Source organism: Amblyraja radiata, chromosome 1, assembly GCF_010909765.2.
Source record: "Amblyraja radiata isolate CabotCenter1 chromosome 1, sAmbRad1.1.pri, whole genome shotgun sequence".
NCBI lineage: Eukaryota > Metazoa > Chordata > Chondrichthyes > Rajiformes > Rajidae > Amblyraja > Amblyraja radiata.
This window is the reverse complement of record NC_045956.1, coordinates 77054457-77115404: the sequence shown is the minus strand read 5'-3', so window position 1 is coordinate 77115404 and position 60948 is coordinate 77054457. Positions and strand designations below refer to the sequence as shown.

General features: G+C 42.4%; 1 protein-coding gene and 1 long non-coding RNA gene across 2 annotated transcripts; both read left to right on the top strand.

The window, feature by feature from the left end:
* The first annotated feature begins 3585 nt into the window (after window positions 1-3585).
* On the top strand, window positions 3586-57278 carry cops4 (COP9 signalosome subunit 4). The gene is made up of 10 exons (XM_033024947.1): window positions 3586-3743; window positions 10781-10860; window positions 20430-20581; window positions 22343-22446; window positions 23749-23902; window positions 24869-25019; window positions 27506-27709; window positions 31057-31172; window positions 52151-52235; window positions 56557-57278. The coding sequence occupies exons 1-10, from the start codon at window positions 3664-3666 to the stop codon at window positions 56688-56690; spliced, it is 1260 nt and encodes a 419-aa protein (XP_032880838.1). The 5' UTR covers window positions 3586-3663; the 3' UTR covers window positions 56691-57278.
* LOC116975629 lies at window positions 33569-44711 on the top strand. Its single transcript, XR_004412684.1, has 3 exons — window positions 33569-33684; window positions 39698-39705; window positions 44695-44711. It is a non-coding gene; the product is annotated as an uncharacterized LOC116975629 (long non-coding RNA).
* Window positions 57279-60948: the final 3670 nt, after the last annotated feature.

Sequence of the window (60948 nt, the reverse complement as noted above, 5' to 3'; positions counted from 1 at the left end):
GCTATATTTAAGAGGGAGTTAGATGTGGCCCTTGTGGCTAAGGGGATCAGAGGGTATGGAGAGAAGGCAGGTACGGGATACTGAGTTGGATGATCAGCCATGATCATATTGAATGGCGGTGCAGGCTCGAAGGGCCGAATGGCCTACTCCTGCACCTAATTTCTATGTTTCTATGCTCTTGGAACCGCTGGGTTGCTCCAGCATCTTGTCAAGTCAAGTCAACTTTATTTGTCACATACACATACAAGATGTGCAGTGAAATGAAAGTGGCAATGCCTGCGGATTGTGCAAAAACAACAGAACAGAATAGAACAGAATCAGTATTTACATGTTAGAAAAAAACAACAATTTTAAAAAGATACAACACAACAGTAAATTAGTTCCTGGTGAGGTAAAGTAAAGTAAAGTATCCTTTATTGTCATTCAGACTTTTCAGTCTGAACGAAATGTCATGCCTTGCAGTCATAACATAGAATAAAATAACAAAACACACAATAAACACAAATTTAATATCCACCACAGTGAGTCTACCAGGCCCTCCTCACTGTGATGGAAGGCAAAAGTCTTCAAGTCCTTGTCTCTTCCCTCCTTGTTCACCCTCTGCGTTGAGGCGATCCAGGCTTCCGATGTTGCGACCCCGCCGGGTGATGGTAAGTCCCGCGGCTGAATCCGAGCTCCGCGAACGGACCGGTTCAAACTCCGCAGTCCGGAGCGGTCGAACCTGCCGCCCTCCAGTCCAGCGGACGAAGCTGTTGTTGCGGGAGCTCCAGGAAACAGGTCACCAACCTGGGACCTGCGAGCTCCCGACGTTGTCATCCACTGGGTCTGCGGCCGAGTCCACTGGGCCCGCGTCCGAGGCTCCGAAGTCGGGTCACCGCTGCCGCAGCGCCACCACAACCCCGAAGTTGGCCAGCCTCGCGTTGGTAAGTCCTGGCTCTGCCTCCGGAGCCTCAAGGGCGGTCCCAGTTGGAGGCCGCCAGCTCCGCCATTAGGCCTCAGCGCAGACGGAGACGGGGGATACGACAAGAAAAGGTAGCATCCCCCCCCGAAGAAAGAGGCCAAAAACATGTTTCTTGCCACACGCATATACAACTAAAATAAACTGAAACAGGATAAAACACAGTTTACTGGCCTATCTCTCTTCACATCCAGAAATCAAAAGAATTATGTTGTCAATGCAGTTAATGATTGGGCCTCTAAAGTACCTTGGACAGAGAATTCCAAAGATATACCATTCTTTAGGTCTCTAGTGAAATTGGAAATATACTTATGCCATCAATGTAGATTACTAATAATGGGGTACAAGCACTGGTCTTTGTCACTTGTCACGGGTTGCAAACCTGAGAAGGACCCTTTTATTCCTACTTTTTCTTTTCTAGCAGTTAACCAACGGTCAATCCTCGCTGGTACCGTTGCTTTTCATACACATTAGTTCGCAAATCCCTTATTGAAAGCCCTTAGAAAATCCAGATGTACCTCCACCACTTTCCTACATCTCTCCAAGGTATATCCTCAAAGAACTCTGATAAGTCAGTCAAACATGACTTCTCTTTCATAAATCCATTCACACTTTTCAATCATATTAATTTCCAATGGACTTAATATCACATTCTTCATAACAGGTTCCAGAGGTTTACCTGTCTCAGGCTGACAGATTGATAGTTCCCTCTTCCATCTCCTCTCTTAAATAATGCAATCACATTTACTGCTTGACAAGCATGACAAACTTGCAGGACAAATTCAAGAATCAAGAATTTGTTTGGAAGTTGACAACCAAAGTATCTCTATAGTGACTTCATTCAAATCATCCGGTTGTTGGGATTTATCACTTTTGAGGTCGATGAACTTCTCTAATAGTTTTTTATTAAACAAAACCTACTTGTTTTATTTCTTCATTTGCGCTGAACATATGGTTCGCCAATACTTCTGGGATTTCTGTTTGTCTGATTCTATGAAGGCAGATATAAAATCTCTATTTAATTTCTCTACCTTTTCAATATTGTTATGTATTTCTGGAAGTTTTTATGGTCTTTTAATGTGTCTCCAAAGACTGCTCACGTTACATTTCCCATTCTTTACTGAGCCTCCTTTGCATAATTCCCAAATGTTCTCAATCTCAGACTTACTGCTTTTTCATGTTATTCAGCAGAATTAGGCCATTTGGCCCATCAAGTCTACTTCGCCATTCAATCATGGCTGATCTATCTTTCCCTCTCAACCCCATTTTCTTGCCTTCTCCCCATACCTCCTGACATCCTTATAAACCAAGAATCTGTCCATCTGCACCTTAAAAATACCCAATGACTTGGCTTCCACAGTCGTCTGTTTTCACAGCATCTTCACAAGTCTCTTACTTAGATTTATCTTTATGGGTTGGACCACTTTTTCTGTTGTATTTTTGTGCCTTAAAAGTATGGACATTTGATGGAGATCATATATATATAGTTATGTTAAATGCTCGTCATTGCTTGTCCACTGTTGTATCCTTTAAGGGGTATGCTCAGAATAGTGGGATGGGCATTACTTGAGATTGGAGAATTCAATGTTCATGTTGAGTTGTGGGCTACCCAAGCAGAATATGAGGTGCTGCTCTTCCAATTTGCGTGTACCCTTAGCCTCACTCTGGCAGTGGAGGACAGACAAGTCAGTATAGGAATAGGAACTGAGGTGGTTAACAGTAATTATAGGGAGGTTTCACGGCAGTCGGGTCACGACCCATGACCCGTACTGTTGCTACGCTACTCCAAATGGAGTACATGGGATGTTTCCAGCGTAGCGGGCCCGTTAAACCCGCCAAAATGGTCAATTTTTGCGCTGTAAAAATTATGGAAATCGGGATAAGCGTGAGAGACATTTAGCCTACTTCAAAATTCCAAAAGTGAAGAGAAATGACGGTAGATAGAAGCGAGAGCTGAAGGGACCACAACAGCCAGAGTGCTTGGCGAACATTGACCGTTTGCTCACTGCATTTCATCAACTAAGGCATTATTTGTGTTTTTTCTTGATTCCTTTGGCATCTAAAAAGTTTCAGAAGTGATAAATCTGGCTGTAAAATTTTAAAATCGCCCATGGTTCTCGTGGGTTTTTACATACCAAAAGAAAACGCCTCTGAAGCAAAATTTACAGCCAGATTTATCACTTCTGAGACTTTTAAGATACCAAAGGAATCAAGAAAAAACACAAATAATGCCTTACTGTTGATGAAATGCAGTGAGCAAACGCGATAATCCCCAATATTTTAAATTCTGACATCTGCACGGCCAATGTTCGCCAAGCACTTTAGCTGTTGTTGTCCCTTCAGCTCTCGCTTCTCTATACCTTCATTTCGCTTCACTTTTGGAATTCTGAAGTTGGGTACATGTCTCTCACACTTACCCCGATTTTTTTCAGCGCAAAAATCCAACATTTTGGCGGTTATTAACAGGTAGGAAAGTACGCGTTTCTTGCATTAATAACATATACCGGATGTTACGGATGCCCTCCAGATCAAAGATCTTTGCTCCGCTCTATGATCTTTGGTTCCAACTGTGGTCTCTCGGAGCTGCAATGCTGGCCTCCAGATAGCAGGTGGCGCTGTTGTTGGATGTTGGCCGGGGGGTGGGGGAGAGGACGACGCTCTTGGCGCCCTCGCCGCTCCTTGTCGTGGCTGTGTCGGGGGGGAACATGGCGGCGGCGGCGGCGATGAGGCAGGAGCTGGTGGTGCTGATGAACTCCAGCGGCTCGCACAAGGACCTGGCCGGAAAGTGAGTTCGGGAAGGGGACGCACAAGGTTGGGGGCGAGAGAGAGGGAGGGCGGTCACAGGGGCACTGACGGAGCTGTGGCCTGAGTGAGAGCGGCCCGCGGACATGTCGGTCCTCAGCCCCGTCCCCCGGGCCGGCAGCCCTGCAGCGGCACCCGGGCCCCACCGGACGCCCTGTACGTGCTCGCACACGGCAAGTAGCTGTTCCTTAAAATCATTTAAAGTAGGGATTTCACCTCCACACTCAAGATGTGCCCCTTCCCTCTTCCCCGGAACCGTGGAGGGACCATCATCATTGATTCAGTCTCCAGCCTCATCCAGCGGGACATTGTTCACGCCCCCTTGAATTAATTGACAAGAATAGTATCGTTGACACTATTTGCAGCCAGTGGGGGAAGAGGGATGATAGATTTTACCCATGTTATAATATCCTCGACAGACAAATGTGCAACTGCTCATTTCCACGTGTCATGGCTGAAAAAAGAACCGACCCATGGTTGTCCACTGTAAATGATCACACCCAGTTCTACTACATATGAGCATGATACTAGGTGTGTTAATTATGAATGAATGGAACATTTTTGAATTGTAAACTCAAGGATGTTGACGTGGGGAAGAAAGCATAAGTGGAGTTAAAGAAAAGGAGAAAATGGATTATCTCACTAGAAGAAGGTGCTGATTTAGTAGGACATGAATATCGGGGGTGGGGGGGGGGTGTTAAAAAGGACACTTCTAAAAAGGAAACTTTATCAATTAAAATTAAGTTAATAATACCGTTGCACAAATTCTGGATAGAATTCTATCAAGGCAGAGATAGATTGACTCTTGATTAGTATGGGTGTCAGAGGTTATGGGGAAGAGGCAGGAGAATGGGGTTTGAGAGGGAAAGATAGATCAGCCATGATTGATGGGCTGAATGGCCGAATTCTCCTCTTATCACATATGATCCTATGATCATTTGAATCTGCCATATGTTCCAACACCAGTTATTATTACACTAAAGCTAAAATTACTTTAAAACATTTTCTTATGGAAGGTGTGGTAATTAATTTAATAATTTTCACTGGAACGTCATTAAAATATAAGAATGCATGGCATAGTTCTCCAAATTTGGAGAAACAAAGTTTATGCCCATTTGTGGCTTACTGTTGGGGGGGGGGGGGGGGTGGCAGCAGTGTTAAGGCTCTTGAGATTAGTACACCATGTAAATAGATCATGGCTGATTTGACTGTAACTTCAACCACCCATTCTATTTTACATCATTTTTCAAGAATCAATCTGCCTTAAAAATATTTGAAGATTCTTCTTTACTTCTTTGAGGAAGATTTCCAAAGAAATCTATAAGGCCATGATGAGATGGTGTAATATATTCAATGTCCCAGTTAGAACATTTCTCCCAGGATAGAAATGTTAAAGATTAGAGGGAATAGCTTGAAGGTCAGAAGGATAAAGTTCAAAAGAGATGACCACTTGCTGTTTAGGTAGTGATTCCATGTTCTTCCTACGATCACGTGTGGTTTCTCCAGTTGCACTGATTACCTTTTGCGTATTAAAGACAGCCAGTTGATGATATGGACACTAAGTCGCACCAACTGTGAGTGGCAGAATTTGGAGGAGTCGATGGGAATGTGGGAAGAATAAAATGGGATTAATATGATACAATAGAATTTTATTTATCCCAGGAGGGAAATTGGTCTGCCAACAGTCATAAAACGCACCAAGATATATGAAATTAAAGTGATGAGTGGGATGTCCAGGATTGGGGATGTGCAAAGATGAGGGGGGGGAGTCAGTTAGTCTACCCCAACCCATGACAGGGGGAGGAGTTGTACTTTGATAGCCACAGGTAAAAAGGATCTCTTGTGACGTTCTGTGCTACATCCTGTTGGAACCAGTCTGTTGCTGAAGGTGCTCCTCAGGTTGACCAGTGTGTCATGGAGAGGGTGAGTTGTATTGTTCTAGATGCTCCACAGTTTGATGAGCATCATCTCCAACAATCAATTCAGCTCCACTCCCAGGACGGAGCCAACCTTCCTGATGCGATTGTTGATTCTGTTGCCGTCCGCGGCCTTCGCCCTGCTACCCCAGCACACGGCAGTGCAGACGATGGCACTGCCCACCACCAATTGATAGAACATCTGCAGCATCTTACTGTAGAAGTTAAATGTGCGGAGCCTCCTCAGAAAGTACAGGCAGCTCCGTCCCTTCTTATACAGGGCCTAGGCGTTCCTGGACCAGTCCACTGTGCTGTCCAGGTAAATTCCAAGGTACTTGTAGTCCTTGGTACACTGCACATCCACACGCTTGATGGGGACAGGGGTGTTCCTTTCCTCCTAAAGTCCACCATTAACTGCTTAGTCTTGTTGGTGTTGAGCTGCAGGTGATTCAACAAAGTCGTTGACTACACCTCCGTGTTCAGCTTCCCTCCCCTCACTGATGAAGCCCACAATTGCAGAGTCATCTGAAAACTTATGCAGGTGGCAGGAGTCCAAGTTGTATCTGAAGTCCGAGGTGTAGATGGTGAACAGGAAGGGGGAGAGGACCGTCCCCTGTGGGGCCCCTGTGTTGCTCACTACCATGTCCAAGACACAGTTCTTCAGCCTGACATACTGTGGCTGTCCAGTCAGGTAGTTGGTGATCCAGGACACCAATGGAGCATCCATCTGCATCTTCGTCAATTTGCTCCCTAGCAGTGCAGGCTGGGTGGTGGCGAAAGCACTGGAGGTCAAAAAACAGACTCTCACAGTATGAAGGATTTATAAAAAATGGTCAGCAAGATGGTAGAGTTGGTAGTTGGCCTCAGGAAGCAAGGGGGTGAACACAACCCTGTCCTCATCATCGGAGCTGCTGTGGAGATGATCAACAGCTTCAAGTTCCTCGCATTCATATCATCAGTAACCCAGCATGGTCCCTGTACACTGATGTGGTCAAGAAAGCACAGCAGCGTATTTATTTTCTTGGACGATGGGAAGATTCGGCATGTCCATGAGGATTCTCTCGCAACTTGCACCGATACACAATGGAAAGTAATTTGATGCGATGCATCTCAGCGGGCATGGCAACAGCTCTACTCTTCACTTTGACTGGTGACCATACAGAGAGTGGTGAACACAGCCCAGTTCATCACAACCTCATCACGAAGGCTGGAAGTATGGTCAAGGATGCCTGTCACCCCGGCCATGCCCTTTTCTTTCCTCCACCTTACGGGAGAAGATATAGAAGCTTGAATGCTCTGATATTTATACTTCAGAACAGTTTCTCTGTTGCAGTTAGACACCTTTCTCACAGTTTGAAAAAGGGTCCTGACTCGAAACGTCACGTATCCATGTTCTCCAGGGATGCTTCCTGAACCGATGAGTTACTCAAGCACTTTGTCACCTTTTTCAGATCCCATTCTCAGACGTGCTGCCACGTTCTCTTACTATTAACTCTACCTCCTTCGGTTATTCCATTGTTTTACTTCAAAAATGTTGCACTACCTCAGCTTGCACGACAATCTTGTATCATTCTTTTCTGCACTCATATTTATTGTTCTATTTGTCACGACTGTTTGTTTACTATACTTTGTGAGCTTCATGTGAACAAGGAATGTCATTGCCCCCTGGTGTGTATGACAATACACTAAACTGAATCAAAATGAGTTGGCACAGACTTTGTGGATTGAAGGGTCTGTTTCAGTGCTGTATGACTAACTCCATGAATAATCTTTGTGCAATAAAAGATATAGGCCATGTGACCCTTCTGGCCATTTGATCATTTAGTAAGATCATGGCTGATACTTTACTCAGTGCCTTTTTGCTGCACTTTCTTCACGTCCTTTGATTTCCTTCAGGTCAAAAACCTATTGATATTAAATTAAATATACGAGACAACTGATCCTCCTCTGCCTTCTTGGCCAGTGAATTTTGAAGATTCAGCACTCACTGGGTAAGGAACTTTCCTCTCATCTGTCCTGAATGGCTGGTCCCTTATTTTGCGATTTTGTTTTATATTTAAATCTAGAAGAATATAAGGATGATAGCTGAACATGGAGAATGAAATGATGCTGTGATGGCCACATCAATTATAACAGTGTGTGTTGAATAGGGATTTAAACAAATATTTTTTTCAAGCCTACAACCAAGTTCCAATGAGAACAACCTTGGCCCTTCAAAGATGCTAAAGCAATGTAACTGTTTCTTTCCTTCTAATGAGAAGTAATAGACAGTTGTAGATTCATAATAAAGGATTTAATGAATGGCGCAATCTGAAGGTCCCCAGGCCATGACAAATTGATCTTAGGGCACTAATGCTTCCTGCGGAGCTGCGGACTACTCACCATCGTGGGGCTGGCCGGCCTCGGAGCGTGGGGAGCGGTGGTGACTCGCTGCTGCGACTCGACTCCTGGGGCTCGGAGGCTCCAGCAACGCAGCCGCAGGTCCGGTGGACTGGGACATCGGGAGCTCACAGGTCCGGGGGGAGAGAGAGACCGCTTCCCGGAGCTCCCGCAACGCGACACTCCAGCCCTTGTCGCGGGGTTGGAACGACCCGGACCGTACATCACCCGGCACGGCTTCATGGCCGTGGGACTCACCATCGCCCGTGGGGGTTCCAACCTTGTACTTCAGACCGGGAGCGGGGCCGTAAATCGCCCCGCGCGGCCTAAAATGTCCGTGGGAGTTATCATCACCCGCCTGGGGCTTGGACATCGGGAGAGACATGGCGAGCAGGGGAGAGAAAAGACTTTGCCTTCCATCACAGTGGTTCACTGTGATGGATGTTTGTGTGAATTTAATTGTGTGTATGTCTGTAGGACATTGTCTTTGTTTGTATGGCTGTGTAAACGAAATTTCGTTTGAGTCTCACTGAGGCTCAAATGACAATAAATTTGTATTGTAATGTATATTGTATTGTATTGTAATGCGTTTGGCTAAGGTAAGGGTGGCTTCATTGACGAGTGATTTAAAAAAAAAAAATTTTTGCTCAAAATGTTCAGTTTGTCTTGTCTGTTTCAACAACAAAGTCTCAAATCAAAATTTCATGGATTAAGAGAGAAACTCAGAGATATCCGTTCCATATTTCTGAATGCATGTTGAGCATTACCCATTCCTCGTTAGTCTGACCAGGGAGGTTCCACAGGGATCTTTGCTGGGACCTTTGCTGTTTCTGATATATATAAATGACTGATGTAAATGTGGATGGGTTGGTTAGTAAGTTTGCAGATGACACCAAGTTTGCTGGGGTTGCACATTGAGGAAGGCTGTCAAAGTATACAGCGGGATATAGATCAACTACTGAAATGGGCAGGAAATGGCAGATGGAGTTACTTGAAGTGTGAGGTGTTGCAATTTGGGAGGTCAAATGTAAGGGAAAAATATACAATTCATTATTAACAGCATTCATGTACAGGGGAATATTGGGGTCCAAGTCCATAAATCGCTGAAAGTGGCAACACATGCAAGATCGAGTGATAAAGAAAGCATATGGTATGCTTGCTTTTATAGGTTGGGGCATATAAGAATCAGGACGTTATGGTACAGCTGCATAGGACTTTGCATAGGTTGCTTTTGGAATATTGCATGCAAATCGTCACGTTATAGGAAGGGGCAGAGAAGATTTGCCTAGATTGCTTAGATACAGGGAGAGGTTGGACAGACTTGGATTGTTTTCTCTGGGTAGACCTGATAGAAGTATGTAAAATTATGAGAGGCATAGATAGGATAGACAGTCCAGAAGGCATAGCTTTAAGGTTGTAGGAACAATGTTTAAAGGAGTGTGCGGGGCAAGATTTTTCACAGAGTGGTGAGTGCCTGGAACTCACTGACGGTGTTAGTAGTTGAGGCAGAAACAATAGTGGTATTTAAGAACTTGGATAGGCATATGGATATTCAGGGAATTAAAGAATATGGATTATATTCAAGCAGATAAGTTGGTCTGGGCATCATGTTCCACACAGACATTGTGGGCTGAGGGACCTGTTCTTGTGCCGTTACTGTTCTATGTTCCAGTTCTATCAGTTTCAGAAACTGAGGCATAGAAGATACCAAGCCACTTGGAATAGATGCTGTGCTAGTGATCATATATGGAGGTAATCAAATAGGGCAATATTAAATGGGCTGAAGAGCTATTTTCACATGTGATTAATCTTCACCTAGTGGTTACTTGGTGCCATGTTGCTTTCCTTAAAAACATCACTCCACATGATTGGATGATTAAGATGTTTTATGGGCATCCAGGTTAATAATTATCACACCAAGGGAAACAGTTTGTATGAGGTGCACAGCGTACAATCTGAGAATTTATTTTGAATGAAACCCCAGAAATAAATTTCAGTAGATTTCTAAATAAAGTAGATTTGTAATGTTGCTTTACAAATGTAATGGATATAGTTGACTGATGGAGCATTTTTCAATCCATATTTTCTATTTGTATAACTTGAAGAAGTAGTTCTGTGAAACTTGTTAACCGATTGATTGCATGAAAAGGATTAATAGTGGAATGTATAAATTAAAACCAGTTTTAATGCCTTTCTATGCCTCTCACATTTGGCTTCATTTGTCCTCATTTAACACAACCATGTTTTCGTAGATTTATTGCTGAATATCTCCAATATTACTTGTATTTCATTGTTTAATTGAAACAAAATGAATTCAATGACAAATCACAAATTGGAGTAAAAAACATTCTCATTCTTTAAATGTAGAAACCAATTCATATAGCAATGCCTATGTGAATTGTCAGAAATGAAAACATAAGGACAAAACTGAGTATATTAATCCACTACCGAATAGATTTAGCATTCAATTATTTTCACAGAATATGTGATTTACACTGTTTAGATTTGATTTCACTGTAAGTCTATAATGTAACTTGAGATCCTCTGGTTTATCGGGCTTAGAACTCAATCACATGAAATTTAGATAGCATTGATATATTACCAGTTAAATGTTAATGATAACATTTATTTTAGTAAGATTTAGAAAATGCTTATAAATGCTTGAAATACAATTTGTTTTAAGAATCAAACCCAAAATCTGTCATCCATTTGTGCTCTTTAACAGGTACCGTCAGATCCTGGAAAAGGCTTTGCAGCTCACAGGAGCTGAACAGTTGGAGGCTTTGAAGGCCTTTGTTGAGGCTAGTGAGTATTGTTCTGAAAGTGCATTGTGCTCTACAACAAGAAAAGATTGTCCTTTGCATGATGTTTCTCTCTAATCTAAAATGAACTCTCCTTGCTTCCTTTCCCTTCCCAATCTGAGAAAGCATTTGTCCCTTCCTTCTCCCACTTTAGTTCAAATCAGCAGTCTTCTGCTCTTTATAATTTTTGAAATGTTTTTTTTTTCATTTAAAGCCAACATTCACTTTATTATCCCCTTCATTTTCACAACTTGCCTGAAACTAATTATTTTCACAGTGGTACTCTTAATTTGTCTCATTGCATCCCATCCAGCTTCATTCATTAGCAAGAAGAGAAGTGCTACATACATTTCTCGCATCCCAATTATTGATATATATTGCGAACACCTGCTGCTTTCACACTCATCCTTGTGACAACGCTGGTCATTGTATGCCACCCCCAAAAAAGACCCATTTAATCTTCCTCCATTTCCTCTCATAACTTTCATGACAGTATATTACCCCCAATTTCATGCGCTTTAATTTTTCACACAAACCTTTTACATGAGAGCCTCTGAAAAATCCAAATACACCGTATGCATTGGTTCTCCCTTATCTTACCATTTACATCCTCAAAAAGCTCTGAAACTATTTTTATTTCATATATCAAGGTTGATTTTGTATATTTAAATTAATAATTTCTTGGTGTCTTGCTTTCACATACTTTATAATAAATGTTAGTTTTTTCCTTATTGCTGTTGTTAGACTAACTGATCGGTTGTTTCCTGTTTACCCTTTTTTTGTGTCTTTATATTTGCCTCACTCTTATCTGTTGCAACCATTGCATTAATGGTGCAAAATTTGAAGTGTTTTCTCTACCATTGCTCTGGGATGCAGATTATCATCTGATGATTTATCAACTTTCAGGTTCAATAATTTATCCAGTACTTGTTTTTACTAACACTAATTTGCTTATTCCTCCTCTCCGTTAGATTTTTAGTTTCCTTGTATTTCTTGGAAGTTAGTTTTATTCTCTTCTAAAAATATATAATCACAGTACTTGTTGAATTGTTCTGCCAATCCTTATTTTCCTCATATAAATGGCTCGTTTCTGACTGCATGGTACCTATCTTTTATCTGTTAGAGCCGTGTCTATGTGTCTGTGATGCTGCTGCAAGCAAATCTTCCATTGTATCTGCACCTCATCGTACTTGTGTGCATGACAATAAATTCAACTTGATTTGACAGTCTCTGCTAATTTGCTTGCTGGTGGGAACTCTCAATATCAAGAGGAGTGCTGGCAGACCCTCGGAAAATTGGGGTAGGGGAAAATGAGTCTGGGGTAGTGGAAGGAAGCATCGTTTTCATCTGACGTAAGCAGTAAATTCTGTCTATTTTGAATTTGTCTTGGTGGGAGTGGTTTTTAAGTACCATATCATTTTTTTTGACCCGGTACCATGTCAGTCATTATTGTCTTAGCATGATAGGAAGTAGTGGGTTGTAGAGTGTTTTGTTCTACAAGTTTCAGGAGGTGAAATGTTTCTTCCTTGGGAGCGAAATGTTGTTTATGGCATTTGGATTCTTTCATTAGCAGAAAGGAGCATTGATATATGTTGAGTAAATGGGGAAGTGACACCAATTCTGTTAACTTTAAGAAAGTAATGGAAAAGGATAGGACTGGTCCACAAGTTCAAGCCCTAAGTTCAAGAGTGAAGAGTGTTTCATTGAGATGTGTATGAAATGGAACATTAAATTCTTACTTGCAGAAATTGGGAAAGCTAAATTCGATGGCATCAAATACAAACTCTTGAAAATAAATTGGAGAAGGCTGTATGCAAGAAACGTGTGGTCTAGCAAGTAGAAGACTTTTAAAAGTGTGATAGGGAGAGTTTGGGATTAGCATGTTCCAGATAGAGTGAGAGACAAGGCTGGCAAGATTAAGAAATCTTGGTTGAAGAGGGTTATTGAGTCTGGTCAGAAAAAACGGAGGCACATATCAGGAATAGGCAACTAGGATCAACAAAGTCTCTTAGGGAATATGTCTCCCAGTTTTTTGAAAAGCTATAAGGACTGTTGGAGTAGTGTACTTCAGGGTGAACATGGGCCAAAAGATAAGATAAAGGAGAATGCTAATAGATTCTATAAGTCCATTGAGAACAAAAGGGTGGCTTGGGAGAGTGTAGATTCCTTTAAGGTGCATCGAGGAGATAGGAAAAAGGCAAGATCTTAAATGAAAACTTCTCTGCCTTTACTATGGAAGCTAATGAGTTCAGAGGAGGGTTCAGTGACATCATGGATCATATGAACATTACGTTGGAAGAGGTGTTCAAGATATTGAAAGACCCTGTCACCTGACCTGGGATATTCCAGGATGTTATGGGATCCCGGGGCAGAGATTTTCATATCTTTATACAGGAAGGAACCACAGATGCTGGTTTCAGGTCGAGACCCTTCTTCAGACTGATGTCAGGGGAGGGAGGTACGTAGATAAGAAAGTGTAAGGTGTGAAAACAGGATAAAAGGAATTAATATCGAGGAAAATGTAGAATAGATCATTGTTAGCTGGGAGAAGGTAACAACAAAGCAAACAGATAAAATATAGGTGGAGACAGTAAGACTGGTCAGAGAACTGGGAAGGAGGAGGGATGGAGAGAGAGGGGAAGCAAGGGTTACTTGAAGTTAGAGAAGTCAATTTTCATACTGCTGGGGTGTAAGCTGCCCAAGCGAAATACAAAATTTGAGTATCTTTGTTAGCTACAGGTGAGGTATTGGGAGGATAGCTAATATTGTGCCTTTATTTAAGAAGAGTAGCAGGGATAGGCTGATAGGTCTTCCTTAGTGGTGGGAAAGGTATTGGAAATAATTCTGAGGTGCATTTGGAAAGGCAAAAACTATTTAGGGATAATCAGCATAACTTTGTGCAAGAGAAATCATGATTTTGTTTTGAAGCGATGACCAAGCCAATTGCTGAGGTTAGGACAGTGGATGTTGTCTAAATGGACTTTACCAAGGCTTTTGACAAGATCTCATATTCTATGCAATTATGGAAAATTAGAACACATGGGATCCAGGATATGCATGTCAATTAGATGTAAAATTGGCTTTGTAGTAAGAGATATTGTTTTTTGGATTGGTGTGCCGCAGTGATCGGCACTGAACTGTTGTGTTTGTCATAATGGATAAGGATATACGTGGAGTGATTAGTCAATGTGAGGATGACCCCAGAATTAGTGGCACAATGGATAGTATGGAAAGTTGTTTAAAGTTACACCAGGATCTGGTGAAAGTGGGAAAGAGATTGACAGATAGAATTTAACTTGGACAAATGCCAAGTCTGGGAGCAAACAATGAATGGCCAGGCTCAGGAGAGTTTTGTTGAATAGAGATCTGGGAGTACGAATACATAGTTTTCCGAAAAGGGGAACACAGGTGGACAGAGCGCTGAGGAAGGTGTATGGTATGCTTACCTTCATCAGCCAAGACATTTGAGTATGAAAGTTTGGGACATATTACAATTATATAAAACATTGGTTAGGCTGTACGAGGGCTACAGTGCTGCTCACCACACCAAGGAAATGATGTGAATAAGCTAGAGAGGAAGCCGAAAAGTCATTCGCATCTTGCAGTGTAGCTTCTGTATTTCTGCTCATGAAGTCATCTGCGGAAAGTGGTCATTGACAAATCCACACATGACTCCTAAAGAGTATTTCTGATCTGTCAGACAGGTGTTTTGGGATTTTTCTTTATTATAGAGAGAATTCTTCTATCATCTGCTGTGGAGGTCTTCCTTGGCCTGTCTGTCCCTTTGCGATTAGCGAGCTCACCAGTGCTCTCTTTCTTCTTATATTTTAATGATTTTTAAAAATTATTAGGGGGATATAAATCAGCTACAGAAATGGGCAGAGAAGTGGAAAATGGAGCTTTGGGAGATTGAATGTAAGGAGAGAGTATACAGTTAATGGCAAGATCCTTAACAACAATGTTATTAATCTCAAATTGTGGAGTACAGAGGCAAATTAAAAAATGATGGGTCTTTGTCCCAAACATTATGGAGGGCGCTGTCAATGAGAAAAGCATAGAGGGATATGGATAAATGTAGGCAAGTAGGAATAGTGTGGATACGCATGTAGGTCGCGTAGATTGAAGAGCCTGTTTTCATGATGTGCAACTCTATAATTCTACATTCGAATTTCTTGAGATCCTTAATTATCACCGTGATCTCCATGATGTTCCTTGAATACTTCGGCCTCACGCCTTGAATTATAGAGTCGGAGTATAATAATAATAATAATAAATTTTATTTATGGGCGCCTTTCAAGAGTCTCAAGGACACCTTACAAAAATTTAGCAGGTAGAACAAAAACATGTAAGGGGAATGAAATAAATAGTAGAGACATGACTAGTACACAAAGTAAAGACAGAATTCAATACAAAACACAATATGAGGCAATTAATGCACAGATGAAAAGGGAGGGGGACGTGGGGCTAAGGATAGGCAGAGGTGAAGAGATGGGTCTTGAGGCGGGACTGGAAGATGGTGAGGGACACGGAATTGCGGATCAGTTGGGGGAGGGAGTTCCAGAGCCTGGGAGCTGCCCTGGAGAAGGCTCTGTCCCCAAAACTGCGGAGGTTGGACTTGTGGATGGAGAGGAGACCGGCTGATGTGGATCTGAGGGACCATGAGGGTTGGTAGGGGGAGAGGAGGTCAGTGAGATATGGGGGGGCCAGATGGTGGAGGGCTTTGTAGGTGAGGATCAGGATTTTGTAGTTGATCCGGTGGGAGATGGGAAGCCAGTTAAATTGTTTGAGGACTGGAGTGATGTGATGCCAGGATTTGGTGTGGGTGATGAGTCGGGCGGCTGCGTTCTGGACCAGTTGGAGTCGGTTGATGTAGGTGGAGATGATGCCAAGGAGAAGTAAGTTGCAGTAGTCCAGTCGGGAGGAGATGAAGGCATGGATGAGTCTTTCAGCAGCGGGAGGTGTGAGAGAGGGTCTGAGTTTGGCGATGTTGCGGAGATGAAAGAAGGAGGTTTTAATGACATGGCGGATGTGAGGCTCAAGGGAGAGGGTGGAATCAAAGATCACGCCAAGGTTGCGGGCCTGGGGAGATGGGGAGACAGTGGTGCCGTCGATGGTGAGAGTGGGGTTATTGATTTTGCTGAGTGTGGCTTTGGAGCCTATGAGGAGGAATTCTGTCTTATCGCTGTTGAGTTTGAGGAAATTATGTTGCATCCAGGTTTTTATAGCTGACAAACAGGAGTTGATATGGGAGAGGGGGGGGGTTGTGGGGGGGATTTGGTGCCGAGGTAGATCTGGGTGTCATCAGCGTAACAGTGGAAGTCCAGGTTGAAGTGGCGGAGTATCTGACCAAGGGGGAGGATGTAGATGATGAAGAGGAGGGGGCCGAGTACGGAGCCTTGGGGAACGCCTTGAGTGACTGTGGCTGTAGCAGAGGTGTGGTTGTGGAGAGAGATGAAGTGGGATCTGTTGGAAAGGTAGGAACGGAGCCAACTGAGTGCAGAGCCTTCAATGCCGAGGTCTTTGAGTCTGGTGAGCAGGATGTTATGGTTCACTGTATCGAAGGCTGCGCTCAGGTCGAGGAGGATGAGGATGTTGAGGGAACCAGTGTCAGCAGAGGTGAGGAGGTCGTTGAGGACTTTGAGGAGAGCAGTTTCTGTGCTATGGAGGGGGCGAAAGCCAGATTGGAGGGGTTCAAGTAGGTTATACGCAAGGAGGTGGGAATGAAGTTGCGACGCAACGATACGCTCCAGGGTTTTTGAAAGAAAGGGGAGGTTTGAGATTGGGCGGTAGTTAATGAGAGAGGAGGGATCAAGACCAGGTTTCTTTAAGATTGGTGTAACAGCAGCAGTTTTGAAAGCGGAGGGGACAATTCCTTGGGACAATGAGGAGTTGAAGAGATTAGTGAGGTAGGGGCAGAGAACGGGGAGGCAGGACTTCAGCAGGGGAATGGGGAGAGGGTCGAGGGAGCAGGTAGTGGGTTTGGAAGAGCTGATGAGTTTGGAGATTTCAATAGGGGGACCAGGTCAAACTGGGAGAGGAAGCAGTGTGGAGGAGGGGTAAGGAGGTCAGTGGAGATGTTGAAAGGAGGGGCCTTGGTAGGTGGTGGAGTAGATGCTGGGGAGTCGGGTACAGGGGATAAAGATTGATAGATGGTGCTGATTTTATCAGGGAAAAAGTGTAGGAATGAGTTGCAGAGAGCCGGAGTAGAGGTAGGGAGAGTGTTGGCTCGAGGCTTGAGGAGGTTGCCCACTGTGGAGAAAAGGGTTCTGTGGTTTAGGCAGGGATCGGTGAATATGGAGGAGAGGTAGGCAGATTTTGCAGCAATGAGGGCATCTTTGTAGTCAGTGAGGTGGAGTTTGTAAGCTTCAAGGTGGACTGTGAGAGATGATTTATTTGTGAGTCGTTCAAGTCGGCGACCAGTCTGTTTCAGTTTACGAAGTGCAGGTGTGTACCAGGGTGAAGATGTGTTGAAAGTTACGGTTTTTGTTTTGAGGGGGGCCATAGTGTTAAGGGAGGTAGACAAAGTGGAGTTGAGATGGTTTGTGAGATCATCAGGTGAGATGGGGGTTGAGTCCAGGGGGAGAGTGGTGGAGAGCAGGTCAGAGAGATGGTGGGGATCAATGGATTTTAGATTACGGAAGGTATAGAGTTAGAGTTAGAGTTAGCTAATGTGCATGCACAGCTGCTGATGGGATTTATTTTTCAACAAATGGTAATTTACATTCTAATAATGTTTTTACTGGCAGGGATGTATCTTCGATAATTTAAGTTACATAATTCTACATGGTGAAACCAAAATATATAAAAATGGCCTTTATTAAAATCTGACAATGTGCACTATAACCACATGTGATTTTTTTTTCTATTACAAATCTCAAATTGTACAGAGGCAAATAAATAAATGATGGGTCTTTGTCCCAAACATTATGGAGGGCACTGTATGTTTTGTAAATAGTTTAACAATTTTGTGCAGCATGGGTCCAAAGACAAGAATTTTTCCCAAAGATTTCCCAAATGCCAAATAATTACTTGTTTACAGAGCCATTTATTTACAAAGTTGGGCTCTAAAGTAGCTTGACACGTGTAGTTCTGCTATAAGTTGGTCATTGCATTCTTAAGAAATCTCTTTATGGTATAGAACTGCATATTTATGGTATAGAACTCTATATTTATGGAAAGAACTGCAGACGCTGGTTTACATCGAAGGTAGACACAAAATCCTGGAGTAACTCAGCGGGACAGGCAGCATCTCTGAAGCAATAGAATTAATAGGGAAAAATGGCTTAGGGGCTAGAGAGATTCAGACTCTTTGTACAGGTGCACAACCTTTTATCCGGAGTTCCGGAAACCGAAAAACTCCGAAAACCGGCCATTTTTTCCAGGATGTCGTCTGCACACCAAAGCTCGCGTTTGGCGCCAAACTTGACCCGAAACGACCCACGGTCAACCCAGGTCTGTACTACTGTAGCGGCTGCCTCCTCCCCGGAGACCGGGGAGACACTTAAACATCTGTAAATCATTGCTTAAATGTTAGTCAGTTAGTTTGGAGAGCTTTTATGTGAAGGGGGAAACTTTAATTCTTAGTCCCATACCTGGTCGGAGAGGCGGGGAGTGGTCAATGCCTTACCGGGTCGCCGTGCAGTAAGCTCCGGAGCGCTGTGGCCGCCGACTCCCAGCTGGGGCTGCGGGCGTCCTTCCGCGGGCGGCGCCGGTTGTAGCTCCCCCCGGCAACTCTACCCCTGGCTGCGCGGCGCTCCAAATCCAGCGCGGCCCGCGGCCGGACGCCCGCAGCCCCAGCACCGCTGTGGCCGCTGACATGTTGTGTGCCGGCGGCCACAGTGCTCCGGTGCTTACCGCACGGCGACCTGGTAAGGCATTGCCCGCTCCCCGCTGGTATCCCAGCGCTGCGACGCCGCCGACTCCCAACATCGCGGCGCTGGGGCTGCGGGCATCCGGCCGCGGGCCGCGCTGGATTTGGAGCGCCGCGCAGCCAGGGGTAGAGTTGCCGGGGTCGGAGCTCCAACCGCGGCCGGACGCCCGCAGCCCCCAGCTCCGCGATGTTGGGAGTCGGCAGCCACAGCGCTCCGGAGCTTACTGCACGGCGACACGGTAAGGCATTGCCCGCTCCCCGCCTCTCCGACCAGGTAGGGGACTAAGAATTAAAGTTTCCCGTTCACCCCCCCCACCACATAAAATCCCTCCAAACTAACTGACTAACATTTATGCAACGATTCCCCGGTCTCCGGGGAGGAGGCAGCCGCTCCAGACTTTTCAAGCCGCCCGCGCTACCTACCTAATCTACGCTAAACATCTTCCATTCGGAAATCCGAAAAATTCCGAAATCCGACAAGTGTCTGGTCCCAAGGCTTTCGGATAAAAGGTTGTGCACCTGTAATTTGCAACATTTATGGATATTTTCTCTCCTACTCATTATTATTTTGGCTATTTTAAACCATTAAGTCCAACTCGTTCACAGTGTCTACAATTACCTTGAAGTCTTGGTAGGCTTTCAATGTCATTGTTCCGTTGCTGGTACAGAGAACAATTAAACACTCTTGATAACATACTTGGGACAATGAACAGTGCGCTTTGCATACCAATGTATATTTTGCAGGGAATTGACATGGTTTTACAAGAATGCTCTCCTGACTCCAGCAGCAGAAAAGCATCTGCTAGCAGATTATATTAAACCTCAAATGTTTAACCTCAAAAGTCAAATCTCAGACAGCTGAATAACATGGATATTGATACACTTACAATACAAAGACTCGTGTCCAAGTGATAAACAAATAAAAGAGTTAACCATTTATAAATAACTAATTCGGGCTTATTTTATAAACTTTTCAGCCGGATTTTTCAATGGTGGTTCTCAACGTAAATTATATTTCTATTCAGCCCAATGAACAGGTCTATTTACTTATAAAGTGAAGTTATTCTGTCTCTAGTCTCACACCTCGCACACAAATTAAAAAATAATTGTTATATTTAATTGAAAAAATTACGTTGATGAAATTTCGATACCAAAATATTTGCATCAGATTCAGGATTTTTTTCCTACAAAGAAGGAAAGCAGTTCAAATAACTAAGTGGGTTAGATTGTATTTATGGAGGGAAATGGACAGTCAACGCTTCAGATCGAGACCCTTTATATAGACTGAAAATGTCGACTGTCCATTTCCTTCCACGGATGCTGCCTGACCTGCTGAGTTCCTCCAGCTGCTTGCCATTTTTTGCTACAGATTCCAACATCTGCTATCCCTTGTGCTCCCATGGGTTTTTCTGTCGCTGATCTTGAGGATCTAAAGGGACAGGCACCAAAAAAATCTGAACAACAGAACGCTGACAAGAATGTAGTATTTTTTGTAATTTCTAATAACCACCAACCTTTATTTTCAACAGACTAATGAGAAGTATAGAGGTTATAAATTTACCCAGTGATCAGAAATATTTGCATTGGTAATCATGAATTATGTTTTGTGAAGAAATGAACGCATCTGCTTGTGGCAGTAAATTACTAACATCATCTACTTATTGAAGGTATGTGATTCATTGTCCATGTCTGTTTTCATACAGTGGTTAATGAAAATGTCAGTCTCGTGATTTCCCGGCAATTGCTGACTGACTTTTGCTCCCATCTACCAAATCTTCCTGATGGTACAGCCAAAGAAATTTATCACTTCACTTTGGAAAAGATCCAGCCTAGAGTTATTTCATTTGAAGAACAGGTATGCCAGACAGTGAGAATAAAACAAAATTGTTTTTTTTAAAAAACCTCTTAATTGTGAAAGTATTTAGTTGATGTCCTTTCATTCATTAATAAAGTAAATAAAATATGTGGATATTCAATGTTGGTATAAGCACATTATATCAGAGGGATGCAGAGTCCACGAGTAGATCTCTATGCTCTATATCAACCAAGGGAAAATGTGGAAACAGGAATATGTATCAGCGGTTTATTCAAGACGCATTTATAAATTCAAAATTTATTATATTGTTATATTATATTATATTATATTGTTTCTGTTTAATAGTAAAAACTGTAGGTTAGGTATACTTCAGACAAAGTAGAATGTCAATACCTCACTCATTCCGATGCAGTTTAAGTCATCTAGAAATTACACCGTATAATGTCTTTAGGGCCTCAAGATGATCAATCTTAAAAATTGTGTTCAAACCAAATCTATTTTTGGAGCAGCATGAGACCATTTGGCCCACCATTCAATCATGCTGATCTATTTTTCCCTCTCAGTCCCTTTCTCTTGCCTTCTCCCCATATCCTTTGACATTCTTGCTAATCAAGAACCTATCAATCTCCGCTTTCATGATACTCAATGACTTTGCCTCCACTGCTGTCTGTGGCAACGAATTCCACAGATTTGCCATCCTCTGGCTAAAGAAATTTCACCTCATCTCCATTCTAAAGGTTTGCCCTTTTATTCTGAGGCTTTGGCCTCTGGTCCTAGACCCTCCCATTACTGGAAACATCCTTTCTGCATCCACTCTATGTAGGCCTTTCAATATTCGGTAGGCTTCAGGGAAATCCCCCTCATCCTTCAGAGCTCCAGCGAGTACAAACCCAGAGTCATCAACTGCTCCTCGTACATTAACCCAATCATCCCCATATGATTTATAGTCCATTGTGTATTGAATTGTTCCAAAAGAGGATGAAAAAATTCTCAATACATTATCTAAATGAAGTGCAAATCAAACTCATATTTGATTGCCCTAAAGTCAGTTTAAAACATTTTATTGGTCCTTTGGATTTAATCTGTTTATTTTTGTTCATCATTTTCACGTCATAATTTGCTTCATTAAGACTAATAAGTCATTGTTCCAGGTTTGGCTAGTACGTTAGGTGGAGCAGGAAAACTGCCTTTATGCTTACCAGTGCAGAGACAAAATAAGCATCATTGCAGGTTGGTTTCCGAGGATATTGTGCTGCAGAGTGGAATGTTGCAGAACATACCCACATATTTACCTTCAAAGAGCACAATGTAGTTCCCAAAGGCAATAAGTACTTGTAAATAAGTGGTTAACTAAGTACTTACTTAGTTAGGTAACTTGGTTAACTAAGTACTTACTTACTTAGTTAAGCACTTGTAAGTAAGTGGGTTTTGTTTTGAGGATTATAAATCATCTTGACCAGGACTTGACTATCATGATTAGTAGGGGTGTAGGAGATTATGGGTAGAAGGCAAGAGAATGGGTTTAAGAGGGAAAGATAGATCAGCCATGATTGAATGGTGGAGTAGAACTGATGGGCCAAATTACCTAATTCTGCTCATATAACTTATGAACTAGCATTTATACAGCCTGTTGGGTAGATTCTCTGCTGTTTGTTTTACTTTTAAATGTTGCTTTGAAAAGAGATTATCCACCATATGATGATATGAGTTATTCTGGGCATGCAGGGGGTGGGGTGGGTTGGGGCGCAGGAAAGTATAAATATCTTCAGTGTGTCATCATGACTTGCTTTTATTTTGCAGGTGGCTTCTATAAGACAGCATCTAGCCACCATCTATGAAAAGGAAGAAGACTGGAGAAATGCCGCTCAAGTTTTGGTGGGAATTCCATTGGAAACCGGACAGAAGTGCGTAATTGGATGCGACTTGGTTCATTTTGCAGTGTAGCGTGCAGCTTGTAACTATTTTGAACAAGGTGGTTCCTTTCAAAATTAATAAATTCATATCTACAAATCATTACACAGATAAATTGTCCATTTCTTTAAAAGTGAGATTGTAAATGATCACCATTGCTTTACCTGATATTTTATGGACACCTTTAATGATTCAAGTGATACCCAGGGCATAGTAAGAATGTCATCAGTGATACAAATGAATCATTGACCTAGGATTCTATTTTAGAAGTTGCTGCTTTCCCAGTTTTTACAACGTGCTTTTGTAGAATATTTTGCTCTCTTGTCTGTCTTCTTCCATCAGTAATCAGGATTTTATATCTTCTGGGAAGAGTGAGTGGATGAATGACCTGGTCGAAGCCATCTGTCAGTGAATATATTGATTGGAAATTGTGTGAAATTGGTTTGGTAAAACGTCTTAACTTTCTCTCCTACCTATCTGGCAATGTATTGGCCTCATCTGGGTCTCTTTCCCTGGCAAGGAGATTCAGTGGAAAGGGGAAGGAGACCTTCATCCATAATATTGTAACATATTAGTCTCTTTAGGGCACATGTGCCTGATTTACAATGAGGTTTTTGTAATAAGAGCAGGGCACAATATTAACAATTAACCAGAATATTTACATTTAATATATTAAGAAATGCATTTTCAGTTCACGAGATTTCACACAATGCACTGTTTTCCTGGAATATAACCCATTTTATGAACTGCCTTTATCTGAAGGTATTTACCCTTTAGACGCACAGAGTCTCTTGCCCAGAGTAGGTGAATTGAGGACCAGGGGACACAGGTTTAAGGTGAAAGGGAAAAGATTTAATAAGAATCTGAGCTGTAACTTTTTCACACAGAGGGTGGTGGGTGTATGGAACAAGCTGCCAGAGGAGGTAGTTGAGTCTGGGACTATCCCAACGTTTAAGAATCAGTTTGACAGGTACATGGAAAGGACACGTTTGGAAGGATATTGGCCAAATGCGGGCAGGTCGGACTCGTGCAGCTGGGACATATTGGCTGGTGTGGGCAAGTTGGGCTGAAGGGCCTGTTACCACGCTGTGTCACTCTGTGGAAGCAATTGAAACTATGTTGTGTTAATCAAACCCTTTTAAAATACGGCATAACATTTGCTGATTCTACTGAAAAAGAAAATCTTTTTCTATCTTTAAATCCTTCACTTACATTCATGCTCTGAAACGTTTCAGGTCAAATGCAACTTTGGAAAAATCCTTAAGCGTTAACATTTGACCTTTTTAATTTTGCAGGCAGTATAATGTGGACTATAAATTGGACACCTATCTGAAAATTGCTCGTTTGTATTTGGAAGATGATGATCCTGTTCAAGCAGAAGCTTACATTAACCGAGCATCTCTGCTTCAGAATGAATCAACCAATGAACAGCTGCAGATACATTATAAGGTAGAATTCTGCATCTAGAAAGATGCTTTTCATTACTAAAAACCGGGGACCAATGAGAATATTTAGACATTTTGAAGAGTTAAGCAATCCTAACTTGTCTAGGTGCTTTAGGTGAACTCTAGCACCTTATCAAATAATTGAGTTTAAAGTTTGTGCCAGGAGCTTAAATTTGCATGGGTGAGGAAGGAAGAAATTAATTCCCATTTCTCGTGATTCAAATATATTTCTTGAATGGTTCATTCCACTAGATTTTTCTTATGTGTATCAAACTATTGAGTAATCCAAATGCAGTTGCTGATTAAGGTTATAAATAGTATTGGATGAAGTACTGTTCCAGAACCACTACCCAGTTTATTCAATGTATTTAGGACCTGAATGTGGGGAAATCCTGGGAAAAAGAACAAGAACAAAATGATCAACTGGTGACAAAACACACCTAATTTTACTTGATTAAACAACGCACTCTGCAGAGAGATTGTGTTGGTAGTGGAGCGATCTAATGTCATGTAATAAATTACAATTTTCCATTGTATAATTACTTAGCATTAAACTAATTGGCAACTTATAATCAAAATCTGGCGAGAATTTGATGACGTCATCTATAAATGTTCCTCCAAGTCACACACCATCCCAATTTAATATATTGCCATTCCTTGTCATTGCATCGTCTCAATTCCAGAAAACCTCACCTACTGACCGTGTGAGAATAGCTTTCTCAGTGTTTGCAGACAGTTTTATGCTCCACAAGCTTTTAAAGACAGTTAGTGTACATAATAAATGCCAGCCTTGTGTAATTCTTCACACCTTGCAAGTGAATGGAGAATTACACAACTTGGATATATGTAAACCAGAAGAACAATTTCTATAGACAAGCAAATTCACGTCCTAAATTTGTCACTTGGCATGCAAAATGTAAATTATTAGTATTTCAATGAAGTACAACTTTCTTCTATGGTTTGTCTTCAGGTGTGCTATGCTCGTGTCCTGGATTACAGAAGGAAATTTATAGAAGCTGCCCAGCGATATAATGAGCTTTCGTATAAGTCTATAGTTCATGAAACCGAGCGCCTCGAGGCTTTAAAGCATGCGCTACACTGCACTATTCTTGCATCAGCAGGTACTATATTGTTGCCAATACTCCTTGGGATGTGGGCAATTCTAGCATAATTGTGCATGATAAGAACCTAGTTGAGTTGTCTTAGTTTGCAGTTCAATGTTTTAATCACCATGCCTGCAGTTATGTTGTTAGATCAGAATCTTATTAGCTTCCATCAAAAAATAAGTGCACCAGAAGTTGAAGTTGATTTTAGAGTATTTCAAACATAAAGTTATACATTTTTAGTATCACTTTACTTTCAATAAGATCCCTGTCTGAAGTTTCTGCTTTCCTCCATTCTCTGTCTTGTGTATCTGTTGTGTGTTCACAAGATTTTTTTAAAAATGATTATAATGTGGCTGGTAATGCCAGCATTATTTAAAAAAAACAATTGGCAGCCTTTGAGAGCAAATCTTAAAATATTATACGATGACTGCATTGCATTATCATGCTGTGAACTCAGAAACGAACAAAATGATAGCTTTGCTGATTAATTTAGTATGGTTAGATACATTTTTCATATTTAAGCAATTTGTTTTGAAATTAAATGGTTGTTATCAACCGTGGTTGTTTTTCCACCATACTCTCTCAATGTCATCGTGGAAAATATACTAGTCATTTTATTCATTACGAAGAACTATATAGCATTGTTGAAGCAGAGAGTATAGGTGCATTTGAGTGGAGATTGGACAAGTAAGTGAGGAAGAAGTGAATTCAGATTCAGATTCAGAAAAACTTTATTGTCTGTCGTAACAGAAAATCTTCTTTGACGTGGCTCAACATACAAACAGGACAATGTACTGATAAGCAGTCATACAACACAGATTTCTGCGAGCACACACAGTGTGTATAGATATTAAAAGCAAGTATAAAGATTAAAAACTAAAAATAGACAAGATAAAAGTAAAGTGACAGTACGTCAGGGTTAATTTGTCCCTTGTTCATTTTTTATTTAAGTTGTTTATGGCAATGGGTATGAATGAGTTTTTGTGGATGTTTTTCTTGGATAGGTGGACTTTATATCGGCGGCCTGTTGGAAGGACTTGTGCAGGGGGTGGGTGGGATCCTGTGTAATGAGGTTGGCTTTCCTTTTAACTGCCTGGGTGTGGAGTACTGATAATTGAGGTTAACACTAATAGATTTATCTAAGAAAAGGTGGAAGGAAGCTTGTGGAGCATAAAAATTGGCATGTATCAGGTAAGCCAGTAATTAGGGTTTGGACTTAGGATTCTTTCACTCTTTTTGGCTTGTCTCTGTTGACAACCATTTATTTTGGATACATCTGAATTAATCCAAACCAAAGGCCAGAATAGTTTGAGGAATTATGTTTGCAAAGGATAAATTTTGTTATGAGAACAATCTACGATAGTCCCTATCTCCCAATCTACCTCAATGTGCCCCTTGCGCTTTTAAAAAATCTGTACATTCTCTGTAGCTGTGACATTATATTCTGCTTTCTGTTTACTTTTCTCTTTGCGCTACCTGTTGCATTTGTGTACGGCTTGATTATAGTTGTGTGACAACTAAAGAACTGTTTCATTTGAAAAACGAAAGCATTCAAGAGTCTGTATGTCATAGACACTACAATGTTACCTAAAATGTAGTAATCAATAATTATACCGTATTATACAGTATATAATTTATACTTATTTTTAAAAATCTCATATTCATTGACAAAGTAGTTCAAGCTTTAAAGTATAGGATAAAATCTTAACTGAATACATAACTTCATAAATTGCATTCATATTTCTACAAATATGATATATGTATTATATTAAAACATGGCAATACAGTTTTATTAGCCATGAGAGGCTATGGCAAAAATATTGTGAAACAATTTCAGGTTTATATTTGCACAAGAATTCAGTGCGCACACACGTTTGTAACAGCATAAAAAATTGCACAACATAAGATTTCTGCGCACACGAACTACTAAAAATTAGAGGGAACATTGGTTGGTTCTAGTATGATTTGACTGAATAGCACGCGAAACAAAGTTTTTCACTTAGTCCTGTTGCACGTGACAATAAAAATAAAAACAAATACCGAAACCAAATTCCATTCAAATAAAACATAACTTAAGGCACTTGCTTACATAAGTAAACACGATTGATGAGATTGCATTTTTTCCCCACAAATATACTGGAGATATAGTATATATACTACATACTATAGATATAGTAGGAAGCAAATTGTGAGTAGAATCAGGGCATTGAAAAATTAATTTGGAAATGCAACACAGTAAATGAATTCATGTAAACCAGGTGAAAGATTTGGCAAGCAGCTTTTCTATTGTTCTGTTTAATTTTAGTTTTATCATTTGAAATGCCAGGTGTTATTATAACACTAAATATATCATCAAAATGGTGTGTTTAAAAGAAAGAAAAGTTTCCATGCAAGAAAAACACAATTTGCTGATTGGAAGCATTATTATGAAGAAATTCTGCAATGCAACCATGTTGAGCATTAAATTTCACAGTGATTCCTTTGGTGTGCTTGCCCTGCAGGACAGCAGCGTTCCCGTATGCTGGCAACCCTGTTTAAGGATGAACGATGCCAGCAACTTGCAGCTTATGGCATTCTAGAGAAAATGTATCTGGATAGAATTATTCGAGGGAACCAGCTACAGGAGTTTGCTGCCATGCTGATGCCTCACCAGAAAGCAACGACTGCTGATGGTAAAGTCTACACAGTCTGTTTTTGTCCTGAAGGTGTGTGTTTCACACCTTTTTCTTTTGAATTGGAGCAGAATTATTTGTGTATGATGAACCCAATGCATGCTATTTCTGGTGCTATAAATGTTATTTTTAATGGACTGATGATCATATTACTGTCAGGATGATAGTCAACATGATGTTAATTCATGGCTCAGATGATAATGCTGTGCTATCTTGAAGTACTGTTGAATTCTACGTTTACTCATGTATGGAAGTTTAGTGGAAAAATGTGTCGGTTGCTCATCGTTGCACTTTATTATTTTTCATAAATGTATTATTGACCTTCCGTTTTCTGGTGGTGCAGCTGAAATCATAACAATGGCTTTGAATTCAGCCCATTTTAATAAGTTTAACTAAGTTCATTGATTTATGAAATTACATGAAATATGAAAAAGAATTGCAGAGTGATCCCCAGAACAGACGCTCTCGATTCATTATATTAAAAACAGATTTCAACATTTAATTGTTAACATTGGATAACATTGAATATTATTTTATTTATTTCATCCAATGATTTTACTTTTTTTGTTAATGTGGATTAAGCACTATAATTTCTTCGCTAATCCCCTTCACCTTCACTCTGATATCTCTCAATGTAAAGTGTAAAAAATATATAATAGTTTTATTCCCTTGGCATTTTGGTACATTAAAAGATGACGTCAATTTTAATCAGACGGAAGACAAAAATGTTGGAGAAACTCAGCGGGTGAGGCAGCATCTATGAAGAGAAGGAAATAGGTAACGTTTCAGGTCGAAACCCTTCTTCAGACCTGAAGAAGGGCCTCGACCCGAAACATTGCCTATTTCCTTCGCTCCATAGATGCTGCCTCACCCGCTGAGTTTCACCAGCATTTTTGTCTACCTTCGATTTTCCAGCATCTGCAGTTCCTTCTTAAACATCAATTTTAATTGCTTGGCTGCATTGAAATTATCTGGATATGTGGGTATTTTGTTTAAATCACTGAGGATTTTCTGAAGATAATAGAGTAATGAACAAAAGATAAAATTCAATTGAAATTGACAGAGCAACACATACAATTTAATTTGGGTAAGGGGGAGAATCAACTCAAGAATAGCCATGAGGTTCCAATGCTTTCTCACAAAACTTTACCTGACTTGGCATTAATCATCAATGAGTATATAGTGCTAAAAGCAGAACGCAGGAGGATGAGCGGGTGATCTTATCGAGGTGCATAAAATCATGTAAGGAATAGATCAGGTAGATACACGGTCTCTTTCCCAGAGTAGTAAATCGAGGACCAGAGGACATAGGTTTTAGATGAAGAGGAAAAGATTTAATAGGAATCTGAGGGGTATCTTTTTCACACAAAGGGCGGTGGGTGTACGGAACAAGCTGCCAAAGGAGTAGTTGAGGCTGGGACTATCCCTTCGTTCAAGAAAGCGGTTGGCCGGTGTGAGCAAGTTGGGCCGAAGGGCCTGTTTCCACACTGTCATTCTATGACTAACCATCCAAAACATCAAGGCAAATCAAATGGGAGTAGGCAGCAGATGGTTATTGTAAATGTTAGGAGGACATTGGACGGATTTCCTTACTCAGGTTGTATTGGGCATCCATGGAGAAGTGAACCATACAAATGCCTTGAAAAGGTTTTGCTCCTGCTATGTGGGACTTTACCAGTTTAATGTTTATCGGTGCAATGCTATGCTTTAAATGTTTATAACATCTATAATATGGTAAATTGGATTTAGAGAAACAAAATGTCAATTTCTTTTTTTGAGCAACTGGTTAGCTTTTCTTGCTTTATTTTCTATTTTTCATTGACCCAGGAGGAGAACTTTCAGCCCATCAAATCCATGTATGCTCTCAGGGCAATCTGCTCCCCGCCCCTCTGCATTTATTTTTCAGTAACCTATTGTCCCTCACATACCTGCCATTTAGCTACATTATGGATAATTTGCCATCCTTTCAGTGCCACTTTACCACCCATGCTTGTAAAATGGTTGGAAAAGCATTTGTAAATATTACCATTTTCAAGTAGGATACATATTGGGTAGAATTGTCGTAGTATTGGCCTGAATTCCTCGGACTTGCCCCACTCGTGGTCTTGCCCCCTGCACACCTCTGGATGTTATTGGCTGAATGAGCTGATCTTCTGCATTGATTGATAAGGCAAGTTTGGAGCAGATTCTCACTGAGGCGACGTAACCCAACGCCCTGCCCCCAGAACATGTGGGCAGTTTGCTGCTTGCAAAATTTAAATACATGTAAAAATAAGGAATAAATAATTAACTTGAATGCTCTTTAAGGTGCAGTGAAAAGCTACAAGTGTGGAGGTGACCCCATTCATTGGTTATTGTTTGTGCACCAGTCAATCATTGTGTATAATTAACGGCTGGAGGCTGAGTGCAATTAGACGCTCAACAGGAAGTGAAAACTTATTTGCTGAACTCAATGTTGAGCATTGGAACCTACGTCTGGGTAGGCCTGCAGCTGATCTTCAGGAGGTTTCGAGCTTCCATATTTGGCCACACATTCAGAACCTTCTGTCGTGTGAATAGGTGATAGTTGCTGGTTATTTTGTGAACGACCAGCTTTCAGTCAAAATATATTTGTCCTAATTTAAATGCTCTGTATTGCCACATAAATGATGCAAAAAGATCTTTCAGCTAACATTGGCAAATTATCCATAATGTAGCTAAATGGCAGGAGGATCACCATGGAGCTGGCAGGTATGTGAGGGACAATAGGTTACAGAAAAATAAATGCATTCCTGCTGTCTTGAAACAGAAAATTCGCAAAATTTATTTTGAAAGGAATGAGGTTCAAGATCTTTAAAGCAACCATATGTTTAAATTCTCCTCATCCTCAAGAGGATGCTACTGTTAAAACCTTGATTTCTAAATTTGGAAATTAGTCGGTGTGGGTTACAAGACATTCATGGTCAAAATATGCCACATGTCAATGACTAATTTAAAAGATTACTTGTGAGTACATATACCTTCACAAGTAAAATCCAGAAGTTCAGGTTAAGTAAAAGAAACAAACCCTGGGCTGGTAATTCTTCTGGTTTGTTATATATCAATGTTGTGAATCTAGGAAATATTCAAAAATATGCAAAAACAGCTTGAGGAGGAGACTTTAAAGATGTATTTTTCCTGTGACCATATCTCCCAATAGCAAAGCACACAGCTTGCCACTGTCTCTCAGTTAAATGCTTATCACAATACCTTCCCCTCTGGTTACATAAAGGTTTAAATACTTTTTAGCAACTGTCAAACCTAAATATCTGTCAGCATTCTTTTTCATTTGCTTAGTAGATATACAAGTTTATGAGATTGCATTGATTATAATGATGTGATATTTCCTCCCTTGATACCAGGTTCGAGTATACTGGACAGGGCTGTCATTGAGCACAACCTGCTTTCTGCCAGTAAACTGTACAATAATATTACATTTGAAGAGCTTGGAGCTTTGCTAGAAATACCACCAGCCAAGGTAAGCTCCTGAAGTACTGAACGTTGTCTTATATTAATCCCCGAGTTCAAATCTTCAGCCGACAGGCATCAAATATCCTCTCTTAATAGGAAAAATATGCCGTCAGTATATATTTTGGCATTTGTTCATTTCACGTACATAAGAAAAACATTTTTAGAGCTAGGCATTTACTTTTTGCTAAGAATAACATTTCCGATAAATGATTTGAAATTGCATTTTATGATTTCCCCCTACACAGCGCGATGAACAAGCATTGGGAGCCACAGACAAAAGGAACGTTAGCTAGAATGTGTGTGTATATATATATATTTTGCCAACATGGTCTTTTTTCAAATGGAGGGCATTGGAAAGCAGCTATCTTGTGGATTAGGATATTGTTCATTCTCCCTATATCCTGCTCTAACCTCAATAAATGAAATAGATAAATTCTTGATCCCCAAAAGTAATTAACTTCCAAATGAACATTAATGCATCAAAACTGCACAACTAACATCATCAATCAAACAGCCCCGCTGTGAATTTTGACGGTCTGGTGTGAACTGATGTTTTGATGTACGTAGGAGGTATGTTCCTGAGTTGTGAATACTTTTACCAAGTGCTAATTAGAAACCTTTCCTACAGAAAGTCCTCTGAGAAAGCAATGGGAATAATATTGGATCACTTCGGCACTGTCATCTATAGTTTACAAACCAAATTGATTTGCTTTTTGGTTTATTCTACAATAACAAGCTCCTGTGTACATTTAATTCCCTTTCATTTATTATTTGAAAATATTTGACAAAGTACTTTGTTTCCGATCTTGCCCAGATCTCTATACACATGCCATCAGGGGGGGATAATTTGTGACTTTTTACATGAATAAAAATATTGTGTTTGATAGTCAACCCAGCTGAACAGCTAACCATTGCTTTGTTTGCCTGGGTTTATGCAAAGGATGTGGCTGCATCGACCAACTATTCAAAGATACCTTGAACATCTTATAGGTCAAAATAGAAACCAGAGATCCATCTTCGTGCTGTTCTAGATGAGATGTTTGTCTTTTTCTTTTTATCAGAACGATCTTTTTATTTAAGTTATGCTAGAAAGAAGTTCCTCAATAAATGAAGTAATTATGAACTTACAAAAACACCAAGTGCAGGATTAACGCAGGGGCTCAGGCAGCATCTCTGGAGAACATGGAGAGGTGACATTTTGGGTTGGTACCCTTCTTCAGACTGATTGCAGAGGGTGTGGGTGGGAGAAAGCTGGAAGAGAGGTGAGGCAGACAAAGCCTGGCAACTGGTAGGTAAGGGAGGGTTTTGATAAGCAGATGCTTGGACAAAGGCCAGAGATGAAAAGACAGAAGGTGTGAGACAAAGGATTGAACAGTTGTGAATTGTAAAGTTAGAGGAAGGAATGTAGATAGAAGAGGGGGGGGGGGGGGGGGATAGGTGAGAGTCCAGGTGGGACAGGGGAGGGGAGGAAGGAAGGGGGTGGAGGTTGTTGTGCATATTGGCACAAATTATATAAGTAGGAAGAGGAAGGAGGTTCTGCAACAAGAATTTACGGAATTGGGCAGAGGACTGAAAAGCAGGACCTGCAGGGTGGTGATCTCAGGTATATTCCAGTACCTTGTGCTAGTGAAGGTAAGAATAGGAAGATTGGGGAAATGAATGTGTGGCTGTAGAGTTGGTGCAGGGGGCAGGGATTCAGATTTCTGGATCATTGGTATCTTTTCCAGGGCAGGGGTGACCTGTATAAAAGGGACGGGTTGAACTTAAACTGGAGGGGGACCAACATCCTAGCGGGAGGTTTGCTAATGCTACACAGGAGGGTTTAAACTAGTTTGACAGGGGGGGGGGTAGGTTCTCGTGCAGGGCAGAGGCACGTAAGAGGCTGGAAGTTGGTATGGAGGGTGGTGTGGGAAAGGTTAGCGGACAGAATAAGCAAGTGAAAGGCAGAGAGCGAGGAAGAAGGGTTGGTTTAAACTGCACGTATTTTAACGCAAGCTCTGGTGAGTGATGAAATTCAGTCCCTTGCGAGGAGTGACATAGGGACTGACGATGTAGAGTCGCTGTGGACAGGATTGAGGAATTGTAAAGGTAAGAAGACACAAATGAGTGTTATCCACATGCCCCCAAACAGTATCCTGGATATAGGGTGCAAGTTGCAGCAGGAGTTAAAATTGGCATATAACAAAGGTAATGCTATTGTGGTTATGGGAGATTTCAATATGCAGGTAGACTGGGTAAATCAGGTTGGTTCTGGACTTTCTGAACATCCAAGAAAGGAAGTTTGTTGCGTGCCTCCGAGATGGATTCTTAGAGCAGCTTGTACTGGAGCCTACCAGAGAGAAGGCAATTCTGGATTTAGTATTGTCTAATGTACCAGATTTAATAAGGGAACTCAAGGTAAAGGAACCGCCAGGAAGTAGTGACCATAATATGATACGTTTTAATCTGCAATTTGAGAGGGAGAAGGTTAAATCAGAAGTGTCAGTGATGCAGTTGAACAATGGCGACCATGAAGGCATGTGAGGGGCTGGCCAAGGTCGACTGGAAAAGAATCCTAGCAGGAATGACAGTGGAACAGCAATGCAGGCATTTCTGGGCATAATCCAGAAGATGCAGGATCATTTCATTCCAAAGGAGAGGAAGAAAGATTCTAAGGGGAGTAAGAGGCAACTGTGGCTGACAAGGGAAGTTATGGATGGAATAAAACTAAAAGAAAAGGTGCATAACATAGCAAAGAGCAGCGGGAAGCCAGAGGATTGGGAAACTTTCAAAAGGACAACAGAAGGTAACAAAAAGAGCAATACAGGGTGAAAAGATGAAGTACGAGGGTAAGCTTGCCAAGAATATAAAGGATAGTAAAAGCTTCTTTAGCTTTGTTAAGAGAAAAAGATTGGTAAAGACAAACGTGGGACCTTTGAAGGCAGAAACAGGTGAAATTATTATGTGGAACAAGGAAATGGCAGAGAGTTGAACAGGTGTTTTGTTTGTGTCTTCCTTAGTGAAGATAGAACCAATCTCCCAGATGTACTAGAGGACAGAGGATCTAGGGAGACAGAGGAACTGATATAAATTTGCATTAGGTGAGAAATAGTATTGGGTAGACTGATGATACTGAAGGCTGATAAATCCACAGGGCCTGATGGTCTGCATCCTCACTTTGACTTTGTCCCTTACCATCTGGACGCCCGCAGCAACGGCTGTGGAGGGTGGAGGTCCCGACCACGGGGGAAAATGGAGGAGGACTGGCCAAGCTCTGCCTTCCACCACAGTGATGAATGCTGTGGTGGATGTTTGTGTAAATTTTTTATTGTGGTTGTGTTCTTTATTATTGTACCGCTGCTGGCAACCCAAATACCACCGACCTTGGTTGTGTGGCAATTAAATTATTTCAATTACTTCAATCCCAGGGTACTTAAGGAGGTGGCTCTAGAAATCGTTGGATGCATTGGTGATCATTTTCCAATATTCTATAGATTCAGGATCAGTTCCTGTGGATTGGAGGGTAGCTAACGTTGTCCCACTTTTGCATGAAAGGAGCGAGAGAGAAAATAGGGAATTATAGACTAGTTAGCCTGACATCGGTGGTGGGTAAGATGCTGGAGTCAATTATTAAAGATGTAATAATGGCACATTTGGATAGCAATAAAAGGATTGGTCCATGTCAGCATGGATTTATGAAGGTGAAATCCTGCTTGACTAATCTTCTGGAATTTTTTGTGGATGTGACAAGTAAAATGGATGAAGGAGAGGCAGTGGATGTGGTGTATCTGGACTTTCAGAAAGCCTTTGATAAGGTCCCACAGGAGATTAGTGGGCAAAATTAGATCACATGGTATTGGGGTTAGGGTATTGACATGGATAGAGAATTGGTTGGCAGACAGGAAACAAACAGTAGGAATAAACGGGTCCCTGTCAGAGTGGCAGGCAGTGGCCAGTGGAGTGCCGCAAAGCTCGGTGCTGGGGCCGCATCTATTCACAATATATATTAATGATTTAGATCATGGGACTAAAAGTAACACTAGCAAATTTGCAGATGACACAAAGCTGGGTGGCAGTGTGAACTGCAATGAGGATGCTAGGAGGTTGCAGGGTGACTTGGACAGGATGAGTGGGTGGGCAGATGCATGTTTGATGCAGTATAATGTCGATAAATGTGAGGCTATCCACTTTGGTGGCAAGAACAAGGAGCCAGATTATTATCTCAATGGTGTCAGATTAGGAAAAAGGGAAGTGCAACGAGATCTGGGTGTTCTTGTGCACCAGTCACTGAAAGTAAACATGCAGGTACAGCAGGCAGTGAAGAAAGCTAATGGCATGTCGGCCTTCATAACAAGAGGATTTGAGTATAGGAGTAAAGAGGTCCTTCTGCAGTTGTATGGGGCCCTGGTGAGACCACATCTGGTGTATTATGTGCAGTTTTGGTCTCCTAATTTGAGAAAAGACATCCTTGCTATTGAGGCAGTGCAGCGTAGGGTCACGAGGTTAATCCCCGGGATGGCAGGACTGTCAATATGAGGAAAGATTGGAAAGACTGGGCTTGTATTCACTGGAATTCAGAAGGATGAGAGGGGATCTGATAGAAACATATAAAATTATAAAATGACTGGACATGCTAGATGCAGGAAAAATGTTCCCAATGTTGGGCGAGTCCAGAACTAGGGGCCACAGTCTAAGAATAAAGGGGAGGCCATTTAAAACTGAGATGAGAAAAAAAAAATTCACCCAGAGAGTTGTGAATTTGTGGAATTCTTTTCCACAGAAGGCAGTAGAGGCCAATTCACTGGATGAATTTAAAAGAGAGTTAGATAGAGCTCCTGGGGCTAGCGGAATCAAGGGGAGAAGGCAGGCACGGGTTACTGATTGTGAATGATCAGCCATGATCACAATGAATGGTGGTGCTGGCTCGAAGGGCCAGATGGCCTCCTCCTGCACCTATTTTCTATGTTTCTATGGGCCTAACAGATAAGGCAGATGAGTTTAGGGCATGGATAGGTCAAGCGACTGGGACGTTGTAGCCATGACTGAAACCTGGTTAAGCGATGGGCAGGACTGGCAGTTCAATGTTCTGGGGTACAGGAGCTTCAGGAGAGACAGGGGTGAGGGAAAGATAGGAGGGGGAGGGAGGGGGGGTTGGGGGGGGGGGGGTGCATTGTTGGTTAAGGAGGATGTCACGGCTGTGTTCAGAGGTGACATTACGGACGGTTCGTCTAGTGAGGCTATATGGGTGGAGCTGAGGAACAAGAAAAGGATGATCACTTTGTTCGGGGTGTACTACAGACCCCCGAATAGTCAATGGGAATTAGAAGAACAAATGTGCCGGGAGGTTGCAGACATCTGCCGGTCAAATAAGGTTGTTGCAGTTGGGGATTTTAACTTTCCCAATATAGACTGGGAAAATCATAGCGTGAAGGGTTTACATGGGGTGCAATTCGTCAAAAGTGTTCAGGAGAGTTTTCTTGAGCAGTATGTGGAGACCCCCCACACGTGAGAGGGCAACGCTGGATCTAGTATTGGGAAATTGGGAAGGGCAAGTTAATGAAGTGTGTGTGTGGAGGCGCCTTTTGGAACCAGTTCGATTAGGTTTAAGATAGTTATGGAAAGGGATGGAGAGAGTCCACGTGTTTAAATGCTCAACTGGGGTAAGGCCAACTTTGAGGGTATGCGGGAAGGTCTCGCTCAAGTTGACTGGAGCAAGTTATTTGAGGGGAAAGAAATATCGGCCAAGTGGGATGTTTTTAAAAGAGTGCTGAAGAAAGCTCAGGATGTGTACGTCCTGAGGAGTGAAGGGGAAAACAGGCAAACATAAGAAAGCTTGGCTGACGAGGGAAATTGAGACATTAGTCAAAAAGAAGGATGCATGGATGCAAGGGACAGGTATCAGCAGCTGGGATCATATGCATCCCTGGAGGCATTTCGGGAACTTAAGAGTAAACTAAAAAAGGAAATCAGAAGGGTAAAAAGGGGCTAGGAGATAGCTCTGGCGGGTAGCATTAAGGACAATCCCAAAAGATTTTATAAGTACAGAAGGGGGAAAAGGTTAACTAGCGAGAGAGTGGGACCTGTCAGGAATCAAAGCGGTCACCTCTGCAGCGCCACAGATGGGCAAGGTATTAAATGAGTATTTCTTCTCTGTATTCTAGGAAAAGAAGAGGAGGACAATAGTAATAGGGGACTCTATAGTTAGGGGGTCGAATAGGCGATTCTGTGGACGCAGTCAGGAGACCCGGATGGTAGTTTGCCTCCCTGGTGCCAGGGTCAGGGATGTGTCTGAACGTGTCCAAGATATCCTGAAATGGGAGGGAGAGGAGCCTGAGGTCGTGGTACATAAAGGTACCAACGATTATAGGTAGAAAAAGAAAAGAGGTCCTGAAAGGAGAATTTAAGGAGTTAGGAAGAGAGTTAAGGAGAAGGACCGCAAAGGTAACAATCTCAGGATTACTGCCTGTGCCACGCGACAGTGAGAGTAGGAATGGAGCGAGGTGGAGGATAAATGCGTGGCTGAGGGACTGGTGCAGTGGGTATGGATTCAAGTTTCTGGATCATTGGGACCTCTTTTGGGGAAGGTGTGACCTGTACAGAAAGGACGGGTTGCACTTGAACCTGAGGGGGACCAATATCCTGGTGGGGAGATTTGCAAAGGCTACTGGGGAGACTTTAAACTAGAACAGTTGGGGGGAGGGACTCAAATAGGGAAAGCTAGCAGTCAGTGTGTGAGGCAGGAGGCAGAGAAGGGTAGCACTCGGACCTAAAATGTAGGGGAGAAAGAAGAAAAAGATAATAAACAGAGAATAAGAGGGGGTGGGTTTCTTAAATGTGTATATTTTAATGCTAGTAGCATTGTAAGAAAGGTGGATGAGCTTAGAGCCTAGATTGATACCTGGAAGTATGATGTTGTGGCAATCAGTGAAACATGGTTGCAGGAGGGCTGTGATTGGAAACTAAATATTCCAGGATTTCGTTGCTTCAGGTGATAGAATTGGAGGGGCAAGAGGTGGAGGTGTTGCATTGCTTGTCAGGGAAGATATTACAGCAGTGCTTTGACAGGATAGATTAGAGGGCTTGGCTAGGGAGGCTATTTGGGTGGAACTGAGAAATGGGAAAGGGGTAGCAACACTTATAGGGGTGTATTATAGACCGCCAAATGGGGAGCGAGAATTGGAAGAGCAAATATGTAAGGAGATCGCAGATATTAGTAGTAAGCACAATGTAGTGATTGTGGGAGATTTCAATTTTCCATACGTAGACTGGGAAACACATTCTGTAAATGGGCTGGATGGTTTGGAGTTTGTAAAATGTGTGCAGGATAGTTTTTTGCAGCAATACATAGAGGTGCCTACTAGAGAAGGATGAGACCGGTCAGGTGGCAGAGGTATGTGTTGGGGAACAGCTCGGGTCCAGTGATCACAATACCATTAGTTTCAATATAATTATGGACAGGGTCAGAACTGGACCTAGGGTTGAGATTTTTGATTGGAGAAAGGCTAACTTTGAGGAGATGCGAAAGGATTTAAAAGGAGTGAATTGGGACATTTTGTTTTATGGGAAAGATGTGGAAGAGAAATGGAGGACATTTAAAGGTGAAATTTTAAGAGTACAGAATCTTTATGTCCCTGTTCGGTTGAAAGGAAATAGTAAAAATTGGAAAGAGCCATGGTTTTCAAGGGAAATTGGACACTTGGTTCGGAAAAAGAGAGATCTACAAATAATTATAGGCAGCATGGAGCAAATGAGGTGCTTGAGGAGTATAAAGAATGTAAAAAGAATCTTAAGAAAGAAATTAGAAAAGCTAAAAGAAGATATGAGGTTGCTTAGGCAAGTAAGGTGAAAGTAAATCCAAAGGGTTTCTACAGCTATATTAATAGCAAAAGGATAACGAGGGATAAAATTGGTCCATTAGAGAGTCAGAGTGGACAGCTATCTGCAGAGCCAAAAGAGATGGGGGAGATATTGAACAATTTATTTTCTTCGGTATTCACCAAGGAGAAGGATATTGAATTATGTGAGGTAAGGGAAACAAGTAGAGTAGCTATGGAAACTATGAGATTCAAAGAAGAGGAAGTACTGACACTTTTGAAAAATATAAAAGTGGATAAGTCTCCAGGTCCGGACAGGATATTCCCTAGGACATTGAGGGAAGTTAGTGTAGAAATATCAGGGGCTATGACAGGAATATTTCAAATGTCATTAGAAACGGGAATAGTGCCGGAGGATTGGCGTACTGCGCATGTTGTTCCATTGTTTAAAAAGGGTTCTAAGAGTAAACCTAGCAATTATAGACCTGTTAGTTTGACGTCAGTGGTGGGCAAATTAATGGAAAGGATACTTAGAGATAATATATATAAGCATCTGGATAAACAGGGTCTGATTAGGAACAGTCAACATGGATTTGTGCCTGGAAGGTCATGTTTGACTAATCTTGAATTTTTTGAAGAGGTTACTCGGGAAATTGATGAGGCTAAAGCAGTGGATGTTGTCTATATGGACTTCAGTAAGGCCTTTGACAAGGTTCCTCATGGAAGGTTGGTTAAGAAGGTTCAATTGTTGGGTATTAATGGTGGAGTAACAAGATGGATTCAAAAGTGGCTGAATGGGAGATGCCAGAGAGTAATGGTGGATGGCTGTTTGTCAGGTTGGAGGCCAGTGACTAGTGGGGTGCCACAGGGATCTGTGTTGGGTCCACTGTTGTTTGTCATGTACATCAATGATCTGGATGATGGTGGTAAATTGGATTAGTAAGTATGCAGATGATACTAAGATAGGTGGTGTTGTGGATAATGAAGTAGATTTTCAAAGTCTACAGAGAGATTCAGACAGATGGAGTTTAATGCTGATAGGTGTGAGGTGCTACATCTTGGCAGGACAAATCAAAATAGGACGTACATAGAAACATAGAAACATAGAAAGTAGGTGCGAGAGTAGACCACCAGGTCCGTCGAGCCCGCACCGCCATTCGCTCATGGCTGAACACTAAACAGACACACTTACCCACAAACAGTAGACACAAGACACAGAACACAAGACACTACCCTCCCCTTCATACCGCTATCACCCCTCTCCACCCCAAGAACCGCGTGATCTCCTGGGGGAGGCAAAAAACCGGATAAAAACCCAGGTCCAATTCGGGAAAAAAAATCCGGGAAATTCCTCTCCGACCCCAATCCAGGCGATCGACACTTGTCCAGGAGATCACTCAGGTCTTACTATACTAACCATACCTAGGTCCATATCCCTGCCCTCTCCCCGTAGCCCCTTATCCCCTCGGCAGCTAAAAAACCATCTATTCTAGACTTAAATATATTTAACGTTTCTGCTTCCACTGCTCCCTGGGGCAGTGAATTCCATAAATTAACCACCCTCTTGGTGAAGAAGTTCTTCCTCATCTCAGTTTTAAAAGAGCCCCCCCTTATTCTGCAACTATGTCCCCTAGTTCTAGTTTCCCCGATCATTGGGAACATCCTCGGTGCATCCACCCGATCAAGGCCCCTCACGATCTTATATGTTTCAATGAGATCGCCTCTCATTCTCCTAAACTCCAAAGAGTAGAGCTCCAGCTTACTTAACCTTTCCTCATATGTCAATCCCCTCATTGCAGGAATTAATCTTGTAAACCTTCGCTGCACTGCCTCCAGGGCTAGTACATCCTTCCTTAAGTATGGTAAATGGTAGTGATTTGAGGAATGCAGTTGAACAGAGGGATCTAGGAATAAGTGTGCACAGTTCCCTGAAGGTGGAATCTCATGTAGACAGGGTGGTAAAGAAAGCTTTTGGTGTGCTGGCCTTTATAAATCAGAGCATTGAGTATAGAAGTTGGGATGTAATGTTAAAATTGTACAAGGCATTGGTGAGGCCAATTCTGGAGTATGGTGTACAATTTTGGTCGCCTAATTATAGGAAGGATGTCAACAAAATAGAGAGAGTACAGAGGAGATTTACTAGAATGTTGCCTGGGTTTCAGCAACTAAGTTACAGAGAAAAGTTGAACAAGTTAGGTCTTTATTCTTTGGAGCGCAGAAGGTTAAGGGGGAACTTGATAGAGGTCTTTAAAATGATGAGAGGGATAGACAGAGTTGATGTGGATAAGTTTTTCCCACTGAGAGTAGGAAAGATTCAAACAAGAGGACATGACTTGAGAATTAAGGGACAGAAGTTTAGGGGTAACATGAGGGGGAACTTATTTACTCAGAGAGTGGTAGCTGTGTGGAATGAGCTTCCAGTGGAGGTGGTGGAGACAGGTTCGATTTTATCATTTAAAAATAAATTGGATAGTTATATGGACGGGAAAGGAATGGAGGGTTATGGTCTGTGCAGGTAGATGGGACTAGAGGAGAATAAGTGTTCGGCACGGACTAGAAGGGCCGAGATGGCCTGTTTCCATGCTGTAATTGTTATATGGTTATTTACCAAGGAGAAAGGCAGTAGGATGGAGGAAATTGGAGCAGTCACTGGAAGTGTTTTGAGAGCAGTCGGGGATATCGCCGAATAAGTACTGAAGGTACTGTTGTGTTTGAAGATAGACAAATCTCCAGGGCCTGATCAGATATATTCGAGGACATTGTGGGAAACTAGAGTGGAAATTGCAGAAGCCCTGGTTGAAATTTACAAGTCGTCCTTTAATTTACTGCTGGGTGGCAAATGTTGTGCCTCTTTTCAAGAAGGGCTGCAGGGAATATGCTAGGAACTTTAGGCCGGTGAGCTTAACATCTGTAGTTAGTAAGTTATTGGTGAGTATTCTGAGGGATAGGATATACAGGCATTTGGATGGGCAAGGGCTGATTCGCGATAGTCAGCATGGTTTTGTACATGGAAGGTCGTGTCTCACAAATCTGATTTTGATTTTTTTGAAGACATCACCAAAAAGGTTGATGAGGGCAAAGCTGTAGATGTAGTATACATGGATTTCATTAAGGCATTCGACAAGGTTCCGCATGGTAGGCTGCTCTGCAAAGTTAGATCGTATGGGATCCAAGAGATAGCTGAATGGATAGCAAATTGGCTCCATGGAAGGTGTAAGGTTGCTTCTCGGACTGGAGGCCTGTGACTAGTGGCGTGCCTCAGGGTTCAGTGCTGGGCCCGTTACTGTTTGTCATCTACATCAATGATTTGGATGAGAACATAAAGAACAAAATTAACCAGTTTGCTGATGATACAAAAGTGAGTGGTTATGCAGATAGTAAAGATGGTTATGAAAGATTGCAGCAGGATCTGGATCGATTGGTCAGGTGGGCGGAGGAAAATTTTGATGGAGTTAGATACAGAAAAGTGTGGTGTTGCATTTTGGGAAGTTGAACAAAGGCAGGACCTACACAGTAAATGGTGGGTCTCTGGGTAGTGTTGTAGAGCAGAGGGATCTAGGAGTACAGGTGCATGGTTCCTTGAAGGTCGTGTCGCAGGTGGATAAGGTGGTCAAAAAGGCTTTTGGCACTTTGGCCTTCATCAGTCAGTATTGAGTATAGAAGTTGGGAGGTTATCTGCAGTTGTATAAGACGTTGGTGAAACAGCATTTCCTGTGCCCTCCATAATGTTTGGGACAAAGACCCATCATTTATTTATTTGCCTCTGTACTTCACAATTTAAGATTTGGAACAGAAAAAAAATCACATGAGATTAAAATGCACATTGTTAGGTTTTAATCAATGCCATTTTTATACATTTTGGTTTCACCATGTAGAAATTACAGAAGTGTATATACTTATACATAGCCCCCCCCCCCCCCCCCCCCCCCCCCCCCTCACACATTTCAGGGCATCATAATGTTTGGGACACAGCAATGTCATGTAAATGAAACTAGTCATGTTTAGTATTTTGTTGCATATCCTTTGCATGCAATGACTGCTTGAAGTCTGCAATTCATGAACATCACCAGTTGCTGGGTGTCTTCTCTGGTGATGTTCTGCCAGGCCTGTATTGCAGCCATCTTTAGCTTATGCTTGTTTTGGGGGCTAGTCCCCTTCAGTTTTCTCTTCAGCATATAAAAGGCAGGCTAAATTGGGTTCAGATCCGGTGATAGACTTGGCTACTCAAGAATTGACCATTTTTTAGCTTTGAAAAACTCCTTTGGTGCTTTAGCAGTATGTTTGGGATCATTGTCTTGCTGTAGAATGAACCGCAGGCAATGAGTTTTGAGGCATTTGTTTGAACTTGAGCAGATAGGTTGTGTCTATACACTTCAGAATTCATTATGCTACTACCATCAGCTATACATTATGCTACTACCATCAGCAGCCATACATGCCCAGCCCATAACACCCCCACCACCGTGTTTCACAGACGTGGTAGTATGCTTTGGATGTTGGGGAATTCCGTCTCTCCTCCATAGTTTGCTGTTGCCATCACTCTGATATAAGTTAATCTTCGTCTCATCTGTCCACAAGACCTTTTTCCAAAACTGTGGTTGCTCTTTTAAGTACTTGGCAAACCGTAACCTGGCCATCCTATTTTTGTGGCTAACCTGTGGTTTGTATCTTGCAGTGTAGCCTCTTGTATTTCTGTTCATGAAGTCTTCTGCAGACAGTGGTCATTAACAAATCCACACCTGACTCCTGAAGAGTGTTACTGATCTGTCAGACAGGTGTTTGGGGATTTTTCTTTATTATAGAGATAATTCTTCTGTCAGCAGTTGTGGAGGTCTTCCTTGGCCTGCCAGTCCCTTTGCGATTAGTAAGCTCACCAGTGCTCTCTTTCTTCTTAATGATGTTCCAAACAATTGATTTTGGTAAGCCGAAGGTTTGGCTGGTGTCTCTAACAATTTTATTCTTGTTTCTCAGACTCACAATGGCTTGTTTTACTTTCATTGGTACAAATTTGGTCCTCGTGTTAATAAACAGTAATAAAAGTTTCCAAAGGTGATGGAAAGACTGGAGGAAAGACGAGGTGCTGAATGCTCACTTATACCTGCATGAAGGAGGCAATTAAACACACCTGAGCAATTACAAACACCTGCGAAGCCGTGTGTCCCAAACATTATGGTGCCCTGAAATGGGGGGACAATGTATAAACATAGCTGTAATTTCTACATGGTGAAACCAAAATGTATAAAAATGGCCTTTATTGAAATCTGACAATCTGCACTTTAACCACATATGATTTTTTTCTATTACAAATCTAAAATTGTGTAATACAGAAGCAAATAAATATATGATGGGTCCTTGTCCCAAACATTATGGAGGGCACTGTAGAATATTGTGCTCAGTTCTGGGCACCATGTTATAGGTAAGATATTGTCAAGCTTGAAAGGGTTCAGAAAAGATTTACAAGGATGTTGCCAGGACTAGAGGCTGTGAGCTATTGGGCGAGGTTGAGTAAGCTGGGTCTCTATTCCATGGGACGTAGGAGGGTGAGGGGAGATCTTATAGAGGTATACAAAATCATGAGAGGGATAGATTGGGTAGATGCACAGAGTCTTTGGCCCAGAGTTGGGGAATTGAGGACCAGAAGACATAGGTTCAAGGTGAAGGGGAAAAGATTTAATAGGAATCCAAGGGGTAACTTTTTCACATAAATGGTGGTGGGTGTATGGAACAAGCTGCCAGAGGAGGTAGTTGAGGCTGGAACTATCCCATCGTTTAAGAAACAGTTAGACAGGTACATGGATAGGACAGGTTTGGAGGGATATGGACAAAACGCAGGCAAGTGGGACTAATGTAGCGGGGACATTGTTGGCCAGTGTGGGCGAGTTGGGACGAAGGGCCTCTTTCCACACTGTATATGTGACTATGAGTATAATTAGGCCATTTGGCCCATCAAGTCTACTCCCACCATTCAGTCATGGCTGATGTATCTCTCCCTCCTAACTCCATTCTCCTGCTTTCTCACCATAACATCTGTCTACGCTTGGTCTCGCCAAAGTAAAATAGGTCACATCGGGACTTTATGCAGTAGATGAAGTTAAAGGGCGTGCATGTGATTCTCTGTCTCACCTGGATGGACTGCTGGGGTCCCTGGATAGAGGCGAGGGAAGAGGTATAGGGACAGGTCTTGCATCTCATGTGGTTATAGGGGAAAGTATCTGGGGAGGGGGTGATTTGGGTGGGAATGGATGGGTGAACCAAGGAATTGCAGAGAGAGCAGTCTCAGTTAAATGCGGAAGGAGTAGGGATGGTGGGATGTAACCAGTGGTGGGATGATGTTGGCGGTGACAGAAATGTCGGTGGATGGTGTGTTGGATGCAGAGGCTGGTGGGGTATAAGGTGAAGACCAGGGGAACTCTATCCTTGTTCTGTTTGTGGGGATGGGGAGCAAAAGCAGAACTATAGGATATAGAGGAGACTAGAGTGAGGGATCCATCTGTGACAGCAGGGGGGAAGCTAGAAATTGAAAGTTAGCGTGTGAGATGTCTTGGATATAGTTCGGCAAAGATTGGAGAAGGGGATAGGATGGAATCAAGGTATTTGGAGTTGAGCTCGGTGGGGCAGAAGGAGGCAGAGACTATGGGTCTGCGGGAACGTTGAGTTTGGAGGCTGTGGAGGGGAGATTGCTTGTGGTGATGTGATCCGCAGCAGTCTGGGAGATGAGGGTCTGTAAGGTCATGGTCAAGGGGTAGGTATGAGGTGTCTGAGAGCTGTCAGTATGGTAGAGGTCAGCCTCCCTGACTACAATGGCACCTCCCTTATTGACATTGTCGGGATTGTTGCTGTGTGATCGAAGGGCTGTGTGCTCAGAGGGGTGAAATTGGAGTGGGTAAGGGAAGTAGAAAAGTCAAGACCGTTGATGTCACGCCAGCAGTTGGAAATAAATAGGTCCAAAAAGGGTAGAAGGCCAGCAGAGGTAGTCCATGACAAGGAGGAATGATGGGAACGTGAGAAAGGGTCATCACTGGGCGGCGAAAACAACAACAGATAAAGGCCTGGAGGTGGAGGCAACAGAAGAGCTGAACATCACGGCAGGATCAGAACTCATTGATGTGGGCGTAGGGGTATGTAGATAAGTACTCTGCTGAGTGAAGCCTGACAGTTCTGCATCAGCAGGAGGTCGGGGGTATGGTGAAAGAGGTGATCCATGAGGAGGAGGAGTTATGGGGTCTGGGGAATTCACTATCGCCGCTGGAATTTCCCTGTGTCCGCTGCACCTGCTCCCAAGTTGAGGTTTTCCAATCCGGAACCTTGGAGATGTCCTCTTTAGTAAACGTGGTTCCTCCGTGCTGTCATAGACAGACCCCTCACCTGCGTCTCCTGTGTCCTGTAGTTCTGCTCTCGCTCCTCTTCCCCCAGAATGATAGAGATCCCTGGATCCTCACCTTTCACCCCTCTCGCCTCCGCGTTCAACACATCATCTTCCCTCATACTTTCCCACCCAAACAACCCCATCCCCAGGTACTGTCCTCTGCAAACACAGGAGATGATTCACGTCCCGATACCTTCTCCAGCACCTCCATCCAGGGTCCCCAGCGGTCCTTCCAGGTGAAACATAGGATCACATGCACCTCCTCTAACCTTGCCTACTGCATCCAGTGATCCCCATGTGATTTCCTGTATGTTGGTGACCACTTCACTGAAAACATGTGCTTGGTCCACCAAGGCCTACTGGATCTCATTTGCCATCCATTGTCACTGCTAGAATGAGACCACACGCAAAGAGGAAGAACGGCACCTCGTATTCCATTTGAGTAGCTTCCAACCCAATGAACATTGAATTTCCGATTTTAGGTAACTACAACCCTCCTTTCCCCCCCCCCCCCCCCCCACACTTTCTCGCCTGTGACCCACCAGGACATCTGCCGATTTCTCCCCACACATCTTAATTCCTTCCTCTAGCTTCACAATTCACTGCTTCAATTTTTTTTGTCTCACATTTTCTGTCTTTTCATCTCTGGCTTTTGCCCAACTATCTATCTATCAAACACACCTCTCGCCCGTATCCATTGATCACTTGCCAGGATTTGTCCTTCGCCTCCTCTCTTCCAACTCTCTCCCACCCGTCCCCTCCTCACAATCAGTCTGAAGAAGGGTCCCGACCCAAAACGTCACCTATCCATGTTCTCCAGTCATGCTGCCTGACCCACTGAGTTATTCAAGCACTTTGTGTCTTTTTTTGTAAAGCAGCATCTGCAGTACCTTGTTTCTACCTAATATTTACCTCATGCCCGAAATCAGGAATTTTGTTTATCATGAGTCAAGATATCATTCTTGATTTTGTCCATATCTTTCAATTTATCATATCTGCTGTATTTCACTGGATCCACATTTATAATTGTCTAATTAAACCTGCATCTGTCGTTTATTTCCCCTTCCATCTCCAGAGCCATGTTCACAATGTTAACCTTTTATTTTGTTATCTTAGTGTCATTATAAGCTTTGAGATACTTACTGATATCTTTCTAGATAATTTTGATTATGTTTTTATTACATTTGCTGACATTATCTTAGAAATGAAAGTGATTAGACACAGAGCCCTCAATGTGACTGATATCAATGGTAGAAGCTGGCAACAAACTCGAGGTCTGCTGACAGAAAGTCCAGCAAAGTTTCCACTTTTATTGCAAACACGTTGTGTGCGGCACCTCAGTAAATAAGATAATACGATACATCACAATGCCTCTTCTTCATGGGATAATCCATATAGATCAGTCTGCGGGCCAAAAAACAGAAATATGCATTACACCAAAATTGATGTTTTCGTCAATCTGCATCTTCAGGGTTGGTTGAATCCTATAAAGTGATGAAGGAAATGAAATGTTGGTATGACATAGGTTGGGGAACTATAGTCTCGAGCTTGTACCTGACTTTTCCGTGCATATTGCATTTCGGCATAAGGGAATTATACTGTACTATTCTGACAAAATCAATAAGCTTTTAGTAATTTCATACTTAATAAACCATGTGTTGTCTGAAATGAATTTTTGAGAGTATTTTGCTCCGCTGCTGGTTTGTGCTATATTTTTATAACTCAAATGCAATATTATGACCATATTTATTTGTTAATTGTGAGCCAGCAATAGCAATAGGATGGTAAGCAGGAATATGAAAGGATTTTGATGGCTGTGAAAGTTTTCCAGATCAGACTAATTACAGGTTAGTTCCTGATATGTTTTTTCTGATTTACAAGTTATAGGAGTAGAATTAGGCCATTCGGCCCATCGAGTCTACTCTGCTGTGTTTTTTATTTTCAAGTTGCAAAAGTCTTCATGTGTGGATGTGACATTTTCTGAGAGCCATTTTGATGTCCTCAGGAATTCTGGGCATACTGGTTTCTCCCTGACCCAAGTGCATTGGTAGGCATTCCTGTGTAATATGACATTCTTGGATGAATGAGCACCGCGCACACAGACAATGACAAGCTGATGAAGAAGCAAGGATTTCAGCAAGAAGCTGGTTCTAACTTAAATGTTTGGGGAGCAACTCTGATACCTGAATTCACCAGCATCCTCAGTGAACTCACAGAAGTCTGTCACTTCCACAGCCAAGATCAGGGCAGGAACTGCACTTCATGAAATAACATTAAATTTCAGTTTCCTTTGCCTGGAGCAGTCAGAGAACATGCAGGTTCACTTTCACTTGGTGCTTCCTTCATCGGATGGATTGAATGCACACTGTTTTATGCGACTTTACATGACAACTCTAATTACTGGAATTGAAATGGATCTTTCCCCTGGGATGCTTTAATGTTAATCACATGTAGCACATATCAGCGCATAGCGCATTTCATAGCAAAAGGATTTGAGTATAGGAGCAGGGAGGTTCTGCTGCAGTTGTACAGGGTCTTGGTGAGACCACACCTGGAGTATTGCGTACAGTTTTGGTCTCCAAATTTGAGGAAGGAAATTATTGCCATAGAGGGAGTGCAGAGAAGGTTCACCAGACTGATTCCTGGGATGTCAGGACTTTCTTATGAAGAAAGACTGGATAGACTCGGATTGTACTCGCTAGAATTTAGGAGATTGAGGGGGGATCTTATAGAAACTTACAAAATTCTTAAGGGGTTGGACAGGCTAGATGCAGGAAGATTGTTCCCGATGTTGGGGAAGTCCAGGACAAGGGGTCACAGCTTAAGGATAGAGGGGAAATCCTTTAGAACCGAGATGAGAAGAACATTTTTCACGCAGAGAGTGGTGAATCTCTGGAACTCTCTGCCACAGAAGGTAGTTGAGGCCAGTTCATTGGCTATATTTAAGAGGGAGTTAGATGTGGCCCTTGTGGCTAGAGGGATCAGGGGGCATGGAGAGAAGGCAGGTACGGGATACTGAGTTGGATGATCAGCCATGATCATATTGAATGGCTCGAAGTGCCGAATGGCCTACTCCTGCACCTATTTTCTATGTTTCTATCAGTAAAAGCATACTGTGGTATTCATGCTAACTTCATTTTGCATCAGCATGCTGTATGAACAATATTTGAACCAACATAGAAAATCAATAGAAGACTACCAAGTGACAATGGTGATGATAATATAGGGTGTGTGATCCTTGTGTGTAGGCCACAAGCAGGTACAGACTAAGATTATTGTGCTCGGATACAAAGTGTACAGGGATAAACCACTGACATTGTGATAGGACACTTCTGCTGCCAGAGTCACCATAGAGAAGTCCCAGAGTACTCAGTGGTGTCAGAGTTGTGGTAATTTGCTGTTCGTCCCCAACATCATGATCCAAGAGCTCTTGCTTTCCATTTTACACATTGACATAAAAAAAAGACACTTATAAAGAATTGAAATATGGCTTCCAAATTTTAATGTTTGTGCGAAAGGCAGATATTTATATTAGTTAGGGTTTTAGTACAAGGACACCTGGCATCATCATTACTTTTGACAGAAACTTACTTCATATGAAATGTTTTCTGATATTTGCCTAGCATTAATTTTTTGATTAATCAGTTTGTAATTAACAAAATTGACATTGTACTATTTTCAGCACTGAAACAATCTCAATGTCAGTAAGACAAAAGAGCTAGTTCGACACAAAACACTGGAGTAAGTCAACGGGACAGGCAGCATCTCTGGAGAAAAGGAATGGATGACGTTTCAGGTCATTCAACAGAAAGTGTTCCATATGATTTTAGGCCAACGCAGGGCGATATGTAGTTAAACCAGGGATTAATCAACCAGATTTCTCTGAATGTGAAACAGCAGTTGTTGAGCATAAAAGATGCGCTCATGTCACCGCATTCATTTCATGTATTATCTTTTATGCATCCCTTATTTTGTCTGAAGTTGGCTGGAAGTGAAAAGGTGCAGGTCAAAGGTTTCAAAGGTCTTTTATTGTCACGTGTACCAATTAAGGTACAGTGATATGCAAATTATCATACAACCATACTTTAAAAGAAGACACGCAACTACATAAAAGTTAACATAAACATCCACCACAGTGGATTCCCTACATTCCTCACCGTGATGGAAGGCAATAAAGTCTTAATCTTCTTCCCTCGTTTTTCTCCCGCGGTTGGGGCAGTTGATCGGGGTGATCGAAGCTTCGGCAGCCAGCGGTCGAAGCCCCCTCGTCGGGGCGGTCGAAGCTCCTGTGGCTTGGAGTTCCCGAAGTCGGTCTCTGACCACAGACCACGGGCTCCACGATATTAAAGTCCGCAGTGGAGCTCTGAGGTCGATCCCTGGCAAAGGAATCGCGGGCTCCGTGATGATCAAGAAGACATGTTCGTTCATCAGAGTATAGAAGTTATCTTTCACACAGAGGGTGGTGGGTTTATAGAACAGGCTGCCAGAGGACGTGGTTGAGGCAGGACATTTAGACAGGTACATAGATAGAAGTTTGGAGGTTGTGGAGTTGGGGTTAACACCAGATTCAGCAATGAACACATCACCACTTGCAGTGTAGTGAACTCACCGGATATATTTTATTTACAGTAGTAAGGAAGTCCAGGGCTTCATGGGGGCAAGTCCCTCGCTGTCAGGGCACATAGGCAGTGGCACTCTCGGGCTTATCCCAACAGCTCAGTCCTGGTATTGAAGGAGGAGGTGTGATGATCTCAGGTTTCTCCCTGTAGTTCACCTTTGCCCCTCGAGAAGGTGCTGGCAGTCTCAGGTTTATCCTGGCGGCTCAGTCTTTGCCTCTGTGTGGGTGCAGTCCCTCATTGTATGTAGGCAAGAAGAGGCACTGGCCACTCAGTCTTAGCCTCAGTAGAGGTGCCGGCTCTTTAGGGCTTCTTCCCAGCAGCTCAGCTTGTCCACACGGTGGCTCAGTCTTACTTGAATCTACAACAGGGGAACACGGGTAGCACCACACTTTCTCTCCCTTCCCTCTGGCTGGACTGCCTGGGTTTAAAAGGGAGTAGGCTGACAGGTTCAGGTGCCCAATCTATTGTCTATTAATTGGACCTAGCTGCTAGCAATGATGCTGTAGATTGGCCTCTCCTGGACTGTCAGCCAGTGAAAGGGTTCAAAGTGACACCCAGGGGAGGGGATGCTGTCCTGAGGGGTATGGGCCACACATGGGCAGGTGGGGCAGGGTAGATGGGGCATCTTGGCTGGCTTGGGCAAGTTGGGCCAAAATGCCTGTTTCATTGCTGTTTGACTATTGACTCCTATTTATCATTGATTGCATAACATCTGAAATTGTCTATAGTGGGAGACTTGCTTCATTATAATTATTATATTTATCAGTATCTAACATTATAACACCTTTGCTCTCATCGAGTCATACCATATGGAAACAGGCCCTTCAGCCCAACTTGCTTCTTAACACGGAGTGTTAGGCATTTTGATTTCATTATTTGAACATCTGGGCTTCTGCTAACAAGATGAGGAGGAGCAATTAATTTTTGGACCAGGGAATCTTAGTTTTCTCTAGGTCGACCATTTGTGAACTTTGCCAAGTACAAAGCAAGTGACAAAATGCACAAAATTCTCTATCATATTTGTTTAATTATAGATGATTAAATGTGAAAATGTTATATTTCTTCTCTGTCACTTGGGTATTCCAAAGTGTTAATTAGTTATTTACTTGGCATGCCAACTTCTTCTCGGGTGTTGATTTGTAATGTTTTTCCTCTATCTGTGAATGTTGAAAAGATGATTTAATTGCTTTTGTACTTTCTCCACTAGGCAGAGAAAATTGCATCGCAGATGATCACTGAAGGGCGAATGAATGGATTTATTGATCAAATTGATGGAATTGTTCACTTTGAAAGTAAGTGTGCCTCCAAACTGAAAATGTTAAGTCTTTCTACTGTTCATGTTTTTATAATTCTGTGCAATGAAGAAGTGAGATCTTGTGACAGTCTGAAGAAGGGTTTCGGCCCGAAACGTCGCCTATTTCCTTCGCTCCATAGATGCTGCTGCACCCGCTGAGTTTCCCCAGCAATTTTGTGTACCCCCAGTAAATTAATACATCACTTTGGGACTCAGAAATGTTTCATTGGCATAATCATGTAGTCAAATATGTTTTAAATGGTGAGAGGCTGAAAGGTGTTGGTGACAATAGCAATCTGGATGCCTTTCTGCACAAATCACTAAAAATTAACAAGCAGGTATCCTTAACTGCAAGGATATTTGATTGCAAGAATGAAGACATCTTGCTTCAATTATATCGAGTGCTGATGTGACTGCACTTAGAATATTGTGTACAAGTCTGCGGTCATCCTGCCTAAGGAAGGATATATTGCCAATAGAGGGAATCCAATAAAGGGTCACCTTTAAATAAAGGGAACGTTTATCATATGGGGAAAAGCAGGGTAAGTATACACTCTTTGAGTTTAAGAAAAAATGAGATCTCATTAAAGCATTGGATATTCTTTCTAAGCTTGATTGTAGATGTGGGATTCATGGTTCTCCTGGCCAGGGTATCTAGGTTACCATCTAAAAATAGGAGGTTGCCCAGGCAGGACGAAGATGGAAAGAAATGTCTTCATTCTGAGTGGTGAATCTTAGGAATTTTCCATTCAAGAAGATAGTGAAAGCTTATTCATAGAGTGATATAGTGTGGATACAGGCCCTTTGGCCCAACTTGCCCACACCGCAAACGTGTCCCAGCTATACTAGTCCCACCTGCCTGTGCTTGGTCCATATCCCTCCAAACCTGTCCTATCCATGTACCTGTCTCTTAAACTGTTTCTTAAACATTGGGATAGTCCCAGCCTCAACTACTTCATCTGGCAGCTTGTTCCATACACCCACCACCCTTTGAACCTATGTCCTCTGGTCCTTGATTCCCCTACTCTGGGCAAGAGACTGTGCATCTATATGATCTATTCCTCTCATGATTTTGTACACCTTTATAAGGATCACCCCTCATCCTCCTGCGCTCCAAGGAATAGAGACCCAGCCTACTCAACCTCTCCCTATAGCTCACACCCTCTAGTCCTGGCAACATCCTTGTAAATCTTCTCTGAACCCTTTCAAGCTTGACAATATCTTTCCTATAACATGGTGTCCAGAACTGAACACATTATTCTAAATGCGGTCTCACCAACGTCTTATACAACTGCAACATGAGTCACTGAATATATTTGAGAGTGATTGAAAGGGGAATCAAGAATTAAAGGACATAGCTTTAAGTAAGGGGGGAATGATTCAGTGAGAACCTGAGGAGCAACTTTTTTTACACTGAGGGTGGTGGGTGTATGGAGCAAGCTGCCAGAGGAGGTAGTTGAGGTAGGCGCAATAACAACATTTAAAAGATATTTGGAAACGTACATGGATTGGAAATGTTTGAAGGAATGTGGGCCAAATGGGACTGGCAATTAGGTATCTTGGTCGACACGGACCAATGAGGCCGAAGGGCTGGTTTCTGTGCTGTATGACTGGGGGCTATTCGGAGATGAAGAGAATCAATGACTATGTGGTTAGTGTAAGAAAGAGGCACAGAGAGAAATAACCTGTCATGGAGCAGGCTTAAAGGGCCCAATGGATTATTGGTTCTATTTATATTCGTGCATTCTAAACCAACAGATGAGTTGAGTTTAGTTTATTATCATAAGGAGCTGATCGTGGACTTTAGGAGGGCACATCATCCGAGGACGTACACACCATTGAGGATAAATGGGGATCCTGTGGATAGGGTGAGCTGTTTTAAATATCTGAGAGTCCACATCTCTGAGGATATGACATGGACATCACACGCCGCAGCACTTGTGAGTAAGGCAAGGCAGCGCCTTTACCACCTCAGGCAATTTGAGGAAATTTAGAGTGTCTCCGAGGATCCTCCAGTGCTTCTACTCAGCGGCTGTGGAAAGCATCTTGTCCGGAAATATTACCATCTGGTTTGGGAATTGCTCTGCCCAGGACAAGAAGTCTCTACAGAGAGACCAAACACACTATGGGAACTTCACTCGCCCCCCTGCAGGAACTATACATCAGGAGGTGCAACTCCAGAGCCAATAAAATCATGGGAGACCCCTTCCACCCATGCAACGGACTGTTCCAGCTGCTACGGTCAGGCAAACGCCTCCATTGCCATGCTGTGAGAACGGAGAGGTTGAGAAGGAGTTTCTTCCCAGAGGCCATTCGGACTGTAAACTCCTATCTCACCATGGACTAACTTTACTGAACGTTTTTCCTTCCAATATTTAATATGTAAAAGAATATGTGTGTGTTTATGATTGTGTTTATAGTTTGTTTGGTTGTTTGTTTGTCTTTTTACACAAAGTCCGCGAGCATTGCCACTTTCATTTCACTGCACATCTCGTATGTGTATGTGACGAATAAACTTGACTTGACTTGACATGTACCAAGGCATAGTGAAAAGCTTTTGGTGCGTGTTAACCAAGTCAGCGGAAAGACGATCGAGCCGTCTACAGTGTACAGATACACGATAAAGTGAATAACGTGAATAATAACATTTAGTGCAATATAAAGTCTAGTAAAATCTGATCGTAGATAGTCGGAGGGTCTCCAATGAGGTAGATAACAGCTCAAGACTGATCTTTAGTTGTTGGTAGGATGGTTCAGTTGCTTGATAGCTGGAAGGAAACTGTTTCTGAACCTGGACCTGTGCGTTTTCACACTTCTGTACAACTTGCCTGATGAGAGAGGGGGTACACAAAATTGCTGGAGGAACTCAGCGGGTGCAGCAGCATCTATGGAGCGAAGGAAATAGGCGACGTTTCGGGCCGAAACCCTTCTTCAGACTGATGGGGGGTGGGGAAAGAAAGAAGGAAAAAGGGAGGAGGAGGAGCCCGAGGGCGGGCGGATGGGAGGGTGGGAGGAGACAGCTAGAGGGTGAAGGAAGGGGAGGGGACAGCACAGGCTAGCCAAATTGGGGGAATTCAATGTTGATGACATAAGGGCGCAAGGACCCCAATATGAGGTGCTGTTCCTCCAATTTCCGCTGTTGCTCACTCTGGCAATGGAGGAGACCCAGGACAGAGAGGTCGGATTGGGAATGGGAGGGGGAGTTGAAGTGCTGAGCCACCGGGAGGTCAGGTAGGTTAAGGCGGACTGAGCGGAGGTGTTCGGCGAAACGGTCACCCAACCTACGCTTGGTCTCACCGATGTAAATTAGCTGACATCTAGAGCAGCGGATGCAGTAGATGAGGTTGGAGGAGATACAGGTGAACCTTTGTCGCACCTGGAACGACTGTTTGGGACCTTGAATGGAGTCGAGGGGGGAGGTGAAGGGACAGGTGTTGCATTTCTTGCGGTTGCAACGGAAAGTGCCCGGGGAGGGGGTGGTGAGGGAGGGAAGGGAAGAATTGACGAGGGAGTTGCGGAGGGAGCGGTCTTTGCGGAAGGCAGACATGGGGGGAGATGGGAAGATGTGGCGAGTGGTGGGGTCACGTTGGAGGTGGCGGAAATGGCGGAGGATTATGTGTTGTATTTGCCGGCTGGTGGGGTGAAAGGTGAGGACCAGAGGGACTCTGCCCTTGTTGCGTGTGCGGGGATGGGGAGAGAGAGCAGTGTTACGGGGTATGGATGAGACCCTGGTGTGAGCCTCATCTATGGTGGCGGAGGGGAATCCCCGTTCCCTGAAGAACGAGGACATTTCCGATGCCCTGGTATGAAATGTCTCATCCTGGGAACAGATGCGGCGTAGGCGGAGGAATTGGGAGTAGGGGATGGAGTCTTTACAGGGGGCAGGGTGGGAAGACGTGTAGTCCAGATAGCCATGTGAGTCAGTGGGTTTGTAATGTATGTCGGTCAGGAGTCTGTCCCCTGCGATGGAGATGGTGAGGTCAAGGAATGGTAGGGAAGTGTCGGAAATCGTCCAGGTGTATTGGAGTGCCGGATGGAAGTTGGTGGTGAAGTGGATGAAGTCAGTCAGTTGTGTGTGGGTGCAGGAGGTGGCACCAAAGCAGTCGTCAATGTAGCGGAGGTAGAGGTCGGGGATGGGGCCCTGGTACGCATCGAACAAGGATTGTTCAACGTACCCGACAAAGAGGCAGGCGTAGCTGGGGCCCATGCGTGTGCCCATGAGAGAGGGGAGTAGACGGAGTGGCCGGGGTGCTACATTGGTTATTTATTTCTGTTATTGGAATACTTGCAAGACTGATACATTTATCTTACTCTTCCAGCTCGTGAAGCTTTGCCCACATGGGACAAACAGATCCAGTCCCTTTGTTTCCAAGTAAACAATCTCCTGGAGAAGATCAGCCAGGCTGCCCCTGAGTGGACGGCACAGGCAATGGAAGCTCAGATGTCACAGTAGCATCCTGAACCATATGTATGGAATTGCAGCCACCATCATAATTCAGTTGCAACCCTCCCCTCCATATTTAAAAGATCGAATCTCATATTTCCAGAACTTATTTTGCAATTGAGGTTATTTGAAGTCTGTCTTTTTTTTGCAGAATAGGAAGTTAATTTTCATTGTTTCTGCATTGCACGTTGCAATATTTTCTTCAATAATCCTGGATCCATTCATAGAGGTTATCTATGAATGCAGCAATTCAGATTTGTTCAGTGAATTTGGTTGCTCTTTATTGAATTCAATTCGCTATAAAGTCTGGTTTAATTGAGAAACTGCAGAACTTCATTGTGACCCTTTATCGAAGGAAGCCAATCCAGATTGTTTGGGAATTGTTTGCCGAAGTCAGAAGACAACTACAGATTGGACCTGCACTATCACAAAAGTTGTTATTCAAGAAAATAAACTCTTCCCAAAGTATGGACTGTATTACTTTGAGAATGTCCTCTTTTCCACTTAATTAACTGTTTATTAAATAATAACTTTGCTATAACATAACTATTTGTGGTTTACAGATTTCCTTTTTCAAAATAAATATAATCAAAGGTTGATTTTGGTTTTCATGATGAGTGATGCTCATATTTGTGATTGGAATGTTTACATATTAGTTGTACTAACAACTACTTTGTAAGGTTTTATTTACGTTAGGTGGCAATGGCGCCTGAGTAAAGAGACCTTACTGTTCTAAACATCAGAAAGACGACGACTTCGTGCCACTTTCTGCACCAACAAGTTGTAAACGTTTCTGTGAAGCGGATAATCTAGTGAATAACAGATTCAATTACCATTTTATTTACAACCTTGCTCGGTGTCACATTAACAGTACATTTTATAATTGAGTCAAGAGTGTTTAATTGTCATATGTTCTGAACATGGAACAATGACATTCTACTTACAGTAGCATAACAGGTCGGAAAGCACAGTACTCATAGATAAAATAAGAAACCTAAAAATGTTCAATAAACTAAAAATAGCCCCAATTATTAGTGCAATACAAAAGCCTGAAGTCCCTAGTGCAACCATGACAGCTTAAGTTAAGTTGGTGTTTGCAGTGTTCAAGAGCCTGATGGTTGTTGGGAAGAAGCTGTTCTTGAACCTGGAGGTCATGGGTTTAAGACTCTTATATACCTTCTTTCTAATGGCAGGAGTGAAATGAGAGCATGGCCAGGATAGTGTGGGTCTTTGTGTTACTTTCTTGAAACAAACGATTATGATCCAATTTTGCAGATGATAAGTTAACGCTAATTATCCACAGGTTTGGTATATGATTCAATTTGTGGAGCTCCACAGGTAGTAATAGCACCATCTCTGGGTCATCTCAGTAAATAATTTAAGTACTTTTAGTTATAAACAAATCTTTTTTTTTTTAACGTGTCGTTTATGCAAGGGACCAGCTGATTTGTCTTGGGGACTGTACATGGTTAGTCAAAAGTCATTTCAGCTTTTCAGGCCAATATGGATTCTGATGAACATAGAGGAAGTGGGAAGACTGGTGTGCTTGCAGAAGGAACCGGGGAAGAAGGCTATACTGAGGGAAATAATTTCAGAGCAGCAAGGAGTAGAGTGAGGTTATAAAATATGCTGATGTCTGGAGAAGCAGGATCATGGAATATGTGGGGCAATGGTGCTATGTTAGGAAATAGAGGCAGAGAGAGGGAAAAATAAAAGTTTACGCAGTGCGTATTGTGATGGGTGTAGTATCAGTTGGGGGAGGGGGAGCAGGGGTGTAGTATCAGTTGGAGGGGGAAGATAGATTATTGTATATGAATTGACAGCTAGAACACAGGCCTCTGGGTAGTGTAGAGCAGAGGGATCTAGGAGTACCGGTGCATGGTTCCTTGAAGGTCAAGTCGCAGATAGATAAGGTGGTCAAAAAGGCTTTTGGCACTTTGGCCTTCATCAGTCAGAGTATTGAGCATAGAAGTTGTGAGGTCATGTTGCAGTTGTATAAGACGTTGGTGACACCGCATCTAGAATATTGTGTTCAGTTCTGGGCACCATGTTATAGGAAAGGTATTGTCAAGCTTGAAAAGTTTCAGAAAAGATTTACGAGGATGTTGCCAGGACTAGAGGGTGTGAGCTATAGGGAGAGGTTGAGTAGGCTGGGTCTCTATTCCATGGAGCGCAGGAGGATGAGGGGTAATCTTATAGAGGTGTACAAAATCATGAGAGGAATAGATCGGGTAGATGCACAGAGTCTTTTGCCCAGAGTAGGGAAATCAAGGACAAGAGGGCATAGGTTCAAGATGAAGGGGAAAAGATTTAATAGGAATCCGAGGAGTAACCTTTGCACACAAAGGGTGGTGGGTGTATGAAACAAACTGCCAGAGGAGGTAGTTGATGCTGGGACTATCCCATCGTTTAAGAAACAGTTAGACAGGTACATGGATAGGACAGGTTTGGAGGGATATGGACCAAGTGCAGGCAAGTGGGACTAGTGTAGCTGGGACATTGTTGGCCGGTTTGGGCAAGTTGGGCTGAAGGACCTGTTTCCGCACTGTATCATTCTATGACTCCAGAAGGAGAGATGCACCAAGTTGAGTGAGTACCAGGTGGTCCATGTTTCTATTTGGGGTTGGAGAAAGCTGGATGACTGTGGGTGAGTGGAGAATTGCCTTTTGAACTTGAGGCAAATGTAGCTCATTGGTTCAAATGTTTTTAATTAATGTCCTGTTTAAATTTGCTGATTGTTTCTGGTGCTTTCAGCATTTCTAGTACTCTATATTCTACCCGCTTTTTTCTATGGACTGCTTTTGTTTCTTCAGTAGATAGATTTGCTTCCACCTATAAACTGCATCAATTGTTATATTCATACAACTACATACTGTCAACAGGTATTGATATTGTCTTCCTTGATTATATTTATTATCAGTGCATTGGACTTTTCGAAATAACAAAAGCGTCAATAGTTTTTGAGAGGCAAGTCAGTCAAGTGCCAAATATGTGGTGCACTATTTTCAATGTACAAAACGGTACGTGGACAACTTCCTTTATCTCAACTATACAGTTATTGATCCTGAAACTAAGTAGTTTTTAATTTACAGCTGATCTGTTCATGTAAAAGTAATGAAGTGAGGGAAACATAGAGACACAAGGAACTGCAGATTCTGGTTTACAAAAAAACCACAAAGGGCTTGAGTAATTCAGCAGGTCAAGCAGCAGCACTGGAGAACATGAATAGGTGATGTTTTGGGTTGGGACCCTTCTTCAGACTGACTGTGTTGGCAGGTGGGGGTGGGGAGGGAAGAAAACTGGAAGAGAAGTGGGCAAGACGAAGCCTGGGAAGAGATAGGTGGATACATGGGAAGAGGGGGTGGAGGGGTTGATTGGCAGATGGTTGGAAAAGGGCGAGTTGAAATATAACCAACTCCCTCCATTGATAACTTTTTATTACTATTATATTAGTTTCTATTTCAAATAGAACAATCAAGTGTGCAAGTACTAAAATTCAGTAAAACCTGGGAAAACTTAAGAGGTTTTTGTGGTATTATCCAGAGACATTTTAATATAGCCTCTTATATCACTTAAACATAGAAACATAGAAAATAGGTGCAGGAGTAGGCCATTCGGCCCTTCGAGCCTGCACCGCCATTCAATATGATCATGGCTGATCATCCAACTCAGTATCCTGAATACATAAAGCAATACTTTATGACCTTAAATATTAAAATATTTAATCTGGAAGTAGGCAGCCAATCACTCAACCAGAACAACGTTAATTGGTTGGGAGGCTACAAAAGTAAACCTTTCATCATGTTCGACCTCCCCCCCCCACCCCATTTTTTTCATTCTTAAGATTATTATTTCATCTATTTTGTAGTAAGATCAAAGGTTTACAGTTCCTGAACAGGTGATTTTTGTGGTTTGGAAAAATGGAGAGATGATATAATTGAATGGTATACATTTCAATGGGCTTGAAAGTGTTAATGCAGAGAAATGAAGAGCTACAAGCCATACATTCAGAATAAGGATTTGACCATTTTGATTTCTGATGAGGAGAAATGGTGTCACGAATGGAAGTGTTTTAAAGACTAAGATTAATAGATCTTTGGAACCCACAGGAATCCAGAAACGTGAAAAAGGGCAATAAAGTGAAGCCTAGATTTTTTTTTAATATGTAAAGATGTATCCAACTAAATGTTTATGTTCTTATGGGATTGAGAGATGACATTGTGTTGCTTTGTGCTTTGGAGGATCATTTTGTACTCTTTCAACCATT

Coding starts and splice junctions, on each gene's coding strand:
- cops4 (XM_033024947.1), top strand. CDS start 3,664: ATGGCGGCGGCGGCGGCGATGAGGCAGGAGCTGGTGGTGCTGATGAAC. Junction 25,020..27,505: donor CACTATTCTTGCATCAGCAG/GTACTATATTGT, acceptor CTTGCCCTGCAG/GACAGCAGCGTTCCCGTATG. Junction 27,710..31,056: donor AGTCTGTTTTTGTCCTGAAG/GTGTGTGTTTCA, acceptor CCTTGATACCAG/GTTCGAGTATACTGGACAGG.